General features: G+C 46.1%; 4 protein-coding genes across 6 annotated transcripts; 2 read left to right on the top strand and 2 right to left on the bottom strand.

The window, feature by feature from the left end:
- Nucleotides 1-13,933: 13,933 nt before the first annotated feature.
- Nucleotides 13,934-36,883, top strand: SLC39A13 (solute carrier family 39 member 13). 2 transcript variants are annotated; one of them, XM_054161450.1, is made up of 11 exons: nt 13,934-14,069; nt 20,888-20,993; nt 22,196-22,492; nt 22,925-23,038; nt 24,646-24,767; nt 25,645-25,797; nt 31,700-31,789; nt 32,112-32,162; nt 32,383-32,515; nt 32,631-32,730; nt 34,194-36,883. In XM_054161450.1, the coding sequence occupies exons 3-11, from the start codon at nt 22,228-22,230 to the stop codon at nt 34,267-34,269; spliced, it is 1,104 nt and encodes a 367-aa protein (XP_054017425.1). In that variant the 5' UTR covers nt 13,934-14,069; nt 20,888-20,993; nt 22,196-22,227; the 3' UTR covers nt 34,270-36,883. The 2 variants fall into 2 exon arrangements, with proteins under 2 accessions (XP_054017425.1, XP_054017424.1); XM_054161449.1 differs by lacking the exon at nt 20,888-20,993.
- Nucleotides 36,884-39,163: 2,280 nt separating this feature from the next.
- Nucleotides 39,164-50,400, top strand: LOC104305580 (transmembrane protein 178B). The gene is made up of 4 exons (XM_009906443.2): nt 39,164-39,566; nt 45,837-45,950; nt 47,193-47,330; nt 48,631-50,400. The coding sequence occupies exons 1-4, from the start codon at nt 39,185-39,187 to the stop codon at nt 48,873-48,875; spliced, it is 879 nt and encodes a 292-aa protein (XP_009904745.2). The 5' UTR covers nt 39,164-39,184; the 3' UTR covers nt 48,876-50,400.
- Nucleotides 50,401-51,231: 831 nt separating this feature from the next.
- On the bottom strand, nt 51,232-59,115 carry PSMC3 (proteasome 26S subunit, ATPase 3). The gene is made up of 12 exons (XM_054161446.1): nt 58,726-59,115; nt 58,467-58,547; nt 54,623-54,748; nt 53,847-53,951; nt 53,689-53,751; nt 53,123-53,260; nt 52,861-53,004; nt 52,512-52,660; nt 52,085-52,181; nt 51,793-51,938; nt 51,557-51,638; nt 51,232-51,440 (listed from the first exon to the last, which is right to left on the bottom strand). Exons 1-12 carry the CDS (start codon nt 58,750-58,752, stop codon nt 51,330-51,332), a joined length of 1,269 nt encoding a protein of 422 aa, XP_054017421.1. The 5' UTR covers nt 58,753-59,115; the 3' UTR covers nt 51,232-51,329.
- An 85-nt stretch (nt 59,116-59,200) lies between these two features.
- RAPSN (receptor associated protein of the synapse) lies at nt 59,201-68,652 on the bottom strand. Of its 2 annotated transcripts, XM_054161447.1 has the most exons (8): nt 68,171-68,652; nt 65,386-65,724; nt 64,030-64,188; nt 63,609-63,707; nt 63,390-63,512; nt 60,845-60,898; nt 60,109-60,308; nt 59,201-59,357 (listed from the first exon to the last, which is right to left on the bottom strand). In XM_054161447.1, the coding sequence occupies exons 1-8, from the start codon at nt 68,384-68,386 to the stop codon at nt 59,285-59,287; spliced, it is 1,263 nt and encodes a 420-aa protein (XP_054017422.1). In that variant the 5' UTR covers nt 68,387-68,652; the 3' UTR covers nt 59,201-59,284. The 2 variants fall into 2 exon arrangements, with proteins under 2 accessions (XP_054017422.1, XP_054017423.1); XM_054161448.1 differs by lacking the exon at nt 63,390-63,512.
- Between the last annotated feature and the right edge of the window lie 632 nt (nt 68,653-69,284).

Here is a 69,284-nt window from a genome sequence, read left to right as displayed (position 1 = left end):
GTGAATTTTTTTAGAAGTTTTAACTATATTAATTACTAATTTATGCTTGTCCCAGCTTTTAGTTTTGCAGATGCTCACCATGATTTTCCTCTTTGAGCAGACAGCTTGAGTGTGAATCAGATGACAGAATGGTTGGATAAGGCTGTCCAAGGGTAATGTTTGTTCTGCTCTGGACACTGCAAAGGGAGAGACTGCAGCTGCCATAGACCTGCCTGGAAAATTCACACTTGCTTATTTTATAGACCTCAGGAATGTAAGGACTTTCCTTCAGATGATCAGACAGAAGGTTTTCCTTAAGATGGGTTAATGACCCCTTGGAAGAAATAGCTGAGATCTTCTCTGGTTTCCAGTGTTTCTTATTGTATTTTTAAATGTTGTTTCCACTAAAGAGTTGAAGATGGATTTTGGTGCAGCATCTCCTAGAATCATTAATTTCAGTCTCTAGCCTTCAAAACCATCAGTCTCAGTATCTATGATTATGGGCAATGCAGTTGGGCTTCATTCAGATTTTGCATTTCCTGGGAAGAAGAATTAAGACTGGCATGAGGGGGGAGATTAAAAAAATAATTAAAATAAAAAGGAAAGCAGGACATTTCTACTCTACATTTTTTCCAGTTGGTGATAAGCCTGACTGTATTTCTCCCCCACCCATGCAAACATTGAGCTTTGTCTCTGTAGGTCACAAATGGCATGATTTTGCATTTCTGCCTGCCTGCTCTTTCAGGTGAAGTAAAGCAGTGGGGCTTTGCAGAGTGGGACAGCTGAGTGAAATGCTTCTTGTTCTGTTTGATTATTTCTTTCTCTTTCACAGTGAGTTGAACTAGTCCTTATGGAAGGAAGGAGAAAATGGTGGTTTTGCACACTCTCAGTGACTGTTCTTTTATTTGGCAATCTTGGAATCTCCCCAAAGGCTTTTGTTTCTTGCAGCTCCTCTGATGCAGTTTTTCTTCAGTTTCTTTCCTAAGTCTCTGAGCTCCAACCAAACTTGGTCATCTTCCTTTACTAATACAATGGAAAACTAACCTTTGACCTATCCAGGCCCTTTGGAATGACAGGGCTGTAATAAACTACAAGATGTGGAGGTATGGCAGCTGTTTGCCTCTGGTAGATGGATTTTATCAGAAAAGGTAGTGCTGATTTGTATCACTCGGCCACACCAAGGTTATACAAAGAGCAGCAAAGCCCCAGGAGCATAACAGCCGGTCTGCTCTTAACCTCAACTTTTATCTCTCACAGCCAGCTTCCTTCCCACACCACAAGCACCACATGTTATTTTACACTGAAGCAGCGCTCGGCAACTGAGGTCTGTCTGCCCAAATAATGGAAAGGGAAAAGGAGGGTGCCATGAACATGAGATATGTGGGCAGCCTGAGGACTAACTACTGTGGGGCAATGCTCTTCCAAACCAGGGCCAATCTGCCACAGTGTTGGGATGGGATTTTCATCAGCCATTTCTTTCTTGTCTCAGGCTGTTATCTTCACCTCTAAGTGATGACAAATTAATTTAGCTAGCAACTGCTGAATGAAATCAGAGAAAGCTAAAGGAATTAAGAGGGTAATAGCACCTGCTCCAGTCTGCCAAGAGGTGCCCATGCCTCAAACCAGTGCTTCCCTTGGGTATACATTCATTGTACCCAGAGGCTGGTGGCAACTCCTGTAAGGTTCCATCACTAAAGGTCACACCACCCCACATCTGATTTGAAACTGAGCCCCATGAATAAGTAGGGAAAACCAACTGCAGTCTCTTAGTCATTTGCTGTAAATCATGCCTACAGGGGCAAGAGTCGTTCACAGGTGAGACCTTCTAAAGCCTTTGACAGGGAATAAATCCCTGAGCATATGTGCCTGGAGGATGAAATAAAACAAAGGAAAATCTAAAGCCCAAGGACAAAAGTCTGAATAACAATGTATTAGTATTTCCTATTTGATTACTAAAAACCAGGACAGATATTTGGTTGTTGAGGGTTTTGTGATCAGTATGTTGCAGAAATCAGAGCAGTATTTCTTACTTTTCATCTCCCTGACCTGCAACATAAATTGAAAAGACGTTTATAAATATGAGACAGGGTAGGCAAAAAAAAGCCCCAGACAGCTGCACAGACCAGCAGCTGTGACACACACAGGAAATTTGGATGGAAAGAACCATTAGTGCATTGAGACCATCTCCTTGCCTGTTAGCAGGGCCAGCCCCCTTTTAGCAGACTTTAAAAAAGCAGCTCCTGTGTGACAGCCTTGAAGATTTTCTTCTTAAATAACCTCTGAATAAGGGGGAAAGTCTTTTCATCTGTCAGTCTCTGCTTTGCCTTTTCTAATTTGAACTTGTGTCCATCCTGCAACAAAAATAGGCCTGTCATATTTGAAAGACCTGTCAAACTACCATTTTGCTCTGTATTATCTAGATAAAGACTCTTCTTTTGGTGTTCTACAGCAGAGTCAGTTTCATGACAAAGCCCATCCTAGCATAGACACATGATGACTAGGAACAGCTATTTTGTAGCCAATTTGTTGGGTGACAAATGTGTGTCTTAGAGGAAATAAGTAGCAGGCAAGATTGCACACACCCCTTGGCAAAAATGCCCATCAAGCCTCAAATACTATGGTTTTGCTTTGTACACATTCAGATTTTAGAGACTTTGTGACAAGTCCTTGGGTCATCCAGATCGGAACAATCCTCATTATCAATACAGGCCGGGGGGTAAGGTGATAGAAAGCAGCCCTGTGGTGAAAAGACTTGGGAGTTCTGATGGGTAGAAGCTGGACATGAGCTAACAATGTGCACTTGCTGCCCAGAAGGCAAATCACATTCTGGGCTGCTTCAAAAGAAGTGTGGCCAGCAGGTCAAGAGAGGTGATTCTGCCACTTTGCTCTGTTGAGACCTCACCTGGAGTACTGCATCCAGATCTGGAGCTCTCAACACAGGACATGGGCCTGATGGAGCAGGTCCAGAGGAGGGCCATAAAGGTAATCAGCAGGCTGGAACACCTCTCCTACAAGGACAGGGTAAGGGAGCCGGAATTGTTCAGCCTGGAGAAGAGAAGGCTCTGAGGAGACCTAATGGTGGCCTTCCAGTACCTGAAGGGGACCTACAAGATGTCTGGAGTGGGACTGTTTCCAAAGACTGGTAGTGATAGGATGAAGGGCAATGGCTTGAAATTAGAGAAGAGCAGATTTAGGTGTTAGGAACAAATTCTTTACAATGAGGATGGTGGAACACTGAACAGGTTGCCCAGGGAGGTAGCTGATCCCCCTATCTGGACCTACCCAAGGTCAGGCTTGACAAGGCTCTGAGCAACCTGACCTAGTGAAGGATGTCTGTGCTGACTGCAGGGGCTTTGGACTAGATGATCTTTGGAGGTCCCATCCAACCCAAACCATTCTATGATGCTAAGATTTCTTGATGATAATCTGACCAATTTAAAATCAGTCCAGAGGGGAAAATAAAGTAAATGTTACATCCCTAACTGGATCTATTTCAGGACCATTCAATGTCCAGGAATATTCTATCCAAAATTCAAACCTTTTATTTTATTCTATTACACACTAGTAAAGGTACTCAGTGGAACTTTTCTGAAGAGCCACATCTGGAAGACTACTAATGCACTGCAAAGTGCACGCTCTGAAGTCTTGTCTGGCTCTTGAACCCAGTTTAGCATCTTCCCCATCTTGCCAAACATAGAAAACCATGTGTTTCTGTCAAAGTCCCAGAGCAAACCCTGTGGAAAACAAAGAGCTATAAATAAGTCCTCCCCAACATGAAAAGTGACTAATCTGCTGTTTCCAATAATGACATAATTCCAAACCCCCCCCATTTTTTTTTTGCCTTTACCTGTCTTTGTAGGAAAGTCACATTGCTGTGCTATTATCCTGATTGCCTCTCTCGTGAGATCTCGTCCTACTACATTTGGGGTTCTCTTTCAAGTCTCAAATCCTTGCAAAAATGTCACTTCAGTTACCTTTGTGCAAATTACTTTTGTGCAAAAGTAGATTTCATGAAAGAAAGTGGGATTTCAAATGCTAACATAGGGGAGCATAACCCAGTTTGGGGTCTGGCTTGTAATCATAGGATATTGGGTTCATTTCCTGATCCATGGCTCATTAGTCAGCCTCTTAACACGCTCTCTGCCTTTATTTACCCTGTCCATTATGGCAGGGTATGTGTTCAGGGATGTTCAGTGTGCTGTTTGAAGTAAATACTGTCTGTAAAGAAGAGTAAAACATTTTGACATCTGTTGATTAAAAAAAAATAATGGTACAATAGGATGTTTTCTCAGTAGAGTTGGGATGGCTATGTTTGGAACTATGAGATCCATAAAGCACGTGATAGGGAAGTTTATGCAGAGCTTTAAGTTCTGTTTTTAACTAACCACCTCATCATTACTATACAGGTATTAGTATTTCTGTGTTGTGTTTTACTGTGCTGTGAGCCACACAATGATAGTTGAACAGAGCATGGGAGATTATTTCATTTGTTCTTAAAAAGGATTTTTTTTTCACATGGTCTAAGAAGTCACACAGTTAATGTAAGTTACTAGCTGCATTTTCTTATTTATCTTCTTTTCTCTGCATTAATACCTGCTATGGGTTCTGTCTTTCACTTGGTTTTGATTTTAAGTGCAAGATTCTTCTTGCACGTGTCATTTAATCCAAATGTTGTTCTCACCTACAGCTAAAATAATAATGGCAACAATAACAATTTTAATGTGTTGAAAATCAATTGTTTCTGTTTGCTACAGCATTTCCTAATTCCTGAGTAGTTTGTTATTTTGAGTTTATTATGTATTTTGATAACCTTAGGGTGAGTCATACCTAGTGGGGAAGACTGTGAGTAAATGAAGAACTGAAATCTTTATTACTTTTCCATATTTTCTTTTTGAGTGCAGCTTTGTCTGTTTGATAGCTGGTTCTAAAATAAGAATTTGGAAAAGAACAGCAGAGGAGGAGCAGTATCCCAGTGAAAGAAATTACAACTTTGTTTTCACTTGTGAATGAAATTTGTTCTTTTCATTCACTAATTTTCCTAGATTTTTCTAACTAACATCACAGTTTCTCTTGCATTTCTGCAAGAGAGAATAGACTAGACTAGACTAGACTAGACTAGACTAGACTAGAATAGAATAGAATAGAATAGAATAGACCAGATTCTGCATGTACTTATGACAGGACTTCTGGGACTCCATCTCTAGCCCATGTAAACTTGAAAAGTAACCTGTCCTGATCAAGAGAGAGATTCTTATCATGTATGTTTCTGTGAACATCTGCTCTGGAAACCAAACATCCAGAAACAAACTGTTCCACCACTTCTTCCTCGTTTATTTTATTCATCTTTGAGTACAACTCACGGTTTGCTTCCAGCTGTTTTCCAGAATAGAATAGAATAGAATTGAATTGAATTGAATTGAATTGAATTGAATTGAATTGAATTGAATTGAATTACCCAGGTTGGAAAAGACCTTTGAGATCATCGAGTCCAACCTATCATCCAACACCATCTAATCAACTAAACCATGGCACCAAGTGCCTCATCCAGTCTCTTCCTAAACACCTCCAGTGATGGTGACTCCACCACCTCCCTGGGCAGCACATTCTGATGGCCAATCACTCTTTCTGGGAAGAACTTCTTCCTAACATCCAGCCTAAACCTCACCTGGTGCAGCTTGAGACTGTGTCCTCTTGTTCTGGTGCTGGTTGCCTGGGAGAAGAGACCAACCCCCACCTGGCTACAACCTCTCCTCAGGGAGTTGTAGAGAGCAATGAGGTCTCCTCTGAGCCTCCTCTTCTCCAGGCTAAGCAACCCCAGCTCCCTCAGCCTCTCCTCATAGGGCTGTGCTCCAACCCTCTCCTCAGCTTTGTTGCCCTTCTCTGGACATGTTCCAGCAACTCAACATCTTTCCTAAACTGAGAGGCCCAGATCTGAAGGAATCTGTTCCTGACAAATTTGTTTAGAGAGTCAAAGGCTCTCTCCTTTATACTTTGGCAAATCCATTTGGAGTCTGTGTATTAGTTTAAAATAGGAAAGTTAGATCTCACTTCTTAATGAAAATATGGCTTCAGAAAGCATTTATCTGCAGATAACATTTTTCAGTTATTATAAACTTATGCATAGAAAATTTTGATCATCATGGAGAGTTTTGGATGCCTTGATAATGATCTCTCCTCTCCCTGTGTTTTGCCAGGTGTCTCTTTGACATAACTTACCCTCATTCCCTGTATATTTTCTGTATTTCATTTCTCTGTGACTTTGCATCTCTGGGCATCAGTGTCTCTCTGGTTATAATCATGACTCCTCCTACCTCTTTCTTCTCTTCTCTGTGTCCTTCTTGTGTTTGTATGTTGTCTAATGCTTTCCAAATCATTTTAATCTGTTCATCCCTTTCTGGGTACCACACCATTTCCTTTCCTCAGCACCCTGGTTTGTTAGGAATCCAGTTACTGTGCTGAAAAGGCAAACCATAGTTCAGTTCCATCTACAGGCTTAGAAATAAAGCCTGTTGTAACTAAGCACTGTAACAAAATACTTTTGCAGCGCAAGTAAGTCCTCTGTGTGGGAGGCAAACTTTTCAAATGTGCAGTGTATCATCTTAAAACTTCCCTTGGGGCTCTGACCTTATAGGCAAATCTCTTAGAAACTGGATCCAAATGGTGTTTCATGGTCAACTGTCCAGATGGTATCTGTTCAGCAAGGCTGTTTTGTAGCAGGCCAGAATCAAATCTTGGTTGTGCCTGTACATCTATTTTATCCTAGCCCAAATGAAGACAGCTCAGCCAGCTTCACCCAAAGAGCCAGTGCAGGAGGAGCTAGGACAAAAATCAGTGATTCCATTTTGACACAGGCAGGAAACAATGAGAGGGAGGGGGTCTTGTTTCTACAGCATAAATAACATTTTTCTGACTCCTGTATCATGATTCAGCAGCTCTGATGTCAATTTACAGTAACAAAGGAGACGGAGATGGTCTGTGTGGGAAGGAGTGTTGACAAAAGCATCTTGTATAACTTCCTCTGGGCTTCTCAGCTGTGTTATCAGGGGTGGGCAGCTGTGTAGGACAAGCCCCACATTTGGGGAGCAAAGCCCCAGAGTGCTGAGAAGAGGTCTGTGGCAATAGCAAGAAATTAGGGTGGCAGATAAGCTTTCACACTCAGATCTGTGATCTTTATGGAGCCACTGGCTGTGCCAACCAGGAGAAGCATTTGCTCAGCATATGTAAATGCCTGTGCTGGGAAAAAACAAAAACAAAAAAGTGCCTGGCATTGTTCAGAGCATAGCCCATTTCTGATAGTACAACATTTGTGAAGCTCAGAAATACAAGATGAACCTAAAAATGTCTTAGTTGGTTAAACCATTTTTAGAACCTTGCGGTATTGATTTGAAGTTATCTTGTGTGTGTATTTAGATTTTTCACTTTTGTCAGGTTCATGTTTTCACAAAACAAAAGTCAAAGTACACAACACCTAGTAGTGTGAAGTTGTCAGTAAAAAAGATGTGGCAGTACTAAACCTCACCTCTTCTTTCAGCTATCTTTTCTCTCCTGGTATTGTTTCTCATACTGTCTTGTATCCAGCTACGCTATGACTGGAATTCCAGGCCTCATCTTTGAGTCCTAAGACTTACTTCAAGTTGATCTTTACACAACCTTTCTTGCCCTGGGCTGCTTATTTCTTTCTTCTAATCATTCCTCTTGATGTCTCTACTAAGTTTACTTCTGCCTGCACCTTTCCTTTGATCATAGCACCAGGAAACCGTTGCTGTGTACTTGATTGGTCACCTGGGATGTTGCCTGTGAATTTTGTCTAACCAAAGCTTCAAGTTTCTCAGATTACTGGTAACAATGACTGTTAGTTGACTGTTAGTGGCAATTCTTGTTGCTATTCTTGTTCTGAATTCGCCTCCATAATGATGCCTGCCATTGGGTTTCAGTGTTGCCTCTGGCACTCCCACTATTGCCTCAGTCCTAGGCTGCTTTGTCAATCAGAAAAGAAAAGGAAAAAAAAAAAAAAGAGCTTCCCCCACCTACTTTGAAGCACCTCAGATGAACTTTGCTATCAATTGCACTTTTTTTAGTGCCAGCTTTATATAACTTCTGTCACCTTAGACAAACAGAAATGGAAAAACCCTGATCTCATAGTTTTCTTCTGTCTTTGAGAACATATTCCGTAATGCATATGATACTGAAACGTAACAGGAGATGTTCTCCATGGTCTTCTCAGAATAGTTCATACTAACCTGCCAAGTATTTAGTATTTTACCCAATTGGAGGCTGCTCAGATTTATCAAAAGACTGAAAGGAGATTGTAAACCACTGACCTCTGCACTGTTGGTGCCTCCTCATCAGGAAAAAACTGAACTAAGCTTGACTTTTAATTTGAGCATTGAATAGTAATAATGGGTCCTCCTGGTGAATTTAATTCTCTCTGATGGCTTGAGGTGGCCATTGTTCTGAATCTCAGTATCACTGCTTTGGAGATCCTTTTGCACTCCATGAACCCCTTCCTCAGAGCAGTCTGATATTTAACCTTTCCTGCACATGCCTCAGTGTGTAAATACTCATTTTACAACTGCCAAGTGATGGCCACTCCACTTAAAGGGTATGTGGCACTGTAGAGTCTGGAGCTTGCAGCTCTTTGGGTGAGTGACAGCACAGATCTCACTACTCACAGTAGCTGAGAGTGTGAATCTTGGGACTACCATACAGGATATGGACCTCACTAGGAAGGGGTGTAGATCTCATTCTGTGCAGAGAATGAAAGTGTGAGTGTTGGTTGTAAAGTATTTGTATGCCTGCAACACTGATATTGAAACATCTGTACTGAAGTGCAGCACATCCTCTGTCAGCTGAAGGGCAGGAACCATTGTTCGGGCTATACCCTGGAGACGTGAAGAATGTGTCTTAGGTTGTAGAAATCAGTGGTGTCATTAAGTGCAGGATGTAAGAAAACCCTCTCTCATGGTCAGAAGCCAGCATTAACTACGTTTAGGTACAGGATAAAGAATGTATATCGAACACCTAACACACGCTGATACCCAGCTTGAAAGGGTAACATTGTGGCTTCATGAGAATGAAAGCTCAGCAAAGAACAATCCCATGCTGGCTTCTGATAGAAGAATAGAATAATACTAGAAGAATCTAGACCTTCCAGCATGATTTGTTATTCACAGTCATATAGATTTCCCTTCCTTTCCTCTCTCACAATGGTTAAGAGTAGGTAGAATACCCTTTCATTAGGATGAATCTCAGTTCTAATTTTTGTAAATCCTCTATGGCTCATCTGACACATTTCACTTTTATCTTTTCTTCTTTCTCCAGCATGACACTGAAATCTGCCCAGGTTAAACAGACTTGTCAGGCAGTCCATTTATCCCTTACAAAAACTAGAGCAGTGCACTGGATCAGACTGAACTCCCAGCTGGAAGCTCAGTATCTGTGCATGCACACAGGCATGCAGCACTCACTGGGGCTAGCAGACAAAGTTGTGGTGCACACAGGGTTAATATGCTGACAGAAACATTGAGGTTTACATCTGAAAAACCAAATATAAAAATAATATGATGAGTAAGACTAAAATTCCCTGTTCTGAGCTTCCATGGGGCCAGCTCCGCTCCCCCCCCCACTCAGGGCTTAGCAGTCACTTCTTCTTTTTGCTGTGCCTTGCAGAAATGTGTCCTGGGATGAGTCAGAGCAGGACTTCCAGGCAGCAGCATTACTGCATTTGGCTCCCACCAAACAGGAGGCAAAAATGCCTACTCCTTGGGCCTTGACACTCCTTTCACATACTTAGAGGGTTCTCCCTCTGATTCACTTGTTACCCCCTGATACTATTTTTTTTTTTTTAATGAATCATAGGATCAGATAGAAATAATTCTGTTGGAAAGGACCTCTGAAAGCCACTTAGTCCAGTTTTCTGCTCACAGCTTCATGATTAGAATCGTAGAACCATAGAGTGATTATGGTTAGAAAAGACCTTTCAGATGATCATGTCTAAGCACTATCTACCTTTGACAAGTCTGGTGCTGAACCATGTTCCTTAACATCACATCCTTGTCTCTTTTTAAACACCTCCAGGGATGGGGATTCAACCACCTTCCTGGGGAGCCTATTCCAGTGTTCATAACCCTTTCAGTGAAGTTCCTTCTAGTATCCAATCTAAACTTCCCCTGGTGCAACTTGAGGCCATTTCCTCTTGTCCTATCACTTGTCACTTGGGAGAAGAGACCAACACCCACCTCCCTATAACCTCCTTTCACGTAGTTATAGAGTAATAAGGTATCCCCTCAGCCTCCTTTTTTCTACACTAAACAAACCCCAGTTCTCTCAGGCACTCCTCATAAGACATGTACTCCAGACCCTTCACCAGCATCATCGCCCTTCTCTGGACCTGCTCCAGCAACTCAATGTCTTTTTTTAATGAGGGCAGATTAGATCAGGTTGCTCAAGGTCAAGGCTACCTGAACTGACAGTCTCCAAGAGATACCTTGGACACAACAACTTTGGACATCTATTTCAGTGCTTTACCACCTCTGTTGGGAAGAACTTTTAAAGATTTTCCTGCCCTGTCCACTTCCATGGCCTGTCCCTGTTTCTCTGCTTGCCTGTGCCCCATCTGTCAGTGCTTTACATCTAGTCTTACACATGTGGAACCCCAGAGATGTTTTTATGTTCCCTCTCCACAGATTTTGCTGGGGCTCTGATACCTTCTCTTTGCAGTTAGTCAACTTTCAGAACACCACTTATATTCCACCTTTTTTTTAAAAAAAAAAAAAAAAAAAGCCAGCCTCTGACTGTACAACAAGGGGGAAAAAATTAAGAAAGTCCTGGGGACAGAATGGAGAGAAGCATGTGACAAAGCATGAAGTTACTAAGCCACTCTGGTCCTCTTACTAGCAAGTTTTATGGTGGAAACTTTGGCTGCTAAAATGTCTTCCTAGGAAAGAACAACTTCCATGGTGGCTCAGGGATCCAGAGTCCTCTGGAGGGTCCCATCCTTCAACCAAAGTAGATGTTTGGTAGGCTAAAGGAAAGTCTCCCATAGTGCCAGACTGAGGGAAGGTTTAGCACCATCCCTGGGCTTGGGGTATTCTTGTCCTGCCAGCACATTATGTTACCTCCACGGAGAGATGCAACCTGCGGTATGGTGGTACCAGCCTGGCATCCTAATCCAGGCTGCACACAAAGCCCAGGCATGCCACTGAGCTGGGAACTGTGGTGTCAAAGCAAGTTATTGCCAGGCTCTCATTGGGAGATGACATGCAGCTCCCCACAGCGTTTAGTATTTTACAGAGGCCACTCATGTAGTATTATCTTTGGGTTTAGTTGCTTGTGTCCAGTAGTTGTGTGAAACAATGGATCTAATCTACCAGGTTATATCTTCTTCCCTGCCCTTAAGATGGTGAAATTCCCCTTTTGCCCACAGAAAGATGCCTAAGCTCAGGCCCACAGGAAAGGGGAAGCTGCTCACAGCCCCGCAGACTTGTTTTGCTGGCAGGCAGCACCACCATGCGATGTCTCTGCAGAAATGCAGCTGTAACAGTTTAACGGCATCGCTGCATTCCCAGCATGACTTCCAGCTGCTTCCGGGCAACTAACTGAAAGCTGCAAACTCCAGAAACCCCAAGAGCCAAGTAGGAGTGCGAGAAAACTGATTTTTTCATTTTCCCTGATTTTGGTTTTGGTTGTTTTTTATTTTTCACCCTGAATGCTGTAAAGAGACTTTTCAGATTGCTGACCCAGCCAATTGTCTACTTTGCCAGTCAAAGCAGGACTTTAGAAAATAGTAACAGCCATGAAAAGATCAAAACCAGTGCTTTTAAAATCTGTTTGCAGCATTTGTCACTACCTGACTACTACTTTTGAGTGACACTTTTGAAACAAATATTTTTTACTGGAAAAAAAAAAATATATTTGCTTCAACAGTGTTTCACACTGCAGTGATATCCCTTGGCTGTTGTGGATGCACAGCATGCCAGCCTTTGGGGGCTGTGCTTGAGAAGTACCCTACAGCCCTGTCTTCATGAACACCAGTGAGATAGAATGGATTTATGTATTTTTTCCTGAAAAGCTATTTCAGTTCCATTACTATCTCATTCTGTCAAGAAAGACACAAGAGACCTCAACAATTATAAACAAGGGTAAGCTGGGAGACACACAGAAAAAGATTTTAGAAAGGCAAGAACATCAGTAACAAGAGAACTGGTTATACAGTGCCTGGTTTTCTTAGTCTGTCTTTTTAAAAGGATCTGTTTTTTCTTCTCAGATGAAGAAATTATTCAGTAAAGAGTACAGAAATGTCCTTTCCAAAGAAGCCAGGTTGAAGCTGCTTTGTGGCTTAGGTGAGATCCCTGGTACGGTTGTCTGATTGCTGTTGTGACAAAGTATCAGCTTTTGGGCCCAGCCTGCTGGGTTTGGATTTTGCTACACCGATCTCTAGATTGACTGAAAATTAACTATACAGCCACAACTGGGAGAAAGGCCCATTTGATGCACAATGTATGAGCAGGTACTGAGGTCACACTTCATCCAGAACTCTTCCTGTGTTGACTTAGAGTGGGATGTCACATAACCTAAAGTCTTGGAATGAAACCCTACATCACTGAGGTCAAAGCCAGCTCCCACTGGTGCTTCTGGGACCATGATACTGCTATTGGCTGCAGTGATCTGAAACACTCAGCGTGGCTTGATTTACCTGAGGAGGTGTCTGTTGTAACTGTGATAGTCAGAAGTAGGATCCACTGGGATCTGTGCCACTGAAGCAAGGCTGAGGAAGAGCAAGGGTTGTTATTCTAGCAGTAAGAAGGCAGCTGTGGAACACAAGAACCATAAATCTTACCACTTGAGAATAAAATACTTTTTATTTAGAAATTCACTTCCAGAATTCAGCTTCCTGGATCAACATTCTGTCAGAAGTGAGGAAGATAAAACTTTTCTTATACTGCCTTTGCCATGCAGCAGTGTGTAGGGTTGTGTTCCTGTCACATGAAAGCAGAAAGAGCTGCTACACCAGCTCAGCTAAACCAGCACAGGCAGCAGTAGCTGACTCGGTTTCTAACTCCTGCCCCAGGGCATGACATTGGTCTGATGTAATGCAGCCAGAGTGAAACGTCAGCATCAGCAACGTCGCCCAGGGGCATGGGATTCATTCCAAAAACAGGAGTGAGAAATAAGTTCTATGTCTCAGGGAAAATGGTTGGAGAGGGAACTGCAGGGTACATCAGTAAATTTGGAAAGTGTCAGTACTGGAAACCATATAGCTCCAAAGTAGTTCTGCTCGTATGAAAGTCATTCTTGGTGCTCACCCACTTTTGAGCACATAGTTTCTGCAACTCTCTTCAAAAACTCTGGGTATTCTCCACCATTCTCAGTAGGGACACCAGTGTTTATGGGGCTCTGGGTTACACAAACGACATCGTGAACGCTGTGATCGACCTGTAATGGGGAGGAAAACGTGCTTAGAAGTCATTGTAGCCTTCAAAAACAATGGGAGGCCGTGTCCTAGAGGAGGCTGTCACACTTTCCTCTGCTGTAGCAACTTCCAGAAGTCCTGCTCAACCCCGTGTTTCCGCGGTGCATTCTTTATACCTCTGCAGCCCAAAGAATCGATCACCCCGTGAGGCAGAGTTCTCTGAAAATGTGAAAAGCTGTCGGTAGCACATTGCAGAAAGACAGGGCTGCCCCCGCCCGCAACTCTTCTCGGGGAGAGCTCGGTACGGGGGGCGGGTTGGGAGCGGCTGTTTGCTAGGATATTCCCTCCGGGGCCCTGCGGCGGAGCTCGGGGCATTGCCGCTCGGGCGAGCTGACAGGACGGGGAAGTGCGCGGGGCCCAGGCCAGGCCGTCCCGGGCTGCGCCACTGACCTTAGCTCCCGCCGGTCCGGACCAGCTGAGCCCCGGACCGTCCCGTGCTGCGACGGAGGGGAGTGGGGGCAGCAAGACGCACGAGCGGCGGTGGATGCCCGCCGGGCTGGCGACGCTGGTGACGAGGAGGCCGGGACCGACGTGGCCGGCCGGGGGAGGCGGAGCCGAGGGGCCGCCAGGCGGGGCAGGCCCGAGCCGACTCGCGGCTGGATGGCAGCGGCGGCGCACGGTAACGGGTGCTCGCGGCCGAGGGGTGTGGGGTGTGTGTGGGGGGGTGGCCGGGCCGCCCCCGCTCCGCTGCTGCGGGGGCGAGGGGCATGGCTGGGACCGAGTTCGGCCGCGCGGCTCAGTGCCGGCGGGACAGGGTGAGCGGGGGCGGAGGGCAGTGCTGCCCGCAGCAAAGCTGAGTCCGGCACTGGCAGGGCCGGGCCTGGCTAAGCCGAGTACGGGACAAGTTTGCGAAGGACGCGGTGGGGCAGCGCCTGGCCGGGCCGCTGCTTAGCAGGAGCTGTATCCCGGCCTGGCGAGACCGCGGGCTCCACGCCGCCCGCTCCGGGGCCCCGGCTCGCCCTGGGCTCCCGGCTCGTTTCGGTCCTTCCTACTTTCCCCGCAGCTGACGGGAAGAGCGGCGCCTTGCCCGGGGCTGGAGCTCAGACCCTGCGGGACGCAGCGCAGAAAGTTTTGGAAGTCGCTCCTCCGGCAGATGATGCCGCGGAAAAGTCCTGGCGCGGGGCAGAGGGGGGTGGAACCGTGCTCCCCGCCGCCTCCGCGGGACGGTGTCCCGGGTCTGCCCCGCTGCAGCCATCATCGCCGGCTGGCTGGGGTCTGCGCGGCCATAGTGGCACATGGACCAGTGGGGGCAATTAGTCCTTTAAGGTGCGTGAACGGAGTTAATTACGCACCCACCGTCCCCGGCAAATACGTCTCCCTTCGCGTTGGTCAGTATTCTGCATTTCTGCGCTGTCAAGCTCCCCCCGTCTGGCCCATCGGACCCGTCCGCCGTGATGTTAGGAACAAGGAGGATAGCGGTGCCGCTGAGCGGCCGGAGCCTGGCCCGAGTTGGGCGAGGGCCGCGGCACCGCGGGGCTGCCTGGGGAGGCGGGTTGTGGCCGGCCTCTCCTCGGGCCGCCCCGGTGAGTGCTGGGAGGAGAGGAATCCCACCCGGCCCTGAGGGGATAAATGTCACTGACCCCCACATTTCCATCTTTCATCCCTGGTCGGATGAAGAAGGAGTTGCTGTGTCTCGAGCTACGTAGTGTTTAGTCAGTGCTTTAACTGGCTTGCCTGTCAACTGTCGAGCTTGCATGGGGTCTGTCATCTGCTCTGATCTTCGTTTTTCTTAACGCTCCCACTTTTGCCTGCTTTTAATGTGCAAGACTCTGCAAGTGGTTTTATAAGAGAGGGGAAAGGGGAAGGGTCCTACCAGAACAGGGTATTCCTTAAATGTGGGCAGTGATTTTGAGAGAAGGGAATGCTCTGTGGGACTGGACCTTTCGTGCCTCTGCTGAGGTCAGGGCTTCCTGGAGGAATTCAAAGCTCTCCACAGGGCTAAGGGAGGGAGGTGGCTTGTGGATTTTTTTGGATGAAAATTATGCTTCCTCCCTGGAAAATAAGTTGTTGGTGTTTTTTTCCCCTCATTCCAAGTAGTACTTTTTCAACTGTAAGCCAAGGCAACCAGCTTCCAGGGAAAACACTTGTAAGAAAGACCTTTTCATTTTTTCCCCTCAGCAGTATCTGAAATGCCATTATGTGGCACTGAGGAATTGTGCTGAGACAGAGCTGAAGCTATGTGGTCTGAAAAGGCAGAGTGTTGGTGGGGCATGTGTGTGTGTTACACGGGAGTCATCATCATATCAATATTTTATCTTCTGCTTTGCAGTAGGTTTTTGGCTTGGCAGCTTCAGGTTTGTCTGTGTTTTTTTAGGCACTGCCTGCCACAGAGGTGCTTTGGTGAGCACTGTGAGGTGGGGGAGGCCCCCATAGCCTTCTGGGAGGAGGGTAGGAGCTCTTTCCTGTCTTGGTGCATAGCCTTTCCCTGCCTCTACTCGAGCTGAGGTATAAATGGCAAATTCTCATTTGTTTGTCCTTCCCAAGCTGGGAAGACTCATGGTTATTAGAATTCTGAGCCTCTTGCAGAAGGAGCTAAGTGGGCCTCTCTCCTGAATGCTCAGCTCAGAGACCTGCACAAGACATGTGGTGCTCTGGAGATAGCTGTCAGTGGTGATAGTGACCAGGCTGTGATCCCAAGTGTTGGTGTTGTCAAAACTGAAAAGTAAATGGCACACTGGCTATTTCTCTCTCATGCATGTTCTTAAATAGGTCATACATGCTTCCTGAGAAAAACATCTCTATACATGTAGTTATGCCTTTGCCTCATAGTGGCCACAGATTTCTCTGAGAAGGTGTTTAAGGTCCCTTCCAGGCCAGACCATTTTTTAAAAGCAATTTATTAAGACCGGTTAGGAAGAGATAAATGCTGAGAGTAGACTCTAAATAATTAAGTGGGCACAAAGATCATAGAATCATAAAATTGTTAGGGTTGGAAAGGACCTCAAGGATCATCTAGTTTCAAGCCCCCTGCCATGGGCAGGAACACTTCACACAATTCATATGTGTCCTGGGTGTTGAACCAAATTCCTCATTGATGTTTTATGGGCATCAGGAATCTACTGCAAGAGATATGGGGATGTTCTTGAGCCACAAGGTAACGATGGACAAGCATTGCAACTGTAAAGAAATTAATTGTTCTTCTCTCACGTAACCAGCAAAGAAGGACCCATGTGCCACAGAAAGCTGACTGACACAAATGTGCGTTAGTGGAGTCAGTTTTCTACCCTTTTATGCCCATTGGCCACCACCATCCCTTTTTGGAGGATCTGATGCTTTTGTTTGTGGAAGAAGGGCATGAAGCCAGCTAGGTAGGTTGTTTTCAGTGCCCTGGACTTTCACTTTGTCTTTTGTGCTTCTGTCTTCTCTCCAAGTTTTGGTCATGTCTCAAAGACCCTTTCAGGTGTCCCTTGAGGCAGATGTGTGCTATGTGGAGAAGAACCTGAAAGAAATGTACTTAGAATACATAGAATACATAGAATACATAGAATAAACCAGGTTGGAAGAGACCTTCAAGATCACCGCGTCCAACCCATCAACCAATCAAACACCACCCAAACAACTAACCCACGGCACCAAGCACCCCATCAAGTCTCCTCCTGAAAACCTCCAGTGATGGCGACTCCACCACCTCCCCAGGCAGCCCATTCCAATGTGCAATCACTCTTTCTGTATAGAACTTTTTCCTAACATCTAGCCTGAACCTCCCCTGGCGCAGCCTGAGACTGTGTCCTCTTGTTCTGGTACTGGCTGCCTGGGAGAAGAGACCAACATCCGTCTGTCTACAGCCTCCCTTCAGGTAGTTGTAGAGAGTAATAACGTCACCCCTGAGTCTCCTCTTCTCCAGGCTAAGCAACCCCAGCTCCCTCAGCCTCTCCTCATAGGGCTTGTGTTCCAAACCCCTCACCAACTTTGTTGCTCTTCTCTGGACTCGTTCCAGCAAGTCAACCTCCTTCCTAAACTGAGGGGCCCAGAACTGGACACAGGACTCGAGGTGCGGCCTAACCAGTGCAGTGTACAGGGGCAGAATGAGCTCCCTGCTCCTGCTGGCCACACTGTTCCTGATGTAGGCCAGGATGCCATTGGCCCTCTTAGCTGCCTGGGCACACTGCAGGCTCATGTTCAGTCTACCATCAACCAGCACCCCCAGGTCCCTCTCAGCCTGACTACTCTCCAGCCACTCTGACCCCAGCTTGTAACTCTGCATGGGGGTTGTTGTGGCCAGTGTGCAGAACCCGGCACTTGGATGTGTTCAATCTCATGCCGTTGGACTCTGCCCATCTGTCCAGCCTGTCGAGGTCCCTCTGCAGAGCCTCTCTACCCTCCAGCAGATCAACTCCTGCCTCCAGCTTGGTGTCATCAGCAAATTTACTGATGATGGACTCAATGTCCTCGTCCAGATCATTAATAAAGATGGTAAAGAGCATGGGGCCCAGCACTGATCCCTGGGGCACACCACTGGTGACTGGCTGCCAGCTGGATGTGGCACCATTCACTACCACTCTCTGGGCTCGGCCCTCCAGCCAGTTCCTAACCCATCGCAGTGTGCTCCCATCCAAGCCATGGGTTAACATCTTGGCCAGGAGTTTGCTATGGGGAACGGTGTCAAAGGCCTTGCTGAGGTCCAGGTAGACTACATCCACAGGCCTCCCCACATCCACCAGGTGGGTCACCTGATCATAGAAGGAGATCAGGTTGGTCAGGCAGGACCTGCCCTTCCTAAACCCATGCTGGCTGGGCCTGATCCCTTGGCCATCCTCTAAGTGTTGTTACTTGTTGGATCAATTGTAGTGATTACTTTTCAAAACCTGTGATGACAGTGTTGCAGAAGAGGCCAGTTTGTGCTACTTCAGAGAGCAGTCATTTTGCCGTGTGTGTTTGTTGTAAGGGGTTATAACGGGTGCCAGTCTTTTTTCAGAGCAAGAAACTCTGAAACTGCAGATTGTTCTGCAGCAGCTAGCAAGCAGAGAGAAGTCTGTGGCTGGTGGCCTGAAGAGTTACACAGTATCACAGTATCACAGTAACTAAGGTTGGAAGAGACCCCAAGGATCATCAAGTCCAACCTGTTCCAACAGACCTCACAACTAGACCATGGCACCAAGTGCCAAGTCCAATCTCCCCTTGAACACCTCCAGGGACGGTGACTGCACCACCTCCCTGGGCAGCCCATTCCAATGACGAATGACTCGCTCAGTGAAGAACTTTTTCCTCACCTCAAGTCTAAACCTCCCCTGGCACAACTTGAGACTGTGTCCCCTTGTTCTGGTGCTGGTTGCCTGGGAGAAGAGACCAACCCCCTCCTGTCTACAACCACCTTTCAGGTAGTTGTAGAGGGCAATGAGGTCGCCTCTGATCCTTCTCTTCTCCAGTCCCATCATCTCCTTTTGCAGGTGCATATAGAGTGATGGCTTCAGCCTGTACAGCTACTCAGGACAGAAGGAAGGGGACAGCTAACATTTTAAGAGCTTTCTATCTTTTTGTGATGGTGTTTTGTGTGGAGAAAATTGGGGGAGTCTGTGGCATAGTTTTACCATAGTTGTGTGTGTCTTCATTGCTGTGAGGGTAGCCTGAATCCCAGCGAGGGATCCCAGGGGGCCTGGCAGCACCCCAGATATATTGGTATGGTGGAGCTGGACAGTGGGTGGTATCTCTGGTCCATCAGCCTCTCCTTACAGTTGTTACTGGAGCATCAGCCCAGCTTTGTTCACTTCATTGCCTGAGTTGAATTGGTGCATTGTTTTGAAGTGGTTGTGCCAATAGTGATTTACAGGTGAAAACCTACTTCTTAAGGCCCTAGAACAAGGGTCTCTCCATCTTACATCAAATTACAGGTGTAAGGCTGGAGGGACTTCAAGAAGGGATCTAGTCTTTGCAATGAAAGAGCACTTAGCTGTTTATTATTTTTTCTTAAAATAGAACAGAGCTGGAGATTCTGCATTGTAGATTACCTGTTCCAGTATATCATCACTTTGGCACCGTGTAGATTTGTTTCTTCATATCCAGGCTGGATCTTGTATACCATCTGAACTGATGCTATGATGTGACAGAAGAGTTGAGCACTTTCCCCCTTGTGACTTTTAATGTGTGCAGACTGTTCTGTTCCCTTCAGTGTTATCATTTTAAGACTAAACACACTCAAGTCATAGAATCAGTAAGGTTGGAAAAGACCTCAGAGATCATCAAGTCCAACCTATCACCTAACACCTCATGACTAACTAAACCGTGGCTTCAAGTGCCACATCCAATCCTTTTTTGAACACCTCCAGGGATGGTGACTCCACCACCTCCCTGGGCAGCACAGTCTTTCTGGGAAGAACTGTCTCCTCACCTTTCCCCTAGTGCAGCTTGAAACTGTGTCCTCTTGTTCTGGTGTGGGTTACCCCCACCTGTCTACAACCTCCTTTCAGGTAGTTGTAGAGAGCAATAACGTCTCCCCTGAGCCTCCTCTTTTCCAGGCTAAGCAACCCCAGATCCCTCAGCCTCTCCTCATAGGGCTTGTGCTCGATTGTGCTTTGCTTGGTTTTTTTCCAGGTCATGGTTTCTACACTCTACAGTCTAATTTCTGTTTCTCTCCAATATCTGCATCTGTTTTCTGAAGAAGAGTATGTGAGGCTGAGTGAAGTTTTGTTGGCTAAAGTCTCGTGTGTGGAGTGGCATGAAATCACTATGTCCCACCATGTCATTTGCCTGCTTTGTAGCAATATTAATTTTCTGAATCAATGAAATGGCACATCAGAATTGCTGTTTTGTCATGATCACTATTATACTATTTCCCCTCCCCCCCTGCTTAGTATACTGGTTTTGTACCAATCTTTGCTGAGAATGATTTAATAGTATCCTATATGTAGATCTAGGGTTCCTGCAGCCAGATCAATGTGCTGCAATGAGATGCCACAAAATCCTGAACTTGCTGCTTGGGTTCTATGAGGGTCAGTAGAGTTTACACTTGAGCAAATGTTATGTGGCTACCAAAAAATTTAGTGACTCTTGCACAGCTAGCCTTGCCAGTGTCTTCATTGGCTCCTTCTTACATCCTCCCTGCTCCTGATGTCCATGCTTACTGTGCTTGGAGCTCAGTGTTCTGCTTCACAGAGTCATGCGACCCTCTCCTTTAATTCTCTCTTTTATTGCTCTCTGCAGCCAGGCCTTCCTCCTGCAGCGATTTATCTCAAGGGCTGAAACTGGAAAAGGGCCAAGCCTTTAAGAAATAATTTTTCCTGTTAGTTTGTTCTGACTCTGCTCACTCACAGTAAGGTGTGAGCATGGGGAGGGGATGCTTCATGAGGGGCTGGGGGACAAGGAGCAACTCTGCCCTTTTTAGCTGCAGTAAGCCTTTAGATTGGCTCTAACATCCTGAATTTTTTCTTGATAATTTTAGGCCCCCTTCTGTCTGGCTGTTACTTACTGCTTTGCTATCTTTATCACTTTCTTATCTTGTAGGTAACTACAAACTGATCATTTAACTTGATCGAGAGTCTTTCAGAGGATTGAAGTTACTGATCTGTAACTTAAGTCTTCTCCCACCTTTTTTTTTCTTTTTATAAAGGTAGGTGAGGCATGATGCTTCTCCAGCCTCCTGTGGCCTTCCCATATTCCTGTAAATTTTCAAAGGTGGTCACTAATGCTTCAAAGATGACTTTGACTAGTTCCTTACATGCTTTCAGGTGAATGCCCTTAGTCCCTCTCAATCTGCAGCTGGTTTATGAACGTCTGTTAAGCCATTCTTTTCTAACCCTCTCTTTTCTCCCATTTCCAAATAACTTTAGCTTGTAACATTTCACTTTTTCTTCTGGAGACTGAAGGAGCATTTGTACTTTAGCCTTTGCATCGTTTTCCTTTCCTGTTTGCCAATGAGAATGCAAATATCTTCCTTTTCCTCTTCTAACATGGCTGTTTGTCTCCACTTTTCCTGTGACTGAAGAGTTCTTAGTAACAGCTCTACTGATTTTGACTAAGAGACAATCTAACATTATAGTCTTCTAGGAAAAAGTAAAAATAGGACAAGTGTATATGCTATTTTCCAGCTAATCTTCCAGCCTCCAGCTCCTTTCAGATAAGGGCATTTGCCGAGTCTGATAGGAGCTGTCTAACCGTGAACATTCAGTAGACTTGTCTTTCTAGTACTTGTTCTGTCTTCTGTAGTAAAATTTCCCATCATTTTTGGAGAAATACTGCCACACAAATTACTTGCTGATGCAGAATCACATTTGTGACATTTTTTACGTTGCTGACCCTCACTGGCTTTGTGTGGTGGTTGTTAAGCATTTACTCTGAAGAGATGGTGAATAGTCTACCCCTGCTCACCATCTTTACACTACTAATGACTTCTCAGACCTCTCTTACGTTCCCTGTCTTGCATCCTGATTCGTTACATGGATGCTGTTCCATGGCAGAGAGAAGACTTATCTGGGTAGCATCTCCAGTTAATACCGTTTCTCTGAAGCCTCAGGACACTGAAAAGCAAGAACAAGAGACTTGGAGGCCTTGTCCAGCCCACCTGAGAAGAGGTGCTAAAATTCAGCCTCTTTCAAAAAATGTCTTGTGCAGTTTCATACAGCAAATGATAAACAGCCTCTCTGTCTTTTGGTGCTCTGCTGAAATCAGGAAGAGTTTCACATATTTCTCATGGGGATACATACCTGTATGTATGCTGAGGGAGGGGGATGGTGTAACTGAAACCTTTTCTCTGGAATGGTGGGAGGGAGTCTTGATCATGCTCTCAGACCTGCTCTCCCTTGGTCTTTTCAGAGATCGGCCAGCCTGGCTGAGACCACTTAGCAATGACAAAACAAAAGCTTCTGCTTGATGGGACACTCTCCTTGTTTCTGATTGTGGCTTGTGAAGCTCAGCAGCTTCCAAGGAGTCATGCTGCTAGTACTGGTCCTCTCTGTGAGAAGGAGGCAGATTCCTGGGGAAACCTGTTCAGCAGTGAGCGCCTGGATGCCTGGATCTGTTCCCTCATTGGTTCATTCATGGTGGGACTCAGTGGCGTCTTCCCCTTGCTAGTGATCCCATTTGAGACAGGAGCTGCTCTGCGGTCAGAAGGTAAGGCTGCTACCTGCATTAGTCCTTCTGAAGCTGAATGTCCTGGATTGTGACTGAACAGCACAGGGATAAAAAGCACCTTGTCAGCAGAAATTGTCCTCTAGAATAGATCATCTGTTTCCTGTGCTTTAGTCCATATCTGTTGATAGGAAATCTTTGGATGAATGCAGGCCCCATTATGAGCTTGTACAAAGAATATTGTTTGTTTTGCACCCTGCTTGGTCCAGGACCATCCCTCATGCTGCTGCCCCAGCCAGGGAGTGCCAGGACTTTTTCTTGCACTCCAGAATTTTGTGCTTTCTCCTTTGGAAGCTTGCTTTGCAGATGCTTCCAATTGAGGTCTCTGTGCAAAATCTCATCTGAAGATATTTTGTCTCCTGGCTTAGTTGTGATCAGTTTTTGTTTGATTTTGTGTTGTGGTTTTTTTTCCAGCTGGATCACACCGTTTGAAGCAGTTGTTGAGTTTTGCAATTGGTGGTCTGCTGGGGAATGTGTTTCTGCACCTGCTTCCCGAAGCCTGGGCCTACATGTGCAGTGCACCAACAGGTATGAAGCAGACTGTGCTGTGCTTATTACATTTGTTGAGCCCCTTCCATCTTGAAAACACAAGACCAGCCAGGTTGGGTCAACCCAGAAACTGTTCTAGGCTGGTATTCTCTTTCAAATAATGTGTAAAAGCACATGCCTAGGGAAGGACATAAGAATAATAAAAAGAGATATAATACTTCAATCCATATACTCTCTAGTCCTCCAAAGATTCTGAGATTGGAGGCTTCCTGAGTTGGCCATAGTTTCTTTACCTTTAGTAATGGATTTCTTTTCTATCAACTTTTCCTGCCTTGCTTTTGTCCTCCTGTAAATCTCAGTTGATTTTCCTTTGTCCTTTCTGTAAGGAAGGGGAATGCTTCTTTATCCTGATGGAAAGTTACACATGTATGGGTAGTTTGATATGTGAACTTGTGCAACACCTCAGGTGGGCATTCTGCCCCATCAGATGCATATTGTCTATAAATCTGTCCACTTAACAGTGACTCCTAGAAGAGCCTCTTTCTTGAGCCTAACTGGGGCCCCTCTGCTAGGTACTTTGATCTGTGGGAGCCCAAGTGTGTTTGTTGCCTTCTCAGTATTTGCTCAAAGAAAAGTCATGGACAAATGTCCATAGAGCCATGACTAAGATGGGGGAGAAAAAGAGAAATACAGGTGACAGGAGCATGTGTTTGAAAGCAAACTAAACACTGTTTGGGCTTGGATAGAGCTTATGGTATCAATGTATCTCAACCCTCAAATAGCCAGCTTTGTTGATGGTCTCTCTGTGCTTCAGCAAACTGATAGCATAGAAGGCAAGTGCTGCTGCATCCCACTTGTTGAGAAACCAAGAATTCTTTTCCCTGCTGAGACTATGAGAGGTGGAAAAGAATGCCTTGGGTTTCCCAGATTTCCTTGCACCTGTGTCCCGGGATTTCAAATCTGCCAGTCCTTTGATCCTTTTCCTTACAGCTCTAGCACTACCAGCAGAAACCGTGGTCCTTTTCCCCTCTTTCTGCAGTCATTCCTAAATGAAACTGTTCTCTTGCTCTAGCTTGTTTGCTTCTGCCAGACTGTTGTGTAACATAAAGGTTTCCTTGACCCATGTAAGCCCTATTACAAAGTCATTCTGTTCTTCCACTGCAATGCAATCTCCATCTCTGCAGCCAGGCTGAATGGATGATTATCTCACAGGCTTGGCTGTAACTGAAAAGAAAGTTTATAGCTTTGGGCTTAATAACTTGCACAGGTGTGGCAGAAAGGCAAAGGTGAGTCTGTAGCTTCACAAATGGCAGATTTCATGTTGGGGCTTGCTGCTCAGTAGATACAGCTGCAGGATTTTTGTGGATGTAATCTTCACTTGCCCCTGGAGCTGAGGGAAATTCCCAGTATTGTCAAGAAATACTGAGTGTCCTGAGATGAGGATTTGTTAGTTCAAGAGTGAGCAAGTTAAACTAATTTACTTTGATATATATTTGCTTCTTAGTCCTTGCAGGATGTGTTTCCATTGTTGTTTCTTGGATTTTATCTTGGAACTGCTGGCTGAACCGTCTTGGGTGGGGTGGGTTCACATGTGGGAAACACTGAGTACTTGATTGTGACATGAAGATTTCTCTCTTATGCCTCAGGAGAAGGGCAGAGCTTTCAGCAGCAGAAGCTTCTGGGTCTTTGGGTGATCATTGGTTTCCTGGCCTTCCTGGTGCTAGAGAAGATCTTCCTAGAGAAAGAAGAGAAGGAGTGCCCTGGTGTGGTAAGTTATCAGCCAGAGGGGAAGGAGTGCTGTTTTATTTGGAACATGGAACTAAATAACTCATCTGCCTTACCTAATGGGTGCAGCAAACGATCCTGGAGCTGTGAGTAGCTTGTTATGGCCCTTGGGAGCCTTTCTGCTGCTTCTTTGCCATGGGGCTCTAGAGGAAATTTCATCCCCATGCTTTGGGTTTGTGGTTTTAGCTGAGATTTCTTAACTCTGGGCTAGTTTTGTCTTGCTGTGGTATGTGTAAAAGAGAGCTCCCCTTTTATGGGGACTGGCAGCTGGAGCACTCTGCAGATGAGACTTTGTTCAAGTGGGCTTTGAGGAATGACAGCCAGCATGTTCCACTAAGCCATTGTTACTCACTGTCCTTTTGGGTTGTAGATCAGGACACAGACCAGCCTTCGCTGGAAGGTGTTCCTCACTGCCCACTCTTTTTGGGTATGGCCTGGGCCAAGTGTTTATTTGAGTAGCTTTGTGTGGTAGAAGGGCTTTACAGTTATCCAAATAATAGTAGTGGTTCAGGGGAGAGTCACTCAGCTGCAAAGGGACAGCATAAACAGAAGTACCAGAAAGTAATCCTGCAGAGGAGCGCAGCTAGTCCTCAGACATGCTCAACTCCTACCAACAACTCCTAAGACTGTTCAGTCCTTGCTGAGCTGTGACTTCTGACAGGTGAAACTGCAGGTCACACACTGAAGTCTGAAAAGAACTTAATCCTTTCATTTTGGCAATTTTCACTATTAAACTGTGGTGTTGCTGTTTTGCATTGAAAGGACAAAAGGATTAAGGGTAAAGATTGGATTCCCGACTCTGCTTCATACTCATTCACCGCTGACAAAAACGCAGTGACAATTTTTGTCCTGTAATTTAGGGCTGCAATTCCAAAGCACCAGCTGGAAAGATTCCCAATGGAAGTGGCTACCCAATGCCAAAGGTGGCAGGCCAATCCCAAAGAGCAGGGGCAGACTTGGCTCACTGTAATGGCTCCTCTCTTCAGTCTTGTCCAACAGACAACAGAATCAAGGTAAGAAACCCACAAACTGATCTTCATATCTTAGATTTTCTGGGCACATATTTCAGAATCCAGTCAGGAAGATGAGCTGTCTGTGGAAAGAGCTGTGCCTGAGTGGGGAGCCTAGTGTTTTGAGTAGTACTTAGTTTTACTCTGTCAAAGTGTCTGTCCACGTCACAGCAGGGAGGAAATCGCAGACTTGGAGAAAATGCACAGTTTATTCAGAAGAGAAGAGTCAGTATTGTGAAGGCATAAGTCTGGTCATGTGTGTTTTGGCTGAATCTTGAGACCAAAGTACAGTACCTTCACACTTTATTACTCTACATCTTATAGCCATTATATCTTTGTTTAATTTTTTTGTGCCATGATTTCTCTGCTCTCTGTTCCTTGCACTGTACCAGACATTCCCTTTTAAGGCACCCTTTGGAAATATTTTGTCAGTTGAAGGTATCCAGTGTATAACTTAAAAGTTCCATTTCTCAGATTAGCAGTTTTTCTGCTGACAAAAAGGGAGTTTTGTCCACTTCTGCCTCCCAGCTGTGTTTCCCATTACTTCCTTTGGACCTTGTCTGCCCCAGTGTGAGCCTATTCAGGGAGTTAAACAGGGAAAGAACTTGCTTTTTATTCTTTTTTTCTAATAGGTTTATTTCTCTCTTAGCTGAACTTGCTGAATCAGTGTGGCATGTAGAGAGGCAGCCTGTAGTACTGGGGTAAGGGAGATGATCAAGCTTGTAGGACTGGAGGTAGAGGAGGGAAAAAGAGTACTGTAACATGGGCAGTGACTTTGTGAGTGGCTTTGTTTTGCCCTGTGGAAACTCTTGACTGGGTGAACATTCTTCACCATGAGGGTGGTGAGACACTGAAACAGGTTGCCCAGGGAGGTGGTAGAAGCCCCATCCCTGCAGGCTTTTAAGGCCAGGCTGGATGGGGCTCTGAGCAGCCTGATCTAGTCTAATGTGTCTCTACCCACGGCAGGGGGATTGGAACTAGGTGATCCTTGAGGTCCCTTCCAACCCTGATAATTCTATGATTCTGTGATTGAAAGCAAGTGAGTAGACACCTCCCCTTTGGCAGAGTGACGTATAATTTGAGTTTGAAAGCCCATAAAAATGTGCAAGATGTAACTATGGACAGAAAGTCTGGTTGCAGGGACTAGCCCACACCTGGATATGTGGTCAGTCAGAGGCTCTTCAGTCTTTATATTTTAAATCTTTTTTGCTGTAACTGTATAGCTCTTCCTACACAATGTCAGATACGTGCTGAGGTCACTGTGTGATTTTGCTATCTGTCGCATCCATTTCATGCACAGAACACAGCACAAACTGCACATTGTTGATATTTCTGGAGGTGTTAGTGGTGAAGAAACAGGTATTGCTGGATTATGAAACATTATGCTGTTATGTTAAGGAACGTTTATATTAACAACCATGGACTTAGAAGGTGCTTTGTCTACCACTGATTTCAAGCAGAAATGAAATGCGGATGGGAGACACAATTGCTCAGGGCCTGGTCCTAATGTAAACCATAATAATAGTATTAATGCTAATTGATAGGGTCTTATGAAAGAGAAATTCATATCAATGAGGCATTTTTTCCCTGCCTTTTATTCGATCATAAGATGATAATGACACTGACAAATGTATATAAAACATGACTCGATCCCACATTCTAATAAAACTAGTACTGCATTAAGCCTCCTTTGTTAATGTTGGCTGTATTAAAAATCAGTTATTCTGTATTATCAGCAGGGACTGGATTAATGCAACCCCCTCAAATCTGTTCACTGGTGGTTTATGATTTTTCCAAGAGATTGTTTATAAAGACAGTATATCTTCACACTTGCAGATACTACCGTATTACTTAAACGGCACATTGTGACTGCATGAGGTCAGTGATACCTGCTAAACTGAGTAACATCATTTACATGTCTTGATACATGCAGATACTAAGGAATAGCTTAAAAAGGAAGACAGATTGTATTTACAAGATGGGGACACTTTATAGGAAGTCAGTTCCTTGGAAAAAGGTATGAGAATCACAGTAGGAAACTGAACACTTTCTTCCATTATGATAGTACAGCCAGGAGGATGGGTAGGTAGGAAATAGTATGTAAGAGAAGAGGCAAGTGTTCCTTTTTCTGCATATCAGTAATGGAACAGCTGTCTGACCTTTTCCAGCAGTATTGTTATTCACTACTGATAATTTGTAAAGAGGGCAGGAAAGAGCTGAAATAATTATTTTAGGTGTGTAGTATGTAGTAAGAAGTGCTTTTCTTCACCACTGTAGACATAACAGATCAGGAGTGTCTCAAAGTATACAAATACCCATGTAAAAGGCACAACTAAATCTCAGTATTTAAAGCTATACCAAACAGAAGAATAGAATAGAATAGAATAGAATAGACCAGGTTGGAAGAGACCTTCAAAATCATCACGTCCAACCTGTCAACCAATCCAACCCACCTAATAACTAACCCATGGCACCAAGCACCCCATCAAGTCTCCTACTGAACACCTCCAATGATGGTGACTCCACTACCTCCCCAGGCAGCCCATTCCAATGGGCAATCACTCTCTCTGGGTAGAACTTCCTCCTAACATCCAACCTAAACCTCCCCTGACGCAGCCTGAGACTGTGTTCTCTTGTTCTGCTGCTGGTTGCCTGGGAGAAGAGACCAACCTCCGCCTGTCTGCAGCCTCCCTTCAGGTAATTGTAGAGAGCAATAAGGTCACCCCTGAGTCTCCTCTTCTCCAGGCTAAGCAACCCCAGCTCCCTCAGCCTCTCCTCATAGGGCTTGTGTTCCAAACCCCTCACCAGCTTTGTTGCCCTTCTCTGGACATGTTCCAGCAAGTCAACATCCTTCCTAAACTGAGGGTCCCAGAACTGGACACAGGACTCGAGGTGTGGCCTAACCAGTGCAGCGTACAGGGGCAGAATGACCTCTCTGCAGACTAGAAAGACAACTCTGTGTAACTGAGGGTAGGTACCCTGCTGATGGACCAACTTACTGTAGAGAAATAGTAGATTCCTTGTCACCTGGGCTCTTCAAGCTGCGATTTAAGCTGCTTTCCACAAAGTGTGCTATAGCTTAATAAACAACGGGCCTCTTGCAGAAACTGGATGAGATTCCTTCGGTTGTGTTGTTTAGGTCTGGACAACCATGGACAGCCCTTCTAGCTTTAAAATCCTAACGTGCCTGTTCAGTCTCACAAACTGTTGTCAATATGCATGAAATAGAAACTAATGAGTTAACATGTGTAGTTTTAACTTTCTCCTTCTGAGTATATAATCTGAATATTTTAATAGCATTTCTGGTAGGGGGGGAATTACCAAAACTATGAAGATATTCCTGCATTGGTAGTCTGTTTCCTTAGGCAACAGCAGAAGCAATCATTCCATCTGTCTGTCCATCTGTTCTGCCCTTCATTTTCAATAACTTTTGAACCCATAATTAAGTTTACTTGAGTTCAGGAGAGGATAGAAGTCCTAAGGGTAATCAAGTTTCTGTGAGTTCCATAAAATCAGCATGGCTTTGGAGAAGGAATGCAAACTAATGCCCTGTCAAAAGGCTCTGGCAGGGCTCAGGTGCTGCACATGGTGTGGCCCGTCTCCTGCCTGGCAGAGCAGTGGGTAAGTCACTGCTCAAGCCTGGTGCGTGCAGGTGTGGGGAAGGGACATGCAGGGGAATGGTGTTGCTGAAAGTGGGCAGAGTAGGTGCTGGAAAGAAAAGGGAGAAAGCCATAGCAAGTCAGGCTGCTTTTGTTCTACTGCTCAGTCAGTAAAGCCCTTTTATTTTTTTTTTCAGACAACAGAAAGGGAAAGATACTATTTGAACAAGCAAACCAAGTCACCTTTGAGGGTTTAATGATTTGCAAGCTGTCTGCAGTCATCCTTTGTCACTGTGTGGTAGAACTTCTGCTCTTTAACTGGTGCTGTAATAATTTGTCCTAACTTGACTACAGGTGGGAGGCTTCCTTTGCACCCAAACATAGATCAGTTCTGTCCCGCATTGCAGTCTTTATTCCCTCAACAAGGAAAAACATTGTTGAGTGCTTTTGCCTTCCTTATACTTTATTTTTTCCTGTGGCACATGGGCTCCCTGCTGATTTGTAGAAGTATGTTTTATTGCACAGTGACATTAATTCTGAAGCATGAACATAAACACTTCATCTGGCTGTGCTCTTTATGAGCAACGGGAACATCCTATTAGGAATTCGCAGAATGTAAATGTCAGAGGCTCATAAACTGTCACATCAACCCAATTTATTTCTGAGCACTCCAAGGCTTTGCTTCTTTTGGTGACAGCTTTTGCCCAAGCCACTGACAAGAAAAAACCATAATGTTTTAATCATGAAGTCTATTTTTTCCCTATACAGTGGTATGGAAAAGCATTTTTGTGTAAATCTTATGCAAATAATTATTACGAGCCTGTGGGGAAATTTTAGACAGTCATATTTGACTGAAAATGAGGAATGAGAAGTAGAACCATTGTGTTCATGGGTCTGCTTACATGCATCCCTTTGTGTTCCCTTTCTTACAAAAACATGCAGGCAACTTCTGCATCTGCTTTGGGGATGTTACTTAGATTGTTACTTAAACATGATCTATAGTAATGCTTTGCTTTCATATTTAATTATCAATAAACTTTAAAGTTTAGAGCCTGAGAGATATCCTGAGATGGTGCAGTAGAAGTGTCCCACAGGAAGGTGGTGCTTTGGAGAGAGAGACCTGACAGAAAGCCCCACCTGAGCTGTGGCATACAGATGGCAGGAAAAAAAGATGCCCCAGGCAGAGTTTGATAGAAACAGGGAAGAGGAGAAGACCAAAAAGAGCTTGTGAATCCTATCAGCACTTGTGTTTTTCCAGCTGAACCTTGCCATCTGATGCTGTGGTGAGGTAAGGGGCCTCACAGCTTCTAGACAGTCTCTCCACTCACTGGCTGCTGTCCTACATCTGGACTTACTGTATGCCAGCTTGGTTCTTGCAGTCCAGAGACAGCCTGTGTTGGTGAACATCTGGTTTGATAATAGTTTAAACTGCAGTGCTGTATAGTAAACTGCAGTATCTCAGGACACGCACACAGTAATTTCTGTTACGTTTGTGTTTTCCTTCCATCAGACTTATGAGCAAAAGAGCTGAAGGTGGTACCCTTATAAATCACTTCATGGCAAATACTTAGAATTTGTCTGGGGATGACCATGGCTATCATGATAGGGAAGTCTAACATGAAGATGGGTATGTGAGGAAGCTACTTTATGCTTACAATTGTAAGCAATGTGGTTTTATGCAAATGTATATTCATGCTTTGCAGCCTTCTAGTAGGCGGGTTTTTTTGCAACTGTCATCACTGCCTTCTCTTTATTCTTTGTTAAGGGAAAACAAACCTACGAGCACAAGCATTTTTAGTGTAATGTTTGAAGATCTGTTTAGTTATAAAAAGCAATTTCGGCAGCATTTGTTCTGTTGCATTGTTCTCGCCAGCTTTTGGAGAGGAGATAAGCAACAGCTGGATATTAAAGTACATGACTAGAAAACAAGGTCAGGTCATATTGGAAGCCAGTCACCTGTGTAAATTACTCTGTGTTACCTCACATTGGTTCAGTGTAGGATCAGACATATTCTTTCGTTTTGGCTTTCTTCTTTTTCCTTTCTCTTTTTCTGTTCCTAGAGCTCTTTGTCATTTGCATAAGATGATTATTTTCATCTCAGACAATATTTGCCTGCCCTAAAACTTAGTTTGCTGTAAAACTGAACATAACATTGAATTTGTACTTGAGCACTGACATAGTTTAACATCCTCACCAGAAGTACCACGTACTGAGCATGACTCTCTATAAACAAAGTCTAAGCAATGTGCTTTCCTTTATCTTGTTATGACTCTTCCTTTATCAGCGTCTCTTTCTTCTTTTTGCAGATTAGTGGATACCTCAATCTCCTGGCCAACACAATTGATAACTTTACACATGGCCTGGCAGTGGCAGCCAGTTTCCTGGTCAGCAGAAAGGTAAGGTTTCTGTCACCAGCTGTGTGCTGAACTGTATAGGTCTGTTCTCAAGTGTGACACAACATGCAAAATAACCCAAAGATGTAAGGAGTTCACTCCTATGTTCTGGAAGTTTCAGAGAAAACGGAGGCTACAATAAAAAGCAACCTTATCCAGACCTTCTGATGCAGAGCTTCTTCAAACTGGGAACATATTAGTCATTTCTAGTGGCATTAAGGGAAAGGTTAGCTCATCTAGCCTTTTGTTGAATTGACATGCTGATGAAAGTCTCATCTCAGAGCTGGGGGACTTTTTCCTAATCACCTGCTCTCCTCTGCCACAGGTTGGGTTCCTAACCACAATGGCCATTCTCCTGCACGAAATTCCACATGAGGTGAGAGGGCTTTGTATCCAGCTATTACAAGGGATTACAAGGATGCTTCATCCTCTAGGAAGGGGCTGAGGCTGGTTAACGCTTTCTTGACCCTTTGAAAGCTGCTCCCGCAGGGAGACTGGCAACATGGAAAACCAGAGAGTCTTGAAGCACTGGTCTTGTTATGTGTGGCCTTTGTGACTGAGATTATTCATTAACTGTCCACCTTTGGTTTTCTTAGGTTGGAGATTTTGCAATCCTACTTCGGGCTGGCTTTGACCGTTGGAGTGCAGCTAAGATGCAGCTTTCCACAGCTCTGGGGGGGATTCTAGGGGCCTGCTTTGCAATATGTGCCCAGTCACCTAAAGGAGCAGGTGAGGCTCCCTGGGACCTCTGTAGGAACAGGAGCTGGGGCCTGTCATCCCTGCATGAATGTCTTCTTTCCCTTCTCTGTCTCAGTAATAATGAAAGCTTTCTGTGTTTGTGCAGGGGAAACGATAGCCTGGATCCTCCCTTTCACTGCTGGAGGATTTCTTTATATTGCCTTGGTAAATGTTGTGCCTGATCTCCTGGAGGAAAAGAATCCTTGGTAAGTGCTCCCTTCTGTTCAGCTGCAACAATTCTTGCCTGTTCTGGGAGCACATGAATGCCAGTTTTCCAAATCCCATGGGCAAGGCTGGACTCTAAAGAGACTGCTGTGCTAGTTACTGCATTTATATGTCTACAGAGCCCTGTAAAACATGAGAACATTCAACCGGGTCAGTCCTAGAGATTGTGCTAGCACAGTATGTTTAAAAGACACAGAGATTTGGTGCTGAGTGACATGATTTAGTAGAATTAGACGGTGGTTGGACTCAATGATCTTAAAGGATTGCTCAGAAACATGTCCAGTAAAATTACTTATTCCCCAGTCTATCTTGTCAGCTTCTGGCATGTACTGGTTTAGGAACTACCTGAACCAGGGCCACATAGAGATCTGTGTCTGATAACCACATGTGAACTTACCCTTCAGATGCTTTCCTCATTGCTTTTTGACTCTATCCTTTACTTTGAGCTTCTGCAATTTCCCTTTGGCAGCAAGTTTGCACAGTTTGACTGCACTGTGTAAAATGATGCTTCTTATTATTCACTTTTTAGCCTCTTGCTTATTAATTTTGATTAGATGTCACTGTGTTGCTGTTCTCATTATCATTCATCATTTCATAGTCTGTTATTGTTATTCCACCTCAGTCATTTCTCTTCTACACTGGTAGATACATATACTGGTATATTTGGTTGTATTATTCTAGTTTCTTGCAGTTTGATTAAGGCTGTAGCAGGTAAAGCAGCTATACCACAGTCAAGTCCCTCTCAGTTCTGGCAGAGCTGTCCCTGAATGTTGAGGGGGCTATTTCAGCTGTAATGAGATAGGTAACTTTGGTAGTTTATGAAGCTTTGGCTCACCTAGTTAATTTTGACTCAAAGAGTTAAAGTGCTTAGAAAACAGCTCCACATTTATAGCTGAGGAGGTAGGAACTTCTCGGGGAGAAATGTTAATAACCAGTTAGGAGCTTGCTTTTGGGTTGGTAACCTCTTGTGCTGGCAGAACTGATGACAAAGAATGCAGAGGTACTTAGCCACTTCAGTCCAGCATAAACCTGAGTCAGTGCTAAAAGAATAGCAAAAATCATCACCTATTTTTTATTCTTGTAACTGTAGTTGTTAGGTATCTGAACATGCTGCAGAGGTGCTGGCTCTCTCATGAGGGAGTTATTATATACATATGTATATATGTACACCTGGGCAGCTGCATGACTGAGTCAGCTTAAACTGATGTTGAAGCCTGAAGTTGGGTCTTGCAGCTGGGTGGAACAAGGACCTGTCAGTTTATGGACAACTTTTTTTGCTTAGGGTGCTGGAGGAGAGTCTTCTCAGCTGCATTAGTGACTATACAGCTGTTGCACCCTCCTTGTACATTTGGAAGGGCAAAGGACAAACCATTTGTGAGCCTCTACACTACTGCTTACTGAGATTGGTCTATGGCTCTTCCTAATTTTGTTGTTTCTTTCCCAGGAACTCCCTGCAGCAAATTCTGCTCCTGTGTACAGGCATTACAGTCATGGTGCTACTCTCGCTCACAACTGAGTGACCTCTGCGCAGACCTCGTGATGCCTCCCAGAGCCACCACAGTGACTCTGAGCTGTTACAAAGCAATAAGGAACACTAATGTTACTTCCTATGTGTGTGCGTGCAGATCTGGCTTCTAGTATGAGAAGCAGGTGAGGAAGAGGTCTGGGCATGTAGGACTTTATTCCCTGGCTTTTCTATCCCTGTTCTGCTAAAATACACACATCAGGGCTTCTGAGTTTTTGGGTTGGGTTTGTTGGTTTTTTTTCTAATGGAGCAAAAGATACAGCAAGCAGAAATGAACTGAACAGCTGCTCCACAGCAAATGGACAATGTTTCATCCACTTCATTCTGATGGAATTGCACCTCCCAAGCTCTTGTGTGAAAACAATAGAGATGACTCCAGTAGCTGATGAAGAGGAATGACTTTTTCTACCACTCTAAGGGCTTGAGGCAGAACACAGATTGCAAACCAACCATAAACCAACAGCTTCAGTCAGAACTCACTGCCCATGAGAGGTTAATGGTTCTATGAGATAGACGGGGAGGAACCCTTTCTGACTTACCTCCAGCTTCTCACTGACATCACTTGTTTGTAAAGGTAGCATCCCACCTCTTTGGTCTATTTAGTATTTGTTTATGTTGAAATTGAGGCAAAAGCTTGAGGTCTCTACAATTAAATGGCTTAGCTTGGAGATTACTTGCCTTAGCCCTAACCACTCCAATAGCCAGCACACCAGAACTCTTTATCTGAGAAATGGTCAGTAAATGTTTCCTTGTTGGCCAAACAACTTACTTGGATCTGGAAGGAAAGCCATGTAGCTCTTGCAGCTGAGCTCCCTTTCCTCATAATCATTAGACGAACGTGGCTCTGAGCCTGCTCTCAGGGCCCGACTCATTCATCATTTGTAGCAGGCTAGCGCTGCCTGGTGTGCTGCAGCAGCCCCGGACTGCCATGGCAGAGATCTGGACAGCTTGGGCAGCAGCCAATAACCCCTGGTTAGTTTTTCCTCTCTCTTCAGTGTGGACTGAGAGCATGCTATAACCAAAAATACGGATTGTAGTCTGTTTCTGGACTTCTTACCTCACAGTGGCGTTAGCCAGTTGGGGATGAATGGATAAGAAAGAATACTGACAGCCCTTGAAGTAAAGGGCACAGCGTCAAAGAACAGTGGAGGGAGGGTGAAATGGGAAGGCTGAAACTTCTGGAGAAATGATATTTAAAAGTGAGTCTAGAAAAGCTGTGTGCCAAGTAAGAAGAGAAAAGGATATGAAAAGGTGACAGTAAATGTGTTTTAGGAGGAGTTTTCTATTTTGTAACAACTGGGACAAAATCTTTGGCAATTTGAGACCAATAAAAATAAATAACGTTTCTAGTGCTTTCCTGCATCCCAGCTCCTGGGGCTGATCAGGCCATTGTTCCACAGGGATGTTTTGTTGCCACAGAGATGTGCACAGTTACTAGATCATCCCCTCTGCAGAGCTTGTATCTGTTTAAAAGCAAGTCTAATTGAACTAGTGGAGTCACTGGGCACAAAACAAGTGCCACAGTGTGAATTGTACCACTTCAGCTCTGTCCTCAGACAGCTTTTGTACATCAGTTCTGCTCTCCAGCCTGCACAGGACCTTACCAAGAGCACTTGCACCTTGAGAGGGCAATCTGGGTCAGAGCAGGGAGGCAGATATACTGCCCACAGCAGAGGCATTTACTTCTCTGATTCCTGAACTGTTGACACAGTTCTTTTTTTATGACAGCTCCTGTCCTACTTTCCAGAGAGTGCTGGAGAGCTCATGCTTGCAGTTCTCTCTGCCCAGGAACTGCTAATTTTTTCAGCTTTCCTTACCCCAGGTTTACACCAGTAACTAGTTTTAGTGCAAAAACAAAGGAGGCTCAGTGCAAATTTTTGGCCTTAGAAAGTTGCCTTCCTTTGTCAACCACTCCCTCTATCATTCAGTTGTCAGGAAATCTGAAGGTAGCATCCCCTTCCTGCTTTCCTGGAAGGAGAATTAATCTGTTAAGCCTGCAGGGACTGGGAGAGTATGCTAACCCTCTAGTTTGAATTTTGAGCGTTTCCTCTTGGCCCCAGCCAGGGACTGCAGCTAGGCAGACCCTGTAGCAGGGCTCTGAAGGAAGCAGGTTTGGACAGAAGGATGTGCCTGCTGCTTCTCAAGATGTCTTTCTCAAAATGAGGCTGGCATTTAAGTTGAGGCATTGCCAGGTGAATGCCCATGAGTTGGTGGTGTTGCATCAGTGCTGAGCCTTGCCAAGACTGAAAACCACAGTCAGGATTTTGTGCTCAGTGTTCAGGAATGCAGCGATGACACTGAAGAAAGAATTCTGGAGTTGTTTTTCTTGGCTGGTACCACAGGTTTGGACAGTCTGTGGTTCTTGGGAACATACCCTGGCAGGATATAGCACTAGGAGGCTTGTTAGTTTTCCACTGTGTCAGCCCTGGGGCTGAGGGTGGAGAGCCTTGGGAGGAGAAAGGGCATCACTCCACCACATTTGTCACTTTTGGAAATGCAGAGAGAATTGTATTTTCTAGTTCTATTTTTTCAGCTGCTCTTATGCATTTTCCCCTTCATCTGTATTGGTCTGCTCTGCATGGAGACAATAGAGATGAAATAAATGGTTTTCCATGCGGGTTTGTGGTTTGTATTTTTTTTAATTGAAGTTGCTACTTCTCTTTGAATTACAAATTCAATTCAAACTCATTTGAATTACAGAGCAGTGTCTCAGGGTTAGTCTAGGGCTCTGTCTTAGTCTCTTTTCTGCTCCTCAGACTTCCACAATTGAAACAAAAGGTTCTAATCCAGTTTACTGCCATGGCACTTGGGGCCAGGAACAGTGTGGTGTGATCTGCTGGTTAGGGTTCCTTGAGAAGCACCACCAAGTCAGTGGCTTCTCTTTTGAGGGAAAAGCTTACATGGTAACTGGCTATCCAGAGAGTTTTTCAACCATACCTTGTTGTGTTCAGGATTTTCTTTAATCTGAAAAACTCAAGGCCCATCTGGTCTCAATTAACACTAAAGTGGTTACTTACAATGTGGGACAAAGCTGTTCTCATCAAACATAGGCAGGAATTGCTCAGAAAGGACTAAACAATTTTTGCTACCCTTAAAAAAACAGTGGTTCAGAGCCTGTCTTGTCGTACTCTTAACTTAAAAGATTTTCAGCCTATAAATATGGAATGGTGGTACACAGGTCTTGGTTCTTACCAGAAGTAATCTTTAAGAAGGAGGAAAGCCATAACCTATGAGCTGGAAGAAGATTTAAGTGAGTAGGTGATCAAGAACATGATTTCATGGCCTGGGGCCATTGCCAGCAATCTATATTTTGGAATCTGGCTTCATCATGGTGTACTCTCAGGCTGTGCTGGTACCCCTGCCTGTGGGGCTGTGCTGTGAGCCTCCCTCCCCTCTCCCTTTTTTCCTTCACAGAAATAATAAAAGAAATAACTAACTAATCAGCTGCTTTGTTTGCAGCTCCCCAAGGAGTGGCTCTAACACAATTGCAGTAGCTTAGGGAAGACCAATTGTAAAGAGTCTCAGACATGAAAACTTTGCAAGGGGATGGTCTTGCCGAAGCTCCTGTCATCTGAAATTATAGCCTGAAGAACTGGTATAGAGAATAGGGTGACAATTATTGCAGATTCAGGAAACCTGATTATTTGGGTCTTTACAGGAAAGAACTGTTAAAATTGAAGGATTTGTCCTTGTTATCTAGAGCAGTGGTTGTATTTGAAAATAATTTTTCGTTCTTGATGTGGAAGACTTAATTTAGCTGGTATGTGTAAGAAAATTACTTTGACAGCAGCCCTTTCAATTTGTCTGCCTTGAAGGCACTAATGTGCAGCTGCATGGATGGTAATCCCATCTGTCCAGTGTGAAGTGTTGAAGAGGATCATGCCGAAATGTGGTTAAAACAAGCTTTATCTGTGGCTGCTGTACATTTCCACCAGGCAAAGTGCTGGGGAGGGGATTTAGCTTGTGCTTGGTGTGGCCAAAGGATGAAGAAGTGACAAGGCGGCAGAGGGAGGGAAGGAGGATCTGAATCTCCTGCAGTTGAGTAGTTTGCCCTGAGAAAAAAAATACTAAGTACTTTAGACAAACAAAACTAAGGATTTTAAAACTAAACATTAAATTTGGAATTTAGACTTGCTGTATCACTTTATCTGAAGGTCATAACTGAAAGGACAATGCCGTAACAACTGGCTTTGGAGAGGGGTAGTGCTGCAGCTGGAGGAACAAGTCCCGTAGCACAAGCAGGATCAAAAGGGATTTTCTGCTCTTGGAAATGTTGCATTTAACTAATGGCCTGGATTTAGCCAGCATCACAATGCATAAGATAGATTGACATTTTTTGGCTCTTCAGGCCCTACTTTCCGTTATCTGATAATGAAGGGTTGAGGAGAAACCGTAATCAAAATGCTAACAAACGCTGCTGGTAGTGGTGTTTGCATTTCATAAAACCTGCTTGATCTTGCGGCATCTCGACGTTAGCAGGACGAATTTCTTCTGCCCTGCGGTCGGGCCAGCCCCAGCGCTGGAGGGGCCGTGGGAAGCAGAAGGGGACCCTGTTCACCCCTTCCCTCGGGCACCTCGCTGCGCCTCGGGGCTAGAGGCGGGCTCCTGCCCGGCGCGCGGCTGAGCCGTTGGTGGCCGTTAGCGCGGCCGTTACCCTGCGCGCGGCCCGTGAGGGGGCTGGTGCCCGGCAGCAGGTATCCGGGGTAGCCAGGCCGAGCCCGGGCGCCGGGGGAGGCGGCGAGTGGCACCCTCGAGATTGGATCTAGGGTACCCTGAAGGCTGCACCGGTGCGGGTCGAATTCGGTCCCCAGCCCCCGTTTCTCTTCCGGGGGCGGCGCGGCGGGGCGGGCGTAGGCCCCCAGCCGGGCTGCAGGGGAAGAGCCCGCCCCTGCCGCCCCCGGCGCGGTAAGATGGCGGCTGCGGCTCAGGCGCTGAGCGGCTCCGGGCTTCTCCTGGCTGCCGCCGCCCTCGCCCTCTTGGCCGTGGCCATCGGCACTGACTCCTGGTACGAGACGGACGCGCGGCGGCACCGCGAACGCTGCCGCGGCTTCGGCCACAAACGCAGCGACCCGCCGGGCTCTATGTCGGCGCCCAGCTCTCACCTGCCGCTCCGCGCCCGGCCCCCGCGGGCCCTACTGCCTGGACGGCCCCCGGCCCCTGCCCCGGCTGCCGCCGCCGCCGCTGCTCTGGACTCGCACTGCGGCCGCCGCTTCAACTCCACCGTTTCGGGGCTCTGGAGGCGCTGCCACCGCGCGGGCTACGAGCCGGACAGCGAAGAGCTCATCCGGAAAGGTAAGGCGGCGGCGGTGGTGGGAGTGAGCCCAGTCCCGGCCCTACGGAGGCGGTAGGACTCGCCGCTGTCCGCGGTGCTGAGCGCAGTGCCGACAGGGCCTCCGGTCTGCGGGCGGGGCGGCGGCATGAGGTGGGAGGCCGGTGGGGAGGGCGCGGGTGCAGTCCCGCACGGCATCCGTGGGGTCCCTGGCAGGAGAGGAGCGGCGAACGCGGCCCTGACCCCATCCTGCGCGCCCCTCGGTCTGCCTAAAACACTGCAGTGCTGGGTGGGACCGCGTCTGCGGAGAGATGCTTTGATGGCCCGCTGCAGGGCCCGCCACTCGAGCAAGGTGTCAGTGGGCATTCTTTTAAGCCTGACGCCTTCGTGTTACTGAGCACTGAGAAACGTACGGTGTTGTTTATAGTGGTGTGAGATTTGCAACAAGGGGGAAAAGACCTGTTGTTGTGGCACAGGGGAGTATTTGCTGCAGTGAATTGCCAGGCCTTCTTGGTGGCAGATGTCACTCAGGGCTTCGGGAATGACAAGAGAGGAAGCTATAGACCTGCTATTGTAGTGAACAGTACAAACCCAAGCAGTTCATGAAATAGGAATAAAATTCCCGGACTAGGTGACACAAATAATGTAGCAGCCTGACCCAGTAAGTCAAAATAAATGGTAGATAAAATAAGCTCAGGATAAGAAGTGGCATTTGTGGTTAATAATAAATAACAGGACTTATTGTTCCAGCAGGTACATATTAGCACAAGGAGAGTAGGAGTTGGGAGAAGTGCTTCCACTGAAGCACAAAATGGAAATGCTATCTTAAGAAAGTGGGAACAGCTCCTCAGCGTGGCTTCCAACTGTGACGCCAGTCCTGCACAGCAGAGAATGGATAGACTGGCACTGTGAAGCTCAGCTCATCTTTGTCCATTCTTGCCAATGCACAGCAGTGACTCCTACTTTTAGAAACTCTAGTGCTGTGTGATTAGCTTCTTTATTTAATCTCCTAGGATCCATTTTATGCATTTTATTTTTTTTATTTCTATGTTGATCTCATTTCACTAAAAGGCAGCTCATTAATTTATTTCTATTAATTGTGCTTGTCATGTAAACTATATATCTGCTTGGGTTTTTTTGTCTCACATCAAGCAAAATGCTTTCAGCTACCATTGAGATTAGCAAGGGTTGGGAGAAGGGAGAATAGTAGCTTGGTCCTCAATAGTTTGTTTCTGAGGTGTTCAGTCTGACAGAGAGTCTGGAGTCTGTGTTGTGCATGCACGAGGGCATTACAGGGTAGTGAGTGATCTTCCTCAGGGTCTGCTGTGGAAAAATAGATGGACTCTAAATCTAGAAGGCTTTCTTCTACTCTTCAGCTGTTACAATAAAAGACCTTGCCTTTCCCTGCAAGCCTGGCTTCCATCCATCATATTCTTTGCCTGTTTGATCTGCAGTTGCTACTGTAAAGATTTATGCTTTATCTTATAGAGGGAATAAATATAAATAATAGGTTTTGTGGAGCCAGATGTTTAAATAGATCTGACTCCATTCTCCCCCTGACCTGCTTTACTAGCAGCCTTTCCTTGTTCCTGCTGCCTCTCTCCTCTGGCATATGTGATTAAGGAGCCTTTCCTGGCTGACGGTCAGGTGTGACCGTGGCTGAGCAGTTCTCTCAAACACAATACTAGATCTGGGGCTTCAAAAAAATTAAAAATGAGGGCTTTTCCCTGGTGTGAGCCGAAGATCACTACCATGCTCTTCTGGAAGTCCTACTTTCTCCTCAGTTTGCAAGTTTCCAGCTAGCTCTTTGGTCATATGCAATGCCTTCATCTGTTCTTAATATTCCTCAAACTAGATATTTTTATAGGCTTTTAGTGACAGAGGAGTAAATTTTATCTTCTTTTGTGATGGTCTTGTAGTAATTTTGGTTTTGTTTTATACTGTCCATTTTTCTAGTACCTCTGGAATAAGTTTTTTTCCCTTTCTCTTGAATTCTGAATAAGTTACTACATCAAATAAGTACCTTCATTTAGATAATTCTGAATTTTATTATTTAGACAATTCTTCTATTAATATAAATAAGTTGTGTGAAAAGTTCCATACTTGAGTATTTCAGCTGATGATGCAGGTTTGCATCAAGAGAAGTGTGGCCAGCAGGTCAAGGGAGATGATTCTCCCCCTCTACTCAGCTCTGGGAAGACCCCACCTGGAGTACTGCCTCCAGTTCTGGAGCCCCTATTACAAGAGGGATATGGACGTGCTGGAGCATGTCCAGAGAAGGGCCATGAGGATGATCAGAGGACTGGAGTACCTCTCCTGTGAGAACAGACTGAAGGAATTGGGGCTGTTCAGTCTGGAGAAGAGAAGGCTCCCAGGAGACCTCATTGTGGGCCTTCCAGTATCTGAAGGGGGCCTACAAGAAGGCTGGGGAGGGACTTCTCAGGATCTCAGGTAGTGATAGGACTAGGGGGAATGGAATGAAGCTGGAGGTGGGGAGATTCAGGCTGGAGGTGAGGAGGAAGTTCTTCCCCATGAGAGTGGTGAAGCCCTGGAATGGGTTGTCCAGGGAGGTGGTTGGGGCGCCATCCCTGGAGGTGTTTAAGCCCAGGCTGGATGAGGCTCTGGCCAGCCTGATCTAGTATGGGGTGTCCCTGCCCATGGCAGGGGGGTTGGAACTAGATGATCCTTGTGGTCCCTTCCAACCCTGACTGATACTATGATACTATGGTACACACATACATTTATATATTCAATATATGTATGTGTGTATATACATATATATAAGTAAAATCTATTTACATATTTAAAGTGGGGGGGGGAGGGAGGAATAAAAAAATGTAATTGTTCTGGGTTTGCTGGGAGAGAATCCCAGGCCACCCATGGGCTGCAGGCTATTAGCAGTTTTGAGTCAGGCAGCACAGCTGACGAGTTGGCTACAGGTGTATCCTATCAGTATCACACTCAGTATAGAGGGGGAAGTTTGCTGTGGAGAGGGAAGCCTTCTGCTAGGGCACCTCCTCAGCCATCTCCTCTTCCTTCTCCTGCTCTTGAGGACTGAGTGTGATACTGATAGGATGCACCTAAGAAGGCAAAAGAAGAAACTGTACAAACCACATGGGGAAAATGGAGATTAGCAGTCAGTAAAAGATAGCAGCTGAAGAACTGAAATGCTTGATGGGGAAACAGGATCTGTGTCTGCTCAAGGAGGGACTCTGAGTGTAAGGACTTGAGCGCTGTACATTGTCTCATAGAGCCTGCCCTGTGGTAACTGCACACTTCATAGCTAATGCTGGCACAACAACCATAGGCAGTGAGGTCCTCCAGGGATTGATACTCTTCAGTCGCCTTCCCTATTAATATGACAAAAAGTGTTATTGCAAAGCTGTGGCAATAGAAGATGTTTAATTAAGAAAGAACCATTCTGATAGGCTGCTTTGGATAGCTTGGTGGGTTTATTTGAACAACTTGCATTTTAACACCAGTAAATTGAAGGGATTAAAATACAAAGTTTTGTCACTGTTCATAAACTGAGGAATTTACTGCTTTTCAAGACTGCAAAGACTCTGGGGTGGGACTGGTGTGAACACTGGGCAGAAATTACTTCTTAGTCCTGTGATGTAGCTAAGAAAATGGGGAGAATCACCAGATACTGAAGCAGAGGAACACAACGGTTTGTGGCAGTAATGAGGTCCTTGAGAGAAAACTTCTTAGGCCTGGTGTCTGTACTCCCTGTACTTTCCAGCTAGTGATGAATTAGAAGAGTTACAGGAATAACTGAGGTCTGTGGAGCATCTGTTCTAGTGGCATGTTTAATAAACTCAATCACTTTGCTAGTTTTGGAAATGCAAAGCAGACTGTGATTTAAGGTATGTAAGGGCTTAGGACAAAGCACTTACTGAAGCACCTTTGGAATACCTTTGGCTTCACCATAGCTTTGAGACTGCCCACCTGCCTTTTTGTTGTTGTTGTTTGATTGGCTTTTTGTTGTTTTTGTTTTATTCTGGAGTACTTGAGGAACAAAGTGTTCTATCACTCTTAAATGCAGTCCCAGGGAGTACCTGTCTGTATTAGCATATATCATCTCTGACTTCACTCAGAAAATGGGGAACATAAACTACTGACTGCAGATGCAAAATCTGGCTACTGAGTATAATTTTCTAGGAGAAAGTGGGTATTCAGGTGAGAAATCATCCTCTCTGCTTCCCTGATCACCTGACTGTTGCTTACCTGTTTCAGCTTTTCTAGAAGACCCTCAGAGCGTGGTCTCCCTTGTGCCTTTGGTGGCTTATACCAGCACAGGTCCAGCTGTGCTCTCAGAGAAATGGGCATTACTGAAAAAATGGCTTGTAATGGGATTCTCAAAGGCTATCACCGTGCCCATGGTGGGTCAGTACTGAGTGTAAACCCTAAAATTAGCTAATCCCTTAGCTCTTCATTTTGCAAGTTCACTGTTTTAATAGAATTTTATGTGCTACCTACATAAAATTAGCAGTTTGAATTCTGGGGAAGAAAGGATTAGGAGTTTTTAAACCAGACAGAATGAATTGATATTTGAAAACTTCTAAGGAACCAGATTTGTATAAGAAGGTGGTGGATAGGCTTCACTTTTAGTCTACATGTAAACTCTTCTAATAACACAGAGCAAAGATCTTCTGGGTGACATCTTAGCTGAGGAGTCCATAGCTTCAGTCATAAGGGATGTACATCTCTAGTCTTTGATGTTTCTTTAATGAACTGTAAGAGCAGTAATCCTTGCTTTCAAACAAAAAAACTGCTTCATATAGAGTATGCTTATAATCAGAATATGCAAGCACATAGAACTTACTTTTAATGAGTCCAGTCCATTGTAATCTAAAATCTGATGTCATTAGTTTATACCACAGGCATATTTCTCTGCAACACCTGTAGATCCTGTCAGTATTGAGACTGAATTCAGTCAACAGTCAGAGGTGAATTTTAGTTAGATACCCGATGGTCTATGGCCTAAGTTCTTAAAGGAGTTCTTTGCAGAGCTTTTGCAAATGAACTGGCATCTTCTGTTCCAGGCATGTCTCACTGATCCCTTTGCTCAGGCAGCCCTGTTCTGAGGTAAGGGCAAGAGGGAGCCTCTGCAGGAGGCAGCGAAGGGCAGCTGCCTGGGGTATTCCTGCCAATGCCTGTGGGCCCACTTGAAATACGTTGCTGCTCAGAGGCTTTTGGAACTCTGAGTTTTCCCCTTTTGGGACATGTTCTTTACATGCCTGCTTGTTCCACTCAGTGATAAATGTCACCGTTAATGTGGCCTGGTGGCTGGAACTGGCTAGGCCTCTTGTGATCTAGTAAGGCACAGTCTTACTCTTTGCAGACCCAGCTCAGTAGAGTCCCTGTGAACAACATCATGCTTCCCATTGCTGCAGGAGCCATGCAAAGCCCATTTCTTCTCCCAGGTTTTCTAGTGTCTGTTGCAAAGCTGATCACTGACTCTGCAACTCCCTGCCTAGGGATTGTTCACCAGCTTAATTAGCTGACTGGCCAACTGATTGTGAGTGTTTTTTCTGCCCTAGCATTCGAATAAGCGGTAATTACCCTGTGGCTATTGTTTTAAGATGAACTTTTTGTACTATTTGTCTCTTACCTTTCTGGCTGTTCCCTTCCACCTCATCACCCACATTTATTTGCTTCCTCAGCCTCAGTTTTACTTATGACTGGGGGGGCAATGCACCTTCCTCTCCATCTACCCCTTAGTATTCTTCTGTTACTGGTTGTTTTCTAAACGGAAAGTCCTCTTTAAAGAAGAGCGCGTGTGTAGGTTCACGCTGGCATCTTAGCTACAGTGGAAACAAGCCTGTTTGAGTACTGTGGTTTGTTGAAAGGAAAGTGAGTGCCAATGACTGTTGAAGTGCGTTCAGCCTTTTCTCCCATGCAGTTCCCTGCTCAGCAGTCATGCAGAATTTTCAAAGTAATTCAGCTTCTTAGAGACAGAACAGTCCCACTGGTATTCAGACGTGCTCTTGTCTCCTTAGCCATCTCAAAGAGATTGTCCCAGTTCTTCTAGGAAGTGTCTGGAGCTGGTTTTGGTGACTGATGTTGCTGTTTATCTTCTGCTGTTCTTTCTTGGATTCTGCCTAGGTCAGCACCTTGCTCCCTCTTTGCTGGTATTTCTTTGTAGTAAGGCTCCCTGCTCTCCTAATTGCCAAAGCTTGCTTTTTGGTCACATTTGCTTTGTTATTGAGCTAAGACTTCCCCTGTGTGAGCTGTGCTGGGTGAGTGGAGGCAGGGTTTCATGCCATTTCACACAGATGTCTCTTTTGCAGGAATTATTCAGCGCTGCACAGCTGTGAAGTACCACTACACCTCCAGCTCACTGCCTCGCAACTTACCTATCAACATCACAAACACCATCCGGCAGGATGAGTGGCATGCTCTCCGTAAGTAGCCCTAGACAGTGTGCAAGGCTGTAGTACTGAGTGCCTTAGTGTGGTGGCCAAGAGAGGGCTTGCAAATCAGCTGGCTGCCATCAGGCTCTGGGCACAAATATGTATTTATGCCTTGCTGGTGAGGAAGGACAAGCAGCTGACAGTATAATTGGAAGGGGACTTGTGGTTTGGAAGTGCTTAAGTGGGGAATTCATGAGTACAGGCATGTGTGCAGTGGTGCAAGGTGTAGTCATTTTCTGGACCCAGGGACAGACAATTCCTAGCTGACTTACAGCAAAGGTGCTGCATCACTGCATAGTTGGTAGAGATCTTGCATTTTCCTGTGTGCACACCAGTGACCTGGTGCAGCTCCCTGGCAACCAGTTCTTTTAAAGAATATCACAGTTGGTCTTTCCAACCTCCTGTTACCAGCTCCTGGCCCACTAGCTGCCTCATGCCCAAGTCCTTCCTGTTACCAGCTCCTGGCCCACTAGCTGCCTCATGCCCAAGTCCTTCCCACAGAAATGACTGACCCATAACCAGTCACTGAGAATGATTTAATCATTTTTTCCTGTTCCTACTTCTCTCTGTCTTTGTTTTCTGGTTCTGTTGCCTCACATCATTCTGCCTAGCCCCTGTCATGTGAGCCTCAGAACCCTCCTAGAGACTAGGAGGAGACAAGAACAGCACTTTTATTGTGGATGACAAAGTGCTGTTGATATCACTGGTGCCCAAGTTTTGTTTCAGAGCTTGTTACTGGAGTTGTTCCCATCATATTGTATTGATCTGCTGTCTGGTTCTTTGCTCCCACTATTCTTCTCAACTTTCTGCTTCTGTGTACTAATCCTTTGCTTCAGTGTCCCCTCTCACTTGTTTTCAGGAGACACTCACCCAACCAATTCTATCCCAAAGAACACAAAAAAGCACACTGTATACAAATTGTTGCTGAATTCCTACTGCACCCCTTCTGTCTCATGTTGGGGAGCATTTGGCCAGTATTTCTCTTGAAGGGGACAGAAATACACTCTAGTTCTGCTCAACAGAAGGAAGTCAAGTTGCCTGGATCCCCTTTGTTTCAGTGTGATGGGCAAACCATCTATCTCAAGGAATGTACAGGAGGAGGGGGTCCATGGGTGAAGAATAAGCTTTAGAACTAGTAAATCTAAATCTGTTTGGACTCACCCCTGGCTATCCAGGCTGGGTGCTGCCATCTTCATGTCGTCTTTCTTGCTTCTTTTCCTTTTCTTTCCTCAGATCTGCGGAGGATGACTGCTGGCTTCATTGGCATGGCAGTCTCTATCATCCTGTTTGGGTGGATCATTGGTGTGCTGGGCTGCTGCAAACAGCAGGAGCTCATGCAGTACGTGGCCGGGCTGCTCTTTCTGATGGGAGGTGAGAACTTTTCACTTTTACTGAAAAGTCACAATCAGCATTGCTAGCTGGGAAGTGCTCCAGCCCACAGCAAACACACAAGAGTGGTTCTTCAGCACAGCAAACCATCAGCATAGCACAAAGCACCACTTCCAGCACTGGGCAGGACCTGTGCTTGCCTGGATATTTGAGTGTTTGTGAGTAGATGTTGCTACATGTACAGGAGCCTTTTGCTCTGGAGAGCTGGTGCATAGCCACAGGGACCATGTGCACAATGAGCATAGTCCCTGTGGCTCCTGTCAGACAGCTCAGCTGTTTTCCCTAGGGAATTTTAGCAAGTAAGATCAATGTAGAGCACCTTTCTGCTGCTCTGAGATGCTCACATCTTTGGGTAATCATAAAGTCCAAACCCAGCCAAGCCTGGGGAATGTCGGCCCAGTGGTGAAAGCATGAACTCAGTGCTTGCATCTGTTACATCTGTTCCTTTTGGCTAGGAGCAGACTTTCTTCATGACCAAAGGTCTTTCTCAGCTTTGATTGTTCAGCTCAGAAATGCACAGTGTTTTGTCTTTATTTGAAAGGGGCATAGTAGCAGCAAATGCACCAAAAGGGTGAGCTACAGAGATATGCCAAGGATGGAGACTCCTAAATTGCAAGCAGAAAATAGGCAACATGCAAGTATGAACAATGTGGCTCTGCTTTAAAAGGCAGAACCATTACCCTGAAAGTCCTGTGTCAGCATCTACAATGGCTACAAGCACCACCCTTGGTGGTGCAACAGCATCTACATCAATTAAAAACATCAGTGTGCCACTCGTTTGGTGCCACTTCAGGGGGGATCTTCCCTTGCCATAAGCAAGCCTTCTCAAGGAGCTTTTTGGTGGCACTAGACAGGAAACCACCACACAGAAAGGATGGAGGCTAGGCTTGTGCTGTCCTTGGTCATCTCACGTGCTGCTTCCCATTGGGAACATTTTCATGTCATTATTGCACAGCATTGAGTAGAGCATTTTAAGTGGACCGGGTAGACTGGGCCCCTTTTGAGCACTCCAGCACATATTGCTGAGTTTGAAATAGCATCAGATAGAGCTGAGACAATATTGGCTACTTGTGAAGTGAGGTATCCTGTACTCCTACACAGTTGGCCTTTTTTTTCCCCCAACCCTGCCTTGTAAGAGTGACTGGTAGGAGTGGAGAGAGAGCAAATTAAAACCAAAAAAAAGGTAATTATTAATTTTGAAAATTGATGACTTGGAAACTACCTAGGGGAAAACCTAATTAACCTGAGGGCAATGTAGAACCCTCTTGCTTTTCTCCTGCAGGTACATGCTGCATCATCTCGCTCTGCACATGTGTAGCTGGGATCAATTTTGAGTTGTCTCGCTATCCTCGCTATGTCTATGGGCTGCCAGAGGACATCAGTCATGGCTATGGCTGGTCCATGTTCTGTGCCTGGGGAGGCCTAGGCCTCACCTTGCTGGCTGGGTTCCTCTGCACACTGGCCCCGTCCCTCAACACTTCTCGGGCGTCTGTACAAAAACCCAGACAAGAGAATGGGGCCGTGTGACCTTGGAGGGAGCAAGGAGAGACTCTGGAAAGCGCAGCCTGGGCAGAGCGGTGGGTTAACAGCAGGCAGAGGCTGCGTGGCAGCCGGCAGAGAGCAGCGCCATTGCTGTGGAAACACCAGCCCATGGGATGCTGCTACAGCCTCCAGGCGTGGACACAGACATTGCAAGTAACTCCAGGTTTGAATTATTGGTGGTTTAAGGGGGACAGTTCTTTTGATTTGATTTTCTTCTGTTTACAAGGGATTAAGTCCAAGGCTGTGTCATTTTTTGTGCTGTTTTTTTGAACTGTACCTCCATGGTCCTGTTATTGTCCAGTTGTAAGGGATGTTTACGCGCCAACTCTATTGCTGCAGGTCTGTGGAATTCAGACCCAAATTAGGGCAAGGAGCTATGTGAGGTTGGCTTGAACACTTTTGCAACAGACGTGTCTAGTGTTGGCTCAGGCCATCGTTTCCCAAAAGAACCTTGATCTAAGCCAAGGTTCAGGCCAAAGAATTAGCCCGTTTCTAGTATTAATTCACTTAAATCAGAAATTGTGCTATTCCAATGCTGTGGTATCAGCTATTTATTCAGTACTAAAGCTGTTACCAAAAGGAGACGGCTGTAACTGAGCAGCAAGGCTCTAAGAAAACTTACTGGTGTTAGGAGTGGGATGTTTTCCTCAGCTTCTTACACAGGTAATATTATCCATTTGGCTACTCAACATACCCTTACCAGGAAGACGTATGCCACATGCAGCTTGTAACTAACTGGTCCACTGGAGGCCAGGGTGCAGTTTGAGCTGCCAGGGCCAACTCACCTGTGGGCACCACTCCCGTTCTGTGAAAGGAGATGAGCAATCCTCCCACAACTCAGACATCAGTACTGCTGAAGCGGCAGATGTACAGCCCCCTCCAACATTAACATCCAAAACAACGCAGTCTGTTTTCCTCAGGAACACCTGGTCTCTGCTCACTTCACCCTTTCTTATGTCAGATGCCCCCTGAGCAGAGCATGCCAAGCACATGTGCACTCTGCCAGAATAAGCTCCCTCACAAGGAGCAGGAAGGACCTTCGAACCAGTGTGAGTACTAGGGCTAACTCAGGAACATCAGCCAAAGTACACTGAGGTGCATTTTTCTTTCTTTCATCTGTTCTTTCTTGCCCCACATCCCTGCCTTGCTCCCAAGTGTCCAAAAACTGCACAGGTACAGATGAGATGGCCAGCATTTGGAGATGTTTACATTGTATTTAAAATACAATACAGTGGCATGTAAGATACTTAAAGCTAAAGTCAGTGTATTTATGACAAGTGTAATTTTTAAATGGAAGTTGTAATTCGCAACTGGCATTAAAAGCACTGAAAGACTTGCTCAGTGGGGTGGAACCTTGAGTTCTTTCTGATGACCAGACTGACTGACCAGGGAGCTCACACATCTGCCAGCAGTGGTGGCAAACCTCCTAGAGATGAGTTTAAATGACAAAGTTAAACTTCCCTTACATGGGTGTGCATAAAGGAGTGTGTCCAGCAGACTCAGGGAGGTTCTCCTACCCCTCGGTCCCAGTGAGACCTCGCCTGGAATATTACATCCAGTTTTGGGCTCCCCAGTTCAAGAGGCACCTGGGATCAACTCAAGTCAGTCCAACTTAGGACTTTGAGGATGATTAAGGGACTGGGGCACTGCCCTAGGAGGAGAGGCTGAGAGAGCTGGGGCTTTTTTTTGTCTGGTAGTCTGGAGAAGACTGAGTGGGGATTTAATAAATGTTTATACGTATCTCAGGGCTGGAGGTCAAAGGGGAGGGGACAGGCTCATCTCCGTTGGACCCTGGGCAATGGATATAAACTACAGCACAGGAGGCTCTACTGCAACCTGAGGAGGAATTTCTTCACTGTGAGGGTCACAGAGCACTGGAACAGGCTCCCCAGAAAGGCTGTGGAGTCTCCTTCTCTGGAGACTTTCAAGACCCATCTGGATGCATTTCTGTGCAACCTGCGATAGATTTTATGATCTTGCTCTGGAAGGGGGGGTTGGACGCGATCTTCAGAGGTCCTTTCTAACCCCTAACATTCCGTGAATCATGCTCACCCCTCTCCCCTACAAAATGAGCTGGTTCCAGTATTTCAGCCTGTAACAAAACTGTACAGCCTATTCACTGGCAGGGGTGCTCTCTGGCTGCAGCACACCAATTCAAAGTATGCTTAAGAGAGTATGGCCTGGTGCTCCTCATCCAGCAGTAACAGAGCAGGATGTAATCCAGTCCTAGCAGGAAGCTCCAAAGGCAGCACAATGGGCACTGTGAAGAGGCGGCTCTTGCTTGCCTTTTGCAGATGTAAACCACCCAGTAAGGGCAACAGCTCCAAAACATCACAGATTTGGGGTTAGGGAGAAAAATTCTTTATTTTTCCCAGGCAAAGTAAGCCACACAGTCCAGTCCTGTCCTCTGCCATAGCCACCTCCTTGACGAGGCAGAGGTCAGGCGTAGTACTGCAGATTGGCTTTTTTCTTGGCTTGAACCTCCAGAATTCCTTCCATGTAGTCCTCATGGGTGAGCTCTGTAGCTCCACGACGGAGGGCGATCATCCCCTGCCCAAGGAGATGGTATTTAAAGAGGGCACGTGAGCACCACATCAGTTCAAAGCAAAGACTCGCTGCTGGTGTTCACACATCCCACAGCACAGACCACTGTCAAGGATACTCACCGCCTCGACACACACAGCCTTGCACTGTGCCCCGTTGAAGTCGTCTGTGCAGCGAGCCAGCTCCTCATAGTTCACATCAGGGCTGGGGTAGGAAGGTGAGAAAATGTCTGAGAGTATGCACCAATAGGAAAGGCAGAGTATGGAGCTTCTGTAAAACCTCCACACTAGAGTGCTACCACTCCACAGCCCCAAGGTGCCATCACCAATGACCCCAGAAGGCCACACCTCTGCCATACCTGACATTCATTTTGCGGGAATGGATCTGCATAATTCTGGCTCTGGCCTCCTCATTAGGCATTGGGAACTCTATCTTGCGATCTAATCGTCCGGAGCGGAGCAAAGCTGGGTCCAAGATATCCACACGGTTGGTTGCAGCAATCACCTAAATAGAAGTGGGGATATGAATCTGAGGCACCTAAGAACAGGCCTCTCCTTCCCAAGGGCCCACCAGGCTTCTTCCCTGGACATGTTTTCCATGCCCTGATAGGGCACCCTAGGGACCTCAGTACCACTGTGCTACACCCCAACCTTGACTTGTGTGTTGGGCTGGAAACCATCTAACTGATTAAGCAGCTCCAGCATGGTTCTCTGCACCTCGCGATCACCAGCCTTCTCACTGTCAAACCTGAAGAGGAAACAAGGATAAAATCATCAGTGTGAACCTGACCATGCTGTCCCCTATAGATTTAATCACATAAGACAACAGAATGACTGCAGTTCACACTCCTGGGCCAAGGCCTTCCAGCCAGTTTTATGTAGCAGGAAACCATCAGAAGGATCCAAAGTCTCATGACCCTCGCTTGTGAGACCAAAGCTTGAAGCAACTGCCATCTGTGATGGGCTGTATGCTCTGTTTCCGAACAGGTTGTGCTTTAGGGCAGGCCTTCCTCTTGTGCACAAGCAAGAGAGCTGCCAGGCAGCTCCCAAGAGCTTTACAGTGGGGCCTATGCCTCACCTTTTAGTGCCGATGGCATCCAGTTCATCAATAAAAATGATGGAAGGAGCCTTTTCCTTGGCTAGAGCAAAAGCGTCGCGTACCAGCTTAGCTCCATCACCAATAAACATCTGCACGAGCTGTGGGCCTGCGAGCTTCAAGAAAGTAGCCTGGGAAGTGAAAGAGAATCCTATGCCTTAATTCTCAGCAGGGTCCATTCCCAGTACCAAGAGAAGCCTTCAATTAAATTGAGCAGACAGATAAAAACATCCCAGCCTTTTTAACACTAGTCTGTGCAACCCCTCTTGGAGCTGCTCCTATTCTTTTTCAGTTCCTACAGAAGCAAAAGGCTTTCAAAGGTTCCTTTTACCTTGGTCTGGGCAGCACAAGCTCGAGCTAACAGCGTCTTTCCCGTTCCTGGAGGCCCATACATAAGAACTCCTTTGGGAGGCTGTATACCCAAGTTCTCAAACTTCTCCTTGTGATTCATTGGCAGGACAATGGCCTCCACAAGCTACAGCAAAGGGAAAATGTCAATTCATAAACCCATTCCCCGCCACAGGTCTCCAGGCTGCCTGCTCTGAGCTGAAGTTCAGAGAGTGCTCTCTTCTGCCATACCACTAAAGTATTACCTCTTGAATCTGTTTATCCAGCCCCCCAATGTCACTGTACTGCTCTGTAGGTCTCTCATCCACCTCCATGGCCTTCACCCGTGAATCATACTCAGTAGGTAGAGTCTCCAGGATCAGGTAAGAGTCTTTATTCACTCCCTGTAAACATAAATCCTTTACTTTTAACAGCAATTAATGAACATGCAGTTGCAGAGGATTCACTAGACCTTGAGGACACAGGACTACCCTGACACTGGCACTCATCAACCCACCTCAGCTCAGCACAGTGCACAACGCCACAGCTAAGCCAGCATGTTTCAAAATAGGATCCAGTTTGCTTTCAACACAAGTCTGGATTTGGGAAGCGTATACTGATAGCTGCACTTTCAGCACATGATTTTAAGTATGAAAAATACCCTCCACAATATAGTACCTTTCTATACTATAAAGATGATAATAGCTTATAAAAATTGTAGTACAGAAAGGATCTTGGGAGAAACTGGGACAGATCTGTCTCATTTCTAAGGACAAGACATAGCAATTTTCTGACTAATGTCATATCCAACAATCTCAGCAGCGTCACTCACCACTAGGTCTCCAGGCTTCAACTTCTCAGCATCAACCAACCCAATAACGGGGAGGAAATATGTCTGTAGGAAGGCAACCACAGTGAGCAAAGCTCAGGTATTTGAGGATAAGGTCCCCTTCCGCACTTCTCACACCTGCCTGGGAACGCGAGTCTCACCTGGCGTGTAGAGGTCTTGATCACAGCACACTTGCCCTTTCTCTGGGAATCCAGGTCAATGTTTGCTCCATCCTCCTCCTGGTCATTGGGATCAACATCCAAGAGCTGAAAACCAGAGTGAGGGATTCCATGACAATGTAAGCAGGCTAGTAGGATGACTCTGGGGTGAACACTTCTAAATTACACACAGTAGAAGTAAAACTTCCCACCAGCCATCAGTAGTGGAGTCCTGGAAGCATTAAAGCCCTCCTGTAAAACCAAATTTCTTCCTTGCTTCATGAAGCCACCCAAAACAGCACACATAAGACACCACACAGTTCAGAACAAAGCAGCAGCTAATGGCACCAGTTTTCCCTCCAATGACAGCAGCTCACATCAAGCCTTAGGTTCAAGTTTCAAAACCCTAGCACAAAACCAAGCCCCTTTTCGAAAGCAGAAAGCTATCAGCGTATCTGGGCCTATCACACAACAGTAACAGAGCCACTGCTTTCCACTGGCTGTGTCACAAGGGTCAGAGTGCAGGTACCAAATGTCACTTGCTCAAACCTATGCTAATGGAGATTGTGTCATCCTCCAACAGCTATGCTATCTACAGGTGAGCAGAGCCAGCGCCTAAAGAAGACACAGACAAGAAGTGGGCAAGTGATGCACACTTCCAGGTCACAAAGTCAACAGGACCTGAAAGCCCTGGCTCCAGAAGCATTAGCAGTTTGAGAACAGGCCACATCTCAAATCACTCTTCTCCCTTCAAAAGGTATTATGTGCACCACTCTCACCTCAATAACGTTGGAGACAAGGTAGGGCAGGGTTTTGTTCACTTTGATCTTCTCACTGTTCTCCTTGATCTTATCTTTCATGGCCTGAAGCTCATGGGTCACTCTTAGTACTTCACTCTTCATGATCTGGAATCAGTATGCAGCAAAGCGAGAGAGGAGTAACATTAGAAGACTAAGGCCAGATAGGATTCATAATCCATTCCAAAAGGAAAACAGTAACAAAAACTTAAGTCTGAGGAAACAATGGGTATAAAGGGAAACCTAAAACAAAAAGAGGGAAATAGAGAAAATTAGCCAAAATTGTTTAGGACTCAAAGCTATATAATCTGTTCTGGTCTCTAATCAATATCTCTAAGCAGTTCTTTCCTGGTGTCACTGGATGACCTCAGTTCACAGGGCTACACTACCACATAGGTAAGACCATAACCTAGATAAGGCAGCCCTGCTTTGAGCTCCCTACACACATCTCCACAAGTAATCAGCCAGACACACACGGGTGCCCACCTACATGCACCCATACCCAGCTCTGTCAGTTATGTTTTGCTGGGCTTAAAGAAGAATTGTATGGTGGAACACCGAAGTAATGACATGCAACAGCACGTGAACAGACACCCAGAAAACCCTAATCTGGAAGCATTTGGATTCAGAAATAAGGTGACTGAAGGTATGAACAGGGAGTGGCCCAACTGGGCCTCGTGTCTGCTGAGCACAATGGGACTAGCAGCAAAGAGATGTGCCACCAGTGCTCCCAGTGGAACAAAGAGAAGTGTCATTGTTGGTAAGCTGTTCTGTAGACAAACAACACATGCAAAACAACTACCTCTGGGGGGGAAAAATACTTTCTGTTCTCCTTAAAAGTAGAACATTAAACACAGAGTAGTATCCAGCACTTTTTGCCCACAAATCCAGCCAGGTCCTCTGGAAAACAATGGAACTCACAGGGCAATTCAGGCCAAGAGGCACCTTCTGGTTCCATCTCCTGCTCCAAGCAGGGTCAGCTGTGGGCTCTAAGTTGCTTAGGGCTTTGCCCAACTGAATCCTGAAAACTTCCAAGGACAGATACGATACAATGGAACTATCTGTCCCACTGCCTAACAACCCCCACAGTGACAAGGCCATTTCATACCCTAGTGGAACCTCTTTCCTCTTATGTATGAGCACTAATTTACAGTTCAGATCAACGTAAGCTTGGGCTTCAGTAAGATAGAAAACTTCCATAGGAGAGAAAGAAAGAAACCAAATATACCTTAGTAACATGACAGAGAGCTCAAATTCCCACATCTTTATACAGATTTTAACTTTTTGGAGGCTTTTACTACTACTGTGGCCAATGGTTCAATGTCCAGATGGAGACTGGTGACAAGTGGCATCCCTTGGGAGTCCATACTGTTTAATATCTTCATCAATGACATTGACAGCAGGATTAAGTGCACCCTTGCCAGGTCTGCAGATGACACCAAGCTAAGAGGTGCAGTTGACACACTTGAGGGATGAGATACATCCTGAGGGATCTGGACAACCTGAAGAAGTGGGCCCAGGTGAACCTCATTAGGTTCAACAACACCACATGCAAGGTCTTGGACCTAGGTCAGAGCAATCCTCAGTATTAATACAGGCTGGGAATGAAGGGCTGGAGAGCCGCCCTGCAGAGAAGGACTTGGGGATGCTGGTGGGTGAAAAGCTGGACATGAGCAATGTGCACCTGTAGCCCAGAAGCCAACTGACTCCTGGGCTGCATCCCAGTGAGGAGTGTGTAGTGAGGAGCAGATAGAGGGAAAGGGTTCTCCACTTGCATGAAACCACGCTGGGAGAACTGGGTCCAGCTTTGGGGCCCCCAGCCTAAGAAGGATTGAGTTGGCCACAACAAGGATCCAAGGCTGGGAGTACTTCTGCTGTGAGGCCAGGCTGAGACCTAAGGTGGTTCATCCTGGAGAAGGCTGTAGGGACACCTCATCGCCTTTCAGTACTTAAAGGGGATGATAAGAATGCTGGGGATAGACTTTTAGCAGAGCCTGTTATGACAGGACAGAGAGTGAAGGCTTTAAACTAGAAGAGGGGAGATTCAGACTGGAAAGAAGGAAGAGATTTTTTATGTGGAAGGTGGTGAGACACTGGCCCAGGCTGCTGCCCAGAGAGGTGGTAGAAGCCCCCTTCCCTAGAAACACTTCAGATGAGGTTGGACTGGGCTCTGAAAAACATGATCTAGTTCAAGATGTCCCTACTAACTGCATGGGGGTTGGACTAGATGATCTTTAAAGGTCCCTTCCAACCCAAACCATTCTATGAGTCTACAATCCTATTAAGGGAAAACAGCTACAAGAAAAGAAGTTCTGTACTTGCAATCCACCAGGAAGTACATTTATACCCAAGATGAAGGCACCCAGTCAGTACAAGTATTTCTCAGTGCTGTCTGGATGACACCCACATACATTCTCCTCCCATTCCTGGTCAGGCACACAGTTTGTGATCCTCACTGAAGCAACTGTAGCAGCAAATGGTGTCAAAGACAACTAGTCACACCTGAATTTACATACATGGTTCTGTGTAATAGGGAACATCCACTCTTCCCTAAAAAGCTACCTGTTTGAAACTGTGATGTGAATTATTCACAAGAACCAATAAAGAATCTGTTACACAAAAATGCAAAAAACCCCAAAACACCATTTTTAGAAAAATCCATTATTTGGGAAACATTCAAAGAAAACTGCATGAAGGGAGAGTATGAACACACTGCCCAGCTGCGCTACTCTCACTGTGAAACAGAGAAGGCTGCTTTTACTCCTTACTGTATGCTACAATTTACAAGCAGGACACACACTGACCTTTGTTGCCTTTAAGGTATAAGAAAGTACATTAGGAAATCAGACCTGGCACTCTCCAGAACAGGAGCCAGCAACATGCAAGGGTGGCAAACAGCAACCCAGGCTGTACTGACAGAAGTGTAACCAGCAGCAGATGGATAAAAGTAATCAGCCCCATTTACTCAATACTTGTTAGAGCCTATCTTGAGCATTCTGTCCAATTTTGGGTCCCACTATAGACCAAAGACATTGATAAAGTGGACTGAGTTGAACACAGGGCCACCAAGATGGCCAGGGGGATGGAGCACAGGCTCTGTGAGAAGTCACTGAGGGAAGTAGGCGTGTTCAGCTGAGAAAAGGTATCAGGGACAATATCAAGAAAACTAGAAACTTCACAACAGCACAGTGGGAAAATAAGACAACAGACAACAGACTGACACAAGAGAGGGTCAGGATGTATGTGAAGCAAATCTTTATCCTTGCAAGAACAGTCAATTGGTAGCACGGAATGGCACCAGATGCGCCAGAGATGTGGCACAATCTCTGTCTTTAGAGGCTTTTTAAGATCTAACTGCAAAATCCCTGAGCAGCCTGGTTATAGCTGACTCTGCTTTGATCAAGAAATTGGACTAGCAATCTTCTTAAGCCCCTTTCAACCTTAATTACCCAGTGATCCTACCTGACCCAGGCCATGGAACAGACTTCACCCTCCCCATACCTGTAAGAGCTGGACGGATCTGCGTACCTTTAGTTAAAGCATCCAGGGCTCTGGAGAACAACTATCCCCTCAGCTTGCTCTTTCAGTACCTCTTCCCTACCTTCAAGGACTCAACCTACCCTTCCTCATGGAGTTAACTACACCTTTAAGTTCTCAGTACCCTCCTGTCTGCCCCCATAGCTCTAAGCCACTCACCCCCACCCCGAGAGCCAGCCCCGCATGGTTCCACAGGGGGTGCCCCGCCGTAGGCAAAAGGCCTGATCTGATCTGGCCTGGCCCGGCCCCGCTCCCCAGCCCTTCTCTGCTCCCCGGCCCTTGGCCGTACCTTGATCTCGCTGTCGAGGAGACGCGTGCGCTGCACGATCTCCTCCGTGGACATCTTCAGCACCTCCTCGCCGACGCCATCCTAAGGGGTACAACGGCGGCGTCATGATCGGCCCGGCCTGATTTCGCCTCGCTCCGGCCCCGCTGTCCCCAGCACCCGGCTTCGGTGTCCCCCGCCCCCGGCTTCGGTGTCCCCCGCCCCAGCCCCGCTACCGCCAGCCCCGCTGCCCCCACGACGGGCGGCGGCCCCGGCCCCTCACCTCAGACTCATCCCACACCGACGCCATCTTTACCCCCAACAGCCACCCAAGCAGCGCACGTCGCGGCGGGTTCCGTGCGGCAGATTCCGCACTCCTCGCCCCGGGACCAGAGCGGGAGGCAGCGGGACGGGTGGCTGGGTGGGCCCTATGCCTCCTCTATTTCCCCGGCGGTCGGTGCCCCCGGCCTGCCGCAGCCCCTCGCCCGGAGAGCGACCCGAGAGCCTGGCGAATCTGAGGCCGTGGGCCCTGAGGGCAACAGCCGCACAGGTCACGTGCTCCCGCCAAATTCGCTGAGTGATGTCCCCGCCGCCATCTTGGAGCGGGGCAGAGGCGGGGCCGGGTGGTGCTGCCCCGGCGGGCCGGTGGCGCAGTAGGCGGGCGCTTTTCCGGCGACAGCCTTTATTACCGTCAACCCCGTACAGAGAGTCAGTGGGGGGCGGCGCCGGCTCGGGGCCGAGCGGAGAGGGGGGACGTCTCTGCCCGCCGGCCCCTCGTCGCCAGGCACAGGCCGCGGGGCCACGGAAGCGGCGGGCAGCGCAGGCCGAGCCCCGGCGGCGGGTCAGACGTAGCCGGGCTTCACCGACAAGCGGCGGCAGTTGGGGCAGCCCCGGGTCCCGTTGGTCTGAAGGCACCTGCAAAGGGAGGAAGTCGTTCGGAGGGAGCCCTCTGCGGGCGGAGGCTCCCCCGGGCCAATCCCGCTGGGGAAAAGAAAGGCAAAACTCCCGCCGTGGGGAAAGGTCCGGAGGTTCGGTCCCTGTCCCAACCGCCCCATGGAGGCGCTTCAGCATGTTCCTGCGCAAAAGACAGTTCCTGTACTGCTGAGGACAAACCCACAGAGCTCAGGAGGATCAAACTACTGGGCCGTGGAGTGCGCAAGTGTGGCAGCATGAGCTCTGTTCTGAAAATGAAGGTCCTTAAAACTGTTTTGCTACTTCTAAAAATAAAACGAGGAAAAAAAATCCCCCAAAAAAACCCAACAAAAAACCCCAACAAACTCTTGCCTGGCAGTAGTACAGTAAGAAGCTGAACAGCTTTTTCACCTCAAATGTAATAGATGAGAGAAGGTGGGGGAGGGGGGGATTCAGGGGACAAAACCCCCTCCTCCCTGGGAGGGAAGAACAGATTCACCAAGGTGAATGAAATAAGTATCTGAAGTGGGCTAAGCACCTACAAGGTGAAGACATTGGTGAACAGTCACTTAGAGGGCAGAAGTAGGATGGAGGGTATTATGGGTAAATATCCCACCCTTCAGGACTGAGATTCATGACGCTGCAATGGGATCCTGCAGGGCACAGGTGAACAGGACAAAGGCATAGGACTGTCAACAGCTCTTCCCTATCTCTAATGTCATGGCAAGGACCTTTAGTACACCCAGCTCATTACTTTAAGTGGAAGAAGTGGGAGCAAGGCAGTGCCTGGAGCTGGTTGTTCTTCTCCCCGATGGACTCCCCACACATGCCACAGTACAGCTCCATCTCCTCCACGCACTCATGGAACTTCACTACGTGGTCACGCAATTCTTGCTGCTGCCCCTTGGTGCGATAGATCCTTTCACACAGGCAGTGGAGCTTCAGCAGGCCAAGCTGCACATGAAGGGCAGAAACACAAGACAGATGAAGGCAGACCAGCATCAGGGGTAGTAAAAATCAGCCCCAACGGCCACCTAGAGAAGCATCTGTACAGAAAGCTGCATGAGGGATAGGGGTCAGCCTAAGGATGTTAGGGTTTTCCACCAATTCCTGTCATTGACCCTCGCTCTCTATCACAAAAGGGCTGCCGGGTTTAAGGCGTGGCACACAGTTCAGCTGCTTATCAGGACAAATATTTTTTAAGAGACTCCTAATCCTCTAGCTCTCTGCTTGTTTCATACCCCGTTTTCACTGCTTCCATCCACCTTTGTTTATCCCACTGTGACTCCTCCCTCACTTTTCAGAGCTGCACACTGAAGATCACTGGTGCAACTGCCCACAGGTGAACACTTCACAACGAAGCAAGTCCCAGGCACTGACTGGTTAATGTCAACACATTAATAAGCAATAACAAGTCTGGCTACTTCAACTCTTGGCTTCTTAATCTGCCTGACAGAAGACCGTTCAGAAGAGAAGCTGCAAGATCCTACCTTGTTCCCTAGTCCCTCTGCCAGCTCCTGTGCCTTTTCAATGCTTTCCAGAGCCTGTGAACGGAGAGCATGTATCATCAGTTCTTAGTCTGACATATAAAAAGCAGACTTGTTTGAATGCCTTGGGGGAATTATTAAAAGAATGAGGTAGAGGCACAGAGTAGGATTTGGCTAAACAAGCATCACTGCAGCTCTGGAGATGCAAGATATCTGCCTGACAGATTTTCCCCTTCCCAAAAGTTCATGCATGAGAAAAGTTTGCTATCTGAAAGACCACAAATAATCCAAGAGCCTTACTTCTGTTCGAAGCACAGAGTGCCAAGTAGGGGTATGATGTTGGCAGAGGCTGGTGTTGCCAAGCAGAGAGAATGAAGACTGACTTAAACTCATGTGCTCCTTGAGAATGGGATGAAGCACAAGCAAAGCAAGACTCTTCCCCATCAACAATTGTTGGACAACTTCAATTTCACTTGTACAGGAGTGGAGGAAAGGTATCGGCAACACCAACACACCATGCTCCTCCATTTTCTCCCTCCTGTTCATATATTCACTTTGTCCTACTTACACATGGTGTGAAGTAGGAGTGTGCTGTTAGCCATCTTTTCCCATCTGAAGGAAAGTGTTTAGCACCGAGGCTGTTATACTACACGAGTTCCTGCTTTCCCTGACATGTCACACTGTTCATCACTGTTCTGATCATTGTTCTCTGTTTTCCAGAACCACTAAGATCTGCTTGGGATTTGTCCAAGGGGAAAATGAGATCTCTCTTGTGATGCAGTAGTTTTCAGAAGGAACATTTTAAAGTTTCTCCCCTACAATGTGGCATTGCTGCTACTCCAGGGGAAGAGGACGAGATGAAAAACCGCACTTTGAATGCACAGGCAATGTCAGACCTGTGATGGCAGCAACAGCCTAGGATAATGAAGTTGTAGAAGTAGGAACTGGAGGCAAGCAGGTAGAATGTAACTGAGAGCTGTGCCTAGGAAAAGTGACTGTGTACTGAAAAATCTCAAATTAACAACTAGGACTAAGAATTAAAATGAAGCATGTGGGGTGGGGGAAGAGCTGCTGAGAAGTCCAGGGGAGAGTTTGTCTCGGACAGGAATATGTGACTGCACAAGAGTTTGGGCAAGCAGTCTGTGACCACAGCCTATTGTGGTAGTTTCAGGCTGTGCCTAGAAAATTTTCCACAGATCTTGAACAGAAAGTGGTAGAATGTAAATAAATTACCATTGGATGTAAAAAGGAAAACAATTATAAGCTCTAAATAATAACATTGGATGGGTAACAGGGATAAAATTTAGATCTGTAAACTAACTTTCCTTTTTTTCAGCTTCCTTGCTCTGGGAGAGACTAACTTGTGCTTCTGCTTGGCTTTGCTGAGCTTGCCTGTGTTCTTTGTTGTGGCTGAGTATCTTGACAAACAACTCTCTGCTCTTCCTCTATCGTGTACAAGAGGGAAGGGAGCAGGAAGGGGGAAGCTGTTGCTGGCTCCCCTGGTTTGTCCAGGGGGGTTCTTGTGTTGTTTATAAATTGCAATTACTTGTACATGTATGTAAATATTGCATATATTCATTGCATTCCATTTTAGACTGTACTGTTGCTTGTAAAGATAGCGTCATTTGCTTCCAACTGAGCTGGTATGGCAATTTGACGTTGGGGGGAATTTTCAACCCACCACACGTGGGAGGACCTGCACTAGTACTGACTGCCTGAAAATGAAAGGAACTAACTGGCCAAGAAGACCAGGAAGTAGGAGGCAGCTAGGGCAAGAGTAGGGAATCTGCAAGTGGAAACTTAGCAAACTGTTTTATTAGATAACTGACACTGGGATGAGTAGCATGAGAAATGGAAACAGACTGGCGGGTTGAACAGGCTTGGGTGAGAATTCAGGGTTGTGACAGTTGAGGAGGTCACATTTGGGGTAATGGGCATAAGGTACTTGACCCACCAGGGCAGATTTCCCTCTAATGCTTGGAATAGAGTACAAATGCTTCTGTATCTGATTCTGATCATATTTCCAAATGATTTTCCACTCTCATCTGTTTCACATCACAGTTTATATACCTTCAAAGTTTCTTTGGGCATTTGATGCCATATTTGTCTGCAAAGCACACGGTGGAGCTGTGGAGCTGTCTGAACGTCACCGCTATCACAACAATGAGCAATGAGCTTAGTCATGTAGCTAAAAGGTAGGCAGTGGAATCTATTTCAGAGTGTAAGCATAAGCTGATTGCCCACAATGGCAGGAGCAGGCTTTCCTTCCTCAGTGCTGGTTTCTTAGTGTAGTGCTTCAAGTCACCAGGACTGATGATGATGATGATGAGACCATTTTGTAAGTTGGCAGCCTGACTCAGCAAGGATGTTCACACTGTTACTAACAGATTCCTGGCTGAGAGAAACCATTCAGACAAATGTAACAGACCCTGCTAGCAGAACCAAGGGCCAAGTCTCTACTGCACTTTGAGGGGCTTACAGTTCAGAGAAAGTCTATATGGTCTAATCTAATCTAACAAACTTCCATAGAAATGAGCTTGTAACTGACCTTGTCCAGCTCCTTCTGGATCATCCAGCATTTAGTCACTCCAATTAGCACCTGGACCAGGCCCAGGCGGTTTCCGATCTCTGTCATGATGCTCATGGAGGAGTCATACCGGGGAAACGCTGTCTATAGAAGCAGGGAGGAAAACACATCTTTGCTATGGCCCACTTTACACACCCTCTTGCTATCCCCTCTGTCCTTCCTGTCAGGAAAAAGCTGTACCTGCACATCTTTGCGACTGCGATGGATATCTGCAAAGCACAGCAGACACAGTGCTTGCAGGGGTCGGTCACCATGCTGCAGGGCAATCTTCATGGACTCCTGAAATAAATGGCCTTTGGTCAGCAAAAGAGCCTGTTTCTGGTTCAAAACAGCAGGGCTGGGACTGTGCACTCCCGTCACTGAAAGGTCAGTTAAAAGTAAATGACAAACTTTTTAAGGCAAGTAAAGCCTTGTTCACAAGTTCCCATCCAATGGCCATTAATAGACCTGGGTTACTGAAACCACAGCTCTAGGACTGGGAAGCAGCAGGAACATCTAGAGTCAAGTGAGAGTGCCATGGTATCTCTCATTCTCCCAGTCCTGTAAGCAAGATCCCCCTGCAGAGACCTGGCAGCTCTCTGCATCTGCCCACACCCTGTACCTCACAGCGGTCCATTGCATCTCCCAAGCGCCCCAGCTTCCGATAGGCCACTGCCATGTGGTACTGGCTCATTGCACGGTACTTCAAGCTCCAGCCCTTTCCGTAGTCATTCACCAGCTCAGCTGCTTTACATGGGAAGAACAAGGCTTTCTCATAGTCCTGTAAGCAGACAGACAACAGTTACAGCAAAAAGAAAAGGAGAAAACCCACTGCAACAGTGTGCAAATTTCTGCACACCTTTCACCTCCTGCTGCTCCTCTTCCACATGCTGTATGTCACTAGGTATCAGACTGTGGAAGGTGCAGTTGCCAGGTACCGCATTCGTATTACTCCCTGGGTTCAGGACATGTTAATGTTGTGGGGAATTTACAACCCACCACACACTGTGACAATGACACAGCTTTTGTGTAGTATGCCACCAGCCTTGCTCTCTAGGAACCATTTACCCTCCTCTATAACCAAAAGCTGACAACCTTCTCTGCTCTTCAGTCATCTCTGCTTTCAACATCTACACAGAATCCCAGTGTTCTCCATATGATGAAGTCAGGATCTTCAAGAGGCTGGTTATTCATCATTGCAGGAAACAGGAGCACAAAAATCGTGGCTTCAACCAATCCACATTAAGTAATAGTATAACTTAATTTCACTTGCAGCAGAAGTGTTTTAGAAAGAAATCTTATTTTACAATGAGTGCATAAAATTATCTAAATGCCTAAAACCAGTCTCAAGAAGGTTACATTTGATTAGAAAAGTTCTCATATATTTTAATTCTCCAAGATGCACACAGGAAACCACAACTTCCTCCCTTCTTATTTCATATCTTAAAAGTATCCAGCACAATGTTATTTATTTTTGGTATTCTGAGAGAAGTTTAGTGATAGTTTTCAGCTCTTCGGTTGTCGAGCCTTCCATGAGTAGCGAAAGGCAAGACTTTGCAAGGACACGTATTTGTTGCTGTTTGCAAGAGAAGAAGAAATCACTCCCCTCCTCAGTCCCTGTCCATCTAGCTCATAGCTGTTTGCCTGTGACAGTGGTAGAAACAGAGAATCCGTGAGTTCTGGCTGCTAGCTCTGTGTGCTGCTCCTCTGATGTGATCTTTGAAGGCAAGTTTGATCTTTTCAACACACAGAACATTCACAGCTGCTTCTGCTGTGCTGTGTAAACAGTATACTAAATCCTCCCATCCTTGTTGTGAAGGAGAGAACTCCATGATGATTTCACAAAGAGATTTTAGCTTACTGTGCTCCCTCAGTACTTCCCTTCCCGTAACAGAGAAATAAGCTGAAATTCACACAATTTCCAGTTCTTTCCCGAATCCATGAGACAATCACCCTTCTGACCCTCAGGTTACCGCACCTTTATCTGGGTGTAGAAGTTGCCAAGGCTGCAGCAGACGCGACACTCCAGCATCTTGTCATCGTTGTTGTGTGCGTAGCGTAAAGCTTTCTCAAAGCACTCCAATGCCTTCTGGAAGGTGCTGAGGCCCAAGAAGGCATTGCCCATGCTGAGGCTGACCTGGCCATTCAGCTGCAGGCTGACTGCGGTACCCTGCATGTTCAGGCACGTCTTGCAGTAAGAGATTGTTTTCTGGAACTCACAGAGTTTCTCATTGCTGCGAGCCAAGTTTAGGTAGCTCTCTGTAAGGTAATCTGGGTCTTCCAGCTCCCGTGCTGTGTCAATCTGTACCACTGCAAACTTTAAGTAGAAAACACAGTGTTTATAAAAGAGTGTCATTTATTTACAGATAGCTCAAACACCCAGAGTAGCACCCTGTGCTGGAGCAGTGACTCATCTCTGAGCAGGGCAGACAATTCTAGCAGCACAAACTGAGAAGCATTGTGTACACTGAGCAGTTATCTGGTGGTCTAAGCCCTGTGAGCACCTTGAAGGAACCTCCCCCTCTCCACACAGTCTCTTGGGCAAGGAAGATGAACCAGGCTGGTGGTTAGTGGAAAAACCCCCTGTTAAATGGCCCTCAAGAGAGGCAGGTAAAGCAGAAAACATCTGAGACAACGCAGTTCAGTTTTCTTTCACCAAATTTAATCTATTCCACTTTCTCTGGAATTCTTAAAAGGCTACCTTGATTATTAATAGAAGAAAGTAAGCTACTTTCAACAGTATTTTGCCAACAAATCGCAGTCTTGATTGACAGGTTTTGTTCCGTAACCTGCAGGATTCATTGCATACATTTCTTTCAAATGACTTGAAGTCTCTTTCCTTCAGACTGCAAACCCTTCTGAGCAGTGACTCTTTTGTGTTTCGTGACAAAACAAGCACACTGCTGGCTTGAATTAATACCACTGGCGAAGGTAACTGCTTAGCAATTTTCTCAGTATTTCATTACAGATTATTGGTTATGTTTATGGATAAAAATTCCCAAGGGCACTGATTACTTCCTTATTTTATAGTGGTAACACATGGTAATTTAAGCTACTGGAGCGTTTTACATTCTTCATAAAATAGAGAAAAAGAGCCCAACCATGAATTGCATGTGTGTGAGTCTGCACGTTCTCAGCTTCTTCAGCACTTCGGGAAAGCTGCTGTGCGCACCCAGTAACATGCATGAGCTCAGGCTTCCTCACATCCCCTTACCTTTGCTCAAGTTCTTCATTATTTCCTGAATGTCACAGCCTCTTTTCTTGGTGAAATAATTTTCCTCTCCAAAAGATGTTGAGCAGCATCACCCTCCTTAATTCATAGTTAATTCCATGCTTTTCATTCTAATCCCTTTTCTATTGTTACCTCCTCTTTCAATGGTTTATTGCTGAAGTTCTCCTTCCTCTATCTTTGATGACTCACAGTGTAAAGACATGAGTTTGACTAAAGCCATTTCCCCTTCCTACTACTGGAAAGAACTCAATTTTACCTACTTGGATCCCACTTCCTGTTCTCTTAGGTAATACATTAAGGTTCAGGTACACTGAGCCCACTCCTTTCCTCATTTCTTGTTTTCCATGAAGCCTTCAATATCCCCTTCAGGTAGCCACATCTTACCTTTTTTGCTTCTCTCTTCCCTATCAGTCTGCTGTTTCTGCCACCACCTAATTTCACATCACTTATCCGATCCTTTTAGTTTCAAGTGTTTTCTGAGTGTATTGATATCCCTCTTTTCTTCTTCATCCTGAGAATTTGGGTTTAAGATAGGGCTGTAATATATGCATGGGTTTACTAGCAAGATGTGCTCCCTGCTCTAAAGAGAGCTACCAAAATGTTTGATGTGGGCACCCCCTTCGTGGTTTGCACTGAATGTTGAATGATTACCAGTCTAGTCAGAGGCAACCAAAACTACCAGGACTAGAATATCAAGGCCCTTTAGCAAGGCCCTATTTCAGGCTGGGAGTTTCTTGAGACTATTACAACATCATCTTGCCTTGTCTTCCAGATTTCTAAGCCACCTCCCCACACACTGCCTGCTGCTCTCTATGTGCATCCTGTTACTTCTTGTATCCACACCTCCTTTCTGCTCATTTAATCTAACACGGTCATCCTCATTTTCTTGAAATATAACTTCAGCTCCTTTTTACCATTCTTCCATTAAGTTCCATATCCTTGTTTCTTCTGTGTTGTCCTGACAACCTAGGAGCCTTTCTGATTGCAACTGTCAGATCTCTCCTGGAATGTCTCTCAACACCTCCCACCAAAAAAAGCATCCTCTTTCAATTTCTTCTCTTAATCAGCCCCATTGCAAACAAATAATTGTAACAATAACCATGTAAGGTCTGTATTAGATATCTTGTTGTTCAGCTGCTGTTTGGTAATGGGTGCATCTCCACTAGACTGCTGTGTATTCTAGAGAGCCCACTTGGAGATCTTTCTGTATACAATGTAAACAGGTTTGCATTGATGGAGCAAAGGCCCTGTTTTCGTACCTTCTTCCTGAAGCCTGATAACATGGTGTGTCTGTGTGTAGGGAATGAATCAAAAAAGGTTCCCATGATTAGTTGGAGAGCCTCAATAACCTGGGCAGGCTGAGGGACCAGACCCAATGAAAAGGAGTATTCTGTGTTATCTTGGGGGATGGAGCTATTGGTCAACAAGGCAGTTATATACATGGTAACCCCCCAGTTTCGCATTTTAATCTCCAGCCACTCTCTGTAGTGGGCACAACACAAAGCATGCATTCATCTCCAGTTCTCCTTACCTTCAGCATATCTTTGTACCTGCCCATCTCTGCGTGAGCAGTGATGAGGCAACCCAAAACCCGAAACCTGCCAGCAGGATCCGCAGACTTCTCCAAAACCCTCATCCAGACTCGCAGGGCCTTTTCGGTCTGATTAGACTGGTAAAGGTGGAGTCCTTTCTCTATCTGTTGCTTTGTCTGGTCCTGACCCATCTCCCTTGCATTCAAAAGCCTCATACACTAACCTCTAAGGACAGCGAGAAGGAAGTGCATAGAAGAGATCACAACACAAACTGCCCCAGCAGAGGAGGGTGGATTGGGTGCTCAGAAGGCTTGGAGCCGTAAAAGCCGAGCCATGTCGGGGGGCTGGAGTTGTGATAGGCAGTGGCAAGAAGTGGCTGCTCAGCACTGAAGGCAGAATCCCAAATCCACAGGGCAAATGTCTTGCTTGCTAGGGTTCCATCAGCGCCTTTGCCTGCCCAATCCCATAAACAAAGAGGGAAAACACAACAGGGAGAGAAAGAGAAAAATCTCAGGCAACAGGAGTGAAACTCAATCCAGGCAGCCAGTGCTGGACTCCTCCCCATTGGCTGCAGCTGCGCCTGCCAGTCCGGCTCACGCGGCTCCCAGGAATGCTGCTCAGGCTCCCAAGGTCACAGCAGCCAACTGCCACTCCTGCCCACCAGTATGCAGTTTATAAATACCCTGGGGAGAGACAATTGCCTGCAGTCACAGTGATGTCTCCGTTGTCACTCTCCTCTCTCTGGCCATCTCCTTTCACAAGCATGGGTGGTGGTGGGCTAGCCTGGGAGGCAGCTGCCTCTGCCAGGACAGGAGCTTTAGGAACAATACACACCTTAAAGTGAGGCACCTACATGTGCAGAATTGTATCCGCAACGGTCCACCCGATACGTTGGCAAGCACAAAATTCAGGCTCGCCTTTGGGGTCTACAGCTGGCAAAGTGGGCTGTTTGTGGACAAAACCCAGCTCTGCCTCAGGTTTGCTGCAAATATGGCACTGACTTCTTAATTTCAGGGACAAGCAGCAGCTAAGTATCTTGAAAAATTCTGTTTGTGACTGACCATCGCTTACTGTCATCAGATACCTGTGATGGTCCTCCAAGAATTTTCTGCA

Source organism: Dryobates pubescens, chromosome 5, assembly GCF_014839835.1.
Source record: "Dryobates pubescens isolate bDryPub1 chromosome 5, bDryPub1.pri, whole genome shotgun sequence".
Classification (NCBI taxonomy): Eukaryota; Metazoa; Chordata; class Aves; order Piciformes; family Picidae; genus Dryobates; species Dryobates pubescens.
The sequence above is the reverse complement of the archived record's forward strand: the minus strand, read 5'-3'. Positions and strand labels throughout refer to the sequence as shown.

Excerpts from the sequence above, each read along its gene's own strand:
- SLC39A13 (XM_054161449.1), top strand. The coding sequence starts at position 22,228 with ATGACAAAACAAAAGCTTCTGCTTGATGGGACACTCTCCTTGTTTCTG. Across the intron at positions 22,493-22,924 it reads AGCTGCTCTGCGGTCAGAAG|CTGGATCACACCGTTTGAAG; the intron begins GTAAGGCTGCTA and ends TTTTTTTTCCAG. Across the intron at positions 32,163-32,382 it reads TGCACGAAATTCCACATGAG|GTTGGAGATTTTGCAATCCT; the intron begins GTGAGAGGGCTT and ends TGGTTTTCTTAG.
- RAPSN (XM_054161447.1), bottom strand. The coding sequence starts at position 68,386 with ATGAGGCTTTTGAATGCAAGGGAGATGGGTCAGGACCAGACAAAGCAA. Across the intron at positions 64,189-65,385 it reads ACTTCTACACCCAGATAAAG|GACTATGAGAAAGCCTTGTT; the intron begins GTGCGGTAACCT and ends GTCTGCTTACAG. Across the intron at positions 63,513-63,608 it reads GCAGTCGCAAAGATGTGCAG|ACAGCGTTTCCCCGGTATGA; the intron begins GTACAGCTTTTT and ends CTGCTTCTATAG.
- PSMC3 (XM_054161446.1), bottom strand. The coding sequence starts at position 58,752 with ATGGCGTCGGTGTGGGATGAGTCTGAG. Across the intron at positions 51,939-52,084 it reads AGCCCAACACACAAGTCAAG|GTGATTGCTGCAACCAACCG; the intron begins GTTGGGGTGTAG and ends ACTTCTATTTAG. Across the intron at positions 51,441-51,556 it reads AGGCTGTGTGTGTCGAGGCG|GGGATGATCGCCCTCCGTCG; the intron begins GTGAGTATCCTT and ends CTCCTTGGGCAG.
- LOC104305580 (XM_009906443.2), top strand. The coding sequence starts at position 39,185 with ATGGCGGCTGCGGCTCAGGCGCTGAGCGGCTCCGGGCTTCTCCTGGCT. Across the intron at positions 39,567-45,836 it reads CGAAGAGCTCATCCGGAAAG|GAATTATTCAGCGCTGCACA; the intron begins GTAAGGCGGCGG and ends TCTCTTTTGCAG. Across the intron at positions 47,331-48,630 it reads GCTGCTCTTTCTGATGGGAG|GTACATGCTGCATCATCTCG; the intron begins GTGAGAACTTTT and ends TTTCTCCTGCAG.